General features: G+C 39.4%; 2 protein-coding genes and 1 long non-coding RNA gene across 7 annotated transcripts; 2 read left to right on the top strand and 1 right to left on the bottom strand.

Moving 5' to 3' along the window:
• Positions 1–22,627: 22,627 nt before the first annotated feature.
• CYLD (CYLD lysine 63 deubiquitinase) lies at positions 22,628–49,532 on the bottom strand. Of its 5 annotated transcripts, XM_053987320.1 has the most exons (18): positions 49,441–49,532; positions 48,790–48,925; positions 44,655–45,322; positions 43,126–43,428; positions 42,161–42,266; positions 41,024–41,119; positions 39,774–39,890; positions 37,866–38,245; positions 36,294–36,459; positions 35,338–35,479; positions 34,712–34,834; positions 33,300–33,391; positions 32,172–32,238; positions 30,631–30,763; positions 30,123–30,231; positions 29,044–29,162; positions 28,222–28,438; positions 22,628–26,721 (listed from the first exon to the last, which is right to left on the bottom strand). In XM_053987320.1, exons 3-18 carry the CDS (start codon positions 45,159–45,161, stop codon positions 26,537–26,539), a joined length of 2,862 nt encoding a protein of 953 aa, XP_053843295.1. In that variant the 5' UTR covers positions 45,162–45,322; positions 48,790–48,925; positions 49,441–49,532; the 3' UTR covers positions 22,628–26,536. The 5 variants fall into 5 exon arrangements, with proteins under 5 accessions (XP_053843295.1, XP_053843294.1, XP_053843298.1 ...); XM_053987319.1 differs by lacking the exon at positions 48,790–48,925; XM_053987323.1 differs by lacking the exon at positions 48,790–48,925 and having other exon boundaries at positions 43,261–43,428.
• On the top strand, positions 26,576–28,238 carry LOC128812733 (uncharacterized). Its single transcript, XR_008438809.1, has 3 exons — positions 26,576–26,662; positions 28,010–28,074; positions 28,151–28,238. It is a non-coding gene; the product is annotated as an uncharacterized LOC128812733 (long non-coding RNA).
• A 5,884-nt stretch (positions 49,533–55,416) lies between the features above and the next one.
• SNX20 (sorting nexin 20) lies at positions 55,417–63,015 on the top strand. The gene is made up of 4 exons (XM_053987454.1): positions 55,417–55,521; positions 57,513–57,690; positions 59,371–59,522; positions 62,048–63,015. Exons 2-4 carry the CDS (start codon positions 57,525–57,527, stop codon positions 62,714–62,716), a joined length of 987 nt encoding a protein of 328 aa, XP_053843429.1. The 5' UTR covers positions 55,417–55,521; positions 57,513–57,524; the 3' UTR covers positions 62,717–63,015.
• The last annotated feature ends 9,074 nt before the right edge of the window (positions 63,016–72,089 follow it).

Genomic DNA, 72,089 nt, shown 5'->3' with positions numbered 1-72,089 from the left:
AGGCACATTTGCTCTTCCATCCCACCACAGTCACACACCAGATCTCCTGAACAGAAGGGTCACACCAGCCTTTAATTAATGCTTATGTGGGAAAACAAAAAACATTTGAAGGTGGTGCACTGTAAGCAAAGCTTCCTCTTTTTATAGCCATCAGCTTCTAGTGAGCTAAAGAAACAAGCATCGTTATTAGAAGATTCAATATCCATACCACAATAAGAAACTCACAGAGCTGCGAAGTTTCTTGCTAACTGTTCATTCTTAGAGAGATGTACATTTTCCCAACACACCTGGAAATGTAAAAGAATACTCACAAGAACACCTATAATGCACTACCCAAGACATGTTGACAGCATGCTTGTTTTATATTTCTCTCCAAAGAAAAGCAATATTCTATTGCTACTGCTAATTCTGTTGCTGCTGTTATTTAAACCCAAGTGGATAGTATTTTTTGGGGCTGTATTCTCAATATCATCCAAGTTTGCTTATCTACTAAATTAAAAGTAAATTACTTATACTAAATTATACTAATTATACTTATACTAAATTTATACTAAATTAAAAGTATATTTTCCTTTTGCAAAACTTATATCTCAATGAAAGATCTCTTGCTCTTTTTTTGTTTTGTTTTTTTTTTGTTTGTTTTTTTTGGTTTTTTTGTTTTTTTGTTTTTTGTTTATAATGTTAAAGCATACTGCCTAACATAGAAAATGGATGAAGTTGGATTTCCTGATTTTGGTCATCTAGAGGAAACCAGTCTGTCTTTGAGTGAGCCTCCAAAGGCAAGATGCTTATATCCCAACTTAATTTTGGCTCCGAGTGTCAGCCGACAAGTAGGCACCTGGCCATGGGATTCTCCAGCACTTCAGCACAGGTAACTTTCATGCCTCTACAGCATCTGACATGGAGTTCACCTGCTAGTGACTGACCCAGTGTTTAACAGCGATTCACCACTGGAAATAGTCTTTGAAATTCATAAATTCAAGGCAAGCCTGGTTTATGGGGACTGATAATGCTGTATTAGTTGCTGGAAGTTAATGAGGTCCTGTGTTTGAGTACAACCAGATTAAAATGAAAAACGAACCACATTACATTCTGTTTCAACAATTATTATCAGTTGGTTGTAATATAAATATGCAAATTTCTCAGCTTGAACTTTAACATCCTCTGTAGAGACCATTCATCTCTTTAAAGTATTAATTTAAGTTGTAAAAGGATCCATACATCATTGCATGTCATTTTGAAAACAAATATTAATCAATTTTACACTCTGAATTGCCACTGTGCAAGTGTAATGTCCATTATTTTGGAGCAAGTCAGTGGCAAGAAATTTACATATTCATTCTTGGCTTAAGAAATCATATGATAATACAAGTACAACACAAGAAATTCAAAAGACTTAAGACCTTATCATCATCTATTCAATGGCAAAAAGCCTGCCTTTGCATTCTCAATGCATTGGTATGCAGATTAGGAATATGTTTCTCATTCCTATCAGTATAACCTTGAAAGCTGGTGACAGCTGAAGTGTAGTCATAAGTTTTCTCTTCCAACAGAAAAAAAAACAGAAAGAAAAAGAGGAAATGAGTGTAAAGGATACAGCAATTTCAAGTTTTATGATAAGCTTTTTGATAGTGTATCTGACTACTTAGACTGTACTATGTGGGTATGTAGCTTGGAAGTGTGTTATGTCTAGATTTAGCTAGAATTGTAATTGCAAGTACATCTCTGCTGCTAAACTAAAGTTGATATTTCTGATAAAAGAGTTAAACCTGTCTTTTTATTAGTTAACACTATAGGAAATAGTTGCAGATGTTTGCATGTTAAATATTGTCAAGGACACCAATTTTGATCCCAGCTGTCTCCCAGAGAAAGGAGGCAGTTTCCAGTTGGAAAGCAAGCAGTGCCAGGCAAACACTGTGCTGAAAGCCTTGTCCTACTGAAACAAACTGAAGCCAAGTCTGCTGTCCAGGTAGTTTGCTGGTTTCTTCTGTGGGAATCATAGCTACTGAATTCTTGTTTTGCAGTCAGAATTGAAACAAGCAAGGACAGAGGATAGGTTAGGTGGAGCTTTGCTCATGGTTTAAGTGTAAGTCCTCACTCAGCTTTGGCTGTTTTTTCTTAGGTTTGAGTGTGTCAGCGATGAAGCTGAATACCAGCTGATGCCAATGAGAATGCTGATTCCACTTGAGAAAAACAAATTGCTCTTCTGGATAGAGCTGGAGACTCCTAAAGTGCCATTCCTGAGCTCCAGGATGACACATCAAGAAAAGAACAGCAGTGCAGGTATCCCCCTCATAACTACCTCATCTTTGTTAATTATGCAATACCAGGTTCTGAGATAATTGGCCTGGCAGAGGTTATACGTAAGCTCCCTCTAGTGGATTCCTAAGCAGGGATTTCTAAAAGCACATCTTTTCTCGGACCATTTTCTGTCACTCCATGTGCACGTGAGACTGCCATAAGCACCATGCTGTTCCATGGAGCGAGCTGTTGTTGTCTGGCCCTGCTTGCTGCCTCAGGAAAGTCTGTGAAAAAGTGCTGCCTGTACACCTGCAGTTATAACACGAGACAACTGCAGCACTTTTTGGCTGGGCTTGCTGTTCTTTGCTCCTTGACAGGGTCAGTTTGATTGCTGCTTCAGAATACTGATGTTTCTTAATCATCTGCCTTTGTTTTCTGGTTAAGTGAATGGGTGAATACTTCGCCACACATCCTCCATCAATCCAACACATGAGAGGAGAGTTGGAGCAGAACACACACTCTTTCACAAATTTGTCATTATAGTATAATCAGATCATTGGTACCTACCCTGCACTTGCACAGGCTAATTCTACATTCCTGAAAAAAAGTACACTTGGTTACAGGGTCTGTCTCTCTGTCCCCTGGGTGTTTACTCAGACCAAAACTGCAAAGGCAATATGCAAGACACTCATGTTCCTTGTTTACACAGTTCATGCAGGTCAGAGGAAAATCATAAAGAGCACACGTGCAAGTGGCCAGATTAAAATGCAACAGTATAACAGAAATGTCAACTGGATTTAGGATTATAACAGACATGTAAGCAATTAGGGTATTTGCTAGTTCAAAATACTCACATGAATGAACCCACATTATCTTCTGAAAAGCATAATAATATGTAATTGCAGTAACAATTCCTCTTCCATTATGTCCTAGACATCAACATTCTATAATATCCTGCACAACTGATTGCAGGCAAACCCTCGGTAAGAGAAATACTCCCAGATGTGGTAATGTCCCAACACTCTGGCTGCTACCTAATATTAAAGAATTACAGTAGAAATGTTTCAATAAGAAAGTAGAAGCATTTCAGTTTTTATGTGGCATAGATTGCCACAGACACTGCCAAGCAGCTTTATAGAGTTCTAAATCTTCATTCAATGCCCCTTTACATCATTTGAATGAAGATTTAAGCCTCAATAAAACTTTCTGAGTGCTTGTGGCCATCTTTGCTGTATAGTAATCAAAGTGGGGTACAAGCAGACGAATGCACTGTAGTGCTTCTAATGATCAACACTATATCTAGTGACATTTTCCTTTGTAAGATGAGTTGTCTTAAAGGCTCTTTTCATGGACGGTGCAGTAGTACACATGGAAGCAGACATTTATATGCAGTATTTAAGCAATCCTTTAAAAGATTGCTTTGAGGGTTGTGAAGATTTTTTGTTGCTTTTTTCCCCCCTCTGTAATGTTAATTTGCTCTATAGCTATTTTGAATTAATTTATTATATGGAAGATATTTGGGAGAAAAATAATAAAAAATAAATGAAAGATAATTAAAGGGTAACTTTCCACAACACTACAGCTGCATTTCCTTGTTTACTTATCAAACTCCTACTGTAATTAAGATATTGCAGTGCAATGAGTTGTAGCATTGAATTAGAAGCTCAAATGAAAATCAGCTTCTTGTTAAGATATCAGCTGGGAAATTCAACACATGCTGGTGCATAAGCTCACACACAAGACATGACTGAGTGGAATTTGAAAGAAACTTTACTGTGAGAAGACGCCATTGATGGAGTACATGTTTTGTTTCAAAAATATGGACAATCATTAAGGAAAACTTTGTAAAAGAAATAGCTAGTCAGTGGATTGTGAAGAGGATTTGGTGTTGGAATCCTCCTGCAGAGGAAGGTGTAGGACCATTCTGTGGATCTGAGCATTCACAAACGTCCACAAATGGAAAGGAAAGTACAACTTCCCTCTTGAAGTTTAGACTCCCACCACAAGGTGTTTATTTTTCATCATGTTTACTTTACATAAAAGATTTCTGTTAATGATTAAAGTCTCTGAAATTGCTCCCCTTAAGCAGTTACCTTCAAAGAGAGATCTGTCTGGACTTATATAGCTCTGTAGTAGAAATTTGGCATAGAATTGTCTCTGTTACACTTTCTTTTCTGGACACTTTGGCAACATCATTCTTCCTATTGAAAAATAGTGAAATGTAAATTTTTACTGGTAGGGATACTAAGAACATAATGTGGCAACTACTTTCTGTGAAGCATACAGCTGTTTCTGTGTAATCCTTAAAAGATACAAAATAAAAAATATGAGAAGTGGATCTTATTTAGAGAAACTGAAGCTGCCAGCATTTTGTAAAAGCAGTAGTGCCAGTGTGAAAATCAATCTCCAATTTTTTCCCCCTAATTTTTAATAAGAATTTTAAAGAAAACCATATATGGAAATTGCCCAGCCCATCTCCTCTGGGGAGCCAAGCTGTTTCTGGTTCTGAAAAAGGCAGCAGCTGACCTGCAAGGGGAATGCACTGGTTACCAAGGCACTCAAAAATGGGCTTCTCACATGCTCATGATGGAGCTCTTCCAGGTTTTGTAAAAAGATTTCAGGTTTTACTAAATCAAATGGAGAAAAGCTGATTCTTTGGCCTTGTTTTGGAGGAAATTGTCTCATTTCCAGTTCCTTTGTTAAGAGATGCAAAACTGGAGGAGCTCCATAGAAGAGAGACCCTCCTCAGAGCATCAGGGTGGATGCCCCCTTGGACAAGAAGGGGCAGCAATAGCCCATCCTTGCCCTTGCTGTTTTCTGGCTCTGAAGGTTAACACATTGACCTGAAGTCAAACCTACTGTTTCAAGTTAAATTGAACTATAGTTTTCAAGCACATAAAATATGCAGGATCTGAACTGTAAGGGCAGATGGAGGCCTCATTCTCCAAAACACCATAGCCTTATAAAAATTTGCAGAGTTTCTCCACTTTCACCAGCAGAAAACCTCTAGGCTCAGTCTAGAGGTTTGCAGCTGAAGGATCAGAGTAAAACTCAGAAAAAGAGGTATATTTCCCTTTTGGTTCAAAATCAGAACTGAGTTTAACATAATTTCCAAATGATTGGTCCCAAGCAGTAGGTTAGGAGGGGGATGTTTTGAGCAAAATTATCCCTTGCTTTCCCTTGTATTTCTCTGTAAATAACATATTATCTATATTAAGGTAAACTGAATCTATTAGACAATTACCTAAGGGGATTGTGAAACTGGGCTCTGCATTATAAAGCACCTGAAGTTATGACAGCTGTGACCCCAGAGGAATCAAGGCTGAATAAAGACTGTCTCCATTGCAGACAAATGATGATAAAGTGATCCTTTTAGCCAGCAGTCAATGGAACCTGACAAGGCCAAACCTCCAACTAATGAACAGCCCAACCTTTGCTACCAGGGAGATGTACTGAAAGTTTAATCTCAATAAGCATCAAAATGCATTTGGCCAAACATTTTTAACAAAAGAGTGGCACATATCATTAAATGGCCGTGAAGTTAGATGAGTGAGGAGGAAAATAGGAGCATGGGGGTGTATGTTCTTACTGTATCACAGGTGCACAAAATTGCCTTGATAGAACAATATCTTATTTTTCTTCTAAAATTGAATTTCAGATGGTACCTACGTCACACAGACCTAATAATACAGAAAGCAATTGTCTCAATGATTCCTATTAAATCTGTGCATTTCCAGATCCTTATAGAGTAATGTCAGTTACAGAACAATGTCAGGCTGACGGACGCAGCACAGCGTTAAAGAAAAAAAAATCATGCACACAATAGGCCAGCTGCACATTAATAAATATGTAATGTTTGATTAAAAATATGGATCGTATTTTTCCCCCCAATTGCTGACTACCCCTAAGGCAGAAGATGTGATCTGGCTCCCACTGATGGGTTTATTTCTTGCTTGCTTTGAAAATACAAACTAAAATGTTTTCCTGTCCCAGCTGTTTCCCATTGTTCATGTTTATCAGCTCAAAGGGTGAACGGAGGAATAAAAAATACGCTCGCATTTCAAATGTGCCAGTCAGTCAATCTATTGTTAAAAGAAGAAAGCCTAATTGTCTGTGCTGGCAAACTTCTTTTTGGTGAATGTCCAGTTTTTAAGAAAAGCTATTCAGCTGTGCCATTTGTTTAATACATGCATAAAAAAGCACATAAAATCACAAGTTTTCTGTGGGATGGGATGGGATGGGGGTGGGGGAAATCACATTTCTAAGTTATATCCTTGAAACACTCAAGTGGTGGCCTAAGTAGTAGTCCATGGAATACTTTTCTGGTTATTTATTGATCTGAATTAGTGATTGAAAGGAATTTTCATAGAATAAAAGCTAGTGCCCTAAGACTGAAATTGGCCTCCTTCTCCAAATCTTACATTTTACTTCTTTAAGAAGCAGCACTTCTTCCAGATTGCATCACCAATGCAGGGGTGAAAGTCTTCCCCAGTTACATTCACAAGAGTTTTATGTTTTAATTTGAGCTCCTACTCTTCTTCATTTCTTCAGACCTTCATATTAACACAAAATGGGAATCAGGATGGGGAGAGAGCAGGAACTCCTTTCCTGCACAGGAGGATCTTCTGTTTGTCTCCAACTCTTGTGATAATTACACAGCTCTAGCCTGTCTTTGACTTGCTCTCGAGCTTGTCCTGGCAGCGCTACTCTTCTAGCTTTCTAACCAAGCCCAGTTAATCAGAAATGACACTCATTTTATGCCATGCAAATGAGCAAATATTTAACTCACAGACTACTATATTGACCAGGACTGTATTACTCCATCTTTCTGTGGCTAGTGCAGTCTTTCTTTGAAAGCCTTTTGAAGAAAGGGTCATGTTTAGTTCCTCAGTTGTACAGCACCAAGTGCAAAACATTCTTACAATTGGAAAAAATTTTAAAAAATCATTAGTATAACAAATTACATTTTCTAGTTTTTTTGTCTCTTAGATGGAGAAGAAACAAGTAAGTGGCATTATCCAGCTCTCACCCCCTTGTGACACTGAGATGTCACTCACAGCAAATTGTACAGATCTTTGTTACATGAAGAGTTCAATAACTTCTCGTGACATCTACATTACCATTCCTGGGTGTCTGGGTTAACACCTCACAGGAATGAATAAGGCAATAAGGTGCTCTGCACATCCAAGTATCTGCTTTGGTCATCCTGGGCTCATATTTGCCTGGAAGTTTGGGAGCCACATACTTCCTAAAATTGGAAATTAGGCATCTGGGGGATGAGCTACCTCACTCACTAAGGTGAGGACTTGGGATTTTTCTAAATCTGCCTTTATTAAAAGTTACTGGCACATATGAATGTACCTCATACTGAAAGCACAGTGAGCCCCACCCTCACCTGCCCCCCATGACCAGCCATTTCAGAAATGTCACTGACTATTAATTCATTGGTTTGGTAGAATAAAAATTATACAGAATTGTTCCAGAGAGGGTAAAACCAAAGGAGAATTACTAAAATAAACAATTGACATGCAGGTGGAAGGGAAGCAGTCAAGGAGAAATGACATGTGGCTGAATTTTAGCAATTTGTTTGGAAGATTTTTGTCTTTGTCTTAGGGATTTGTTAAGTGAAACACCAGGCACACAGCTGTGGATGGGCAGTGCACTCTGTGACAGCAGACATCAGGGGAAGGCCCCTCAGGGGACAGTTTGGTGACCAGAGAATCAAGAGAGGGGGAGGGAGGGGTACAAGAGGGGCCTGCAAACTCTCCTGAGGAAGCACCAGCCCTCTGCAGTTCTCCAGGAGCTTCAGTGCTGGAGCTGCTGTAAACAGATTCAGCCTCTTTCTGTTTCTAAAAATTATGGACAACAGTGTTCTCCTCTGTAAACCATTCATACTGCCACAGCTGGACAACAAGCAATAGGGAATTCTGGAGATACACAGGGCAATTTCTTTAAACCCACTATTAATATCCTGTAGCCCCACTTAAATTGTAGCAAACTTCTCTTTTAAGGATGAAGAAATATTTTGATTTAAATTTAATAATCAATGATCTGCTTAGAAGGCTTCAGTTAGCAGATATGAACTGTTCATCACATGAAATCTACTGGATCTGGGCAGATTTTGGGTTGGTGGTGTTTTTTTGGTTTTTTGTTGGTTTTTTTTGTTTGTTTGCTTGTTTGTTTGTTTTGTGTTTTGTTGTTGTTGTTGTTGTTGTTGTTGTTTTGTTTTTTTTTTAATAGCAGCCTAGAGTCCTATGACTCTAAATTGACACTCAGGGTTTGATCCAATCTGCAATCTTTGCTTACTAGGATTTCTCTGCAGTTGATATGGTGACATAACATTAGGAAATTTCTTAAGATCTGGCAAAGCACAAAGCAGTGGCTCTCCTGAAGACACGCGCTCATCATTACACTGATTTATACAAACTGAAACTCTGGGTGTTGCTGGCTGGGGATGTTCCAGCAACAGAGATCCAGGACAGATGTCCATTGTCCTGTGGTTTGTGTAATCACTTGCCCCAGTCAGTGCAGACATAAAACAAGAGCAGATCCAAGTGGAACAGGGCTCTTTGTGTGTGCTTGGGCCCAGGTCAGAGAGGAGCCAATTGTGACTCACCTGTCAGCCAATGTGAATGTGCCTTCCCAAGTCCAGCAGAGACCTCCTGCTTTGTCACAGGAAATGGCAAGTCCATGAGATCAGCAAGTGTTGGAAATTGCCACTCCTCCAGCACCATTCTGCCACAGGTTCTGCAGGCACAGACATGAAATGGTTGAGCCTACATGGAATTCACTGACCTTCCAAAGCAGAGAGGAGTCTGGTTATGAGTTACTATTTATTAAGTAATTATTAGCTATTTTTAAGCCTTGACTATTCCAAAGCTGATCCACAGGTGCAAGTCCAGCTCCTACTAGGAACATTCCAAGGTAAATCCCTGCCTGAATAAATGGCACCTTATTTCAGCCAGACTGTTTTCCAGTAGGAGAAAAGAATTCTTTTTCAGCTGATCCTTCCCTGGTTTAAAAGAATATTTATTCACAATACTTCTTCCTTTAATTATTTTTTCTTTTTTTTCTTTCTTTTTTTTTCCAAAAAGGAGGTAATTTTCTCAGTATGAAGCTTTTCTATATTCTTTGTCCTTTGGGAGACAAAATAATTGGAAAGACTTGGCAGAATTAGTAATATTCTTCAACTTGTAATTGTCTAACATCTTAGTGTTCTAGATGGAAAATCAATACATTATGATGTGCCCTAAGCCAAACTCATATAATGTTAACATGGTGGTTTGAAACTGTTTGAAATGCCTGTTTGAAATCCTGCATATCTACATCTAGTGATTCAGAAACTTGTAGCAGAGGGTGGTTGGGTGCTCTATCTCCCTGGATAAATCTGTCTCTTCCTGGCTCTTTGCTGTTTTCACTCTGTCAGGCAGGGAAAAACTTCTGCTGTGACTCATTTTCCTTCAGTGGCCCAGAGCTTTTCAAAGAATTCTGAAGGAGACAAGAAAACACCAAGCATTGATTAACAGACCATATTTACAATACCTTTTTTAAATTATATTTAGCAGTTTCTCCTGTAATATAAACTTCTTTCAAAAATAGTGCTCAGTACAGGATGGGGCATTGTGCCAGACTGTTCAGGCACTATTTTATTACCATAACAATTCCCTGCATCTGACATACTCTTCATGACAGCATCCATGTTATCCACTGTACAACAATTTTGCACAACAGAATTTACACCCTAGACCAAAACTTTGAATTGGACTGTAATGTGCTATAAATAAAACACTGTCACATCTTTTTAAAATTTAAAATATGAAGTGCAGCATAGCAGGGGACTTTCAAATGTTATTAGCACTAATGCAGGTCTCTTTGAAATCAAGAAATCTGTTTTCCTATAGTTCTGTTTCATCCCTGGTTGAGTTCTTAGACTTTTATAGAATGCAGCAAATGAAGCCCATGTCATGCTTTGTATTATCACTTTCCTACTGCCATCAGGAAGTACAGTTTTCGTATAGGCTTGTGGACCATCTGTTAGATATGAAATGTGCTGAGGGCTAAAAAATCACTGTTTTTCTAGGCTTCTGTGCAGCTTTCCCTGTAGATAGCAGGCACTGTTTGGTTTTGTGCAATATGCTATAGTATCTTGCAGTAAGAAGAACAATTAATTTCCTCAGAAATCATGGCCATGCACCCAAAGTGAAGACTTTTGACATTCCATAATAGGTGTTATGTATAGTGGGTGTCAAGAGTTGCCTAGATATGCTGATAATGAGCCATACTTTTGAGGAGTCATAATCAATCATTCTTCATTTAGAAAGTCAGATCCATCAGCCTGTCATCAAAATGTCATAACCCATTGATCTCACATTGCAGTCAAAGAATCTTGACTCTTATTAATGGCATTCAGTTATGCCAGGAACATCAGCAATCATTTTATCTTTTATGATAATTTTATCATTTTAGTGGTATCATTTAAAACACTGAAGTTAGTGACTAAATCCATTCATCCTTTTCTTAATCCCCATTAATAGTTACTACCAACCCCAATAGTTACTACCCACATAGCTATTTTAAAACTTCAAATTATTTTAGATCCAATATGATCTGCGTATGGAAATAAATAAGCAAAAACATCTGTGAGTCAGAAAGACCTGAGCAGATTGGATTCCCTTCTGGGGGTCATTCTACCTCTGCTCTCATAGTTGGTGATGTCAACACAATCTTTTAAAGAAGTTACTTCCTGTTATCTCAGTGCTGCCCATCTGTTATTCCTGTATCTCCCGATGACATGTCACCAGTGGTAGTGACAATTTCTTATCCACTGCTGTCAGAAAAAGAATAGCTTAGGAGCTTGGAAACAAATTTCAAACTAAAAGTTGCTTTGAAGTTTGATCTGCTATTCAGTGAAGCACAGTGTAGAAGAAATAGTAAACATGTCAAGATAAAGGAAGGAAAAAAGGGAGTGAGAGCAGTGGAGCAGGATAGAGATGAGCTGCATTTGCATACATTTCCAATGTGCCTTTCAGGCACAGATACTTAAGAGATGCATAGCCCTGTTGCCATGTGGGATTTTAATCTGTGGTTTAGGAGCAGGGAACATACATTGTCTGGTTGAAGTAATTGTTGAAGACAGAGACTAATCTTTTTATTAGTGGGACATTTTCTATGATACAGGATTTTACAGCAAAACTCTTCCAATACATGGGAATAGGACTCTTCTCTTAATGCTAAAAGGATTTGTTCCCATTTTCACTTTAAATTTTACAAATCTAAAATTACTGTATGATTCAGAGGAAAAAAATGGTAACAGCAGAACACTGTGATTATTTTCAAACACATTACTTTTAATAAAATCAAACAACCCCGTGGAAAGTTCCATGTTTGATAAACAGTTATTTCCTAGTAGGAAAGTATCCAAATGGGAATTTTTACCTGGTCTAATAATTGCAAATTAACTGGGATCAGGTTTGCACAGTCCTAGGAGCCCACTCTTGGCAGCCAGCTCCCTGCAAGACTCTCCCTCACAGCAACAAGTTTGTGGAATCAAGCCCTTTGTTTGGATCAGTGCTCATCCCTTCAGGCAGAGCTAATTGGCTAATTCAATCACACTGGCTATTTAATTAATAAGGAAGCCCAAAATTCCACATGAGATGAAAGGATGAAGAGCCCAGGAATGACCCTTGATAATAATAAAAGATAATTACAACCAAGAATTGCATTATTCAGACTTTGTTATTGACATGATAAGCACTGCCATATGCCATGCAAGCTGTGATATGCACCCCACTGCTCAGAGGTGCAGCAAAGCTCTGAGGTGCCACTGATCGCTGCATTTCTATGAAAATGTGCCTTCAGGTGAAGAACTGAACACTGTGAAACCAGAAAAAATCAGAACTTCCCAGCAGTAATGAGGGGAAAGCAGCCTGGCCACTTGGTTACCTGTGTTCAGGTAGAACAGTAGCACTTTTAAAATTATTTTTTCTGTTTAGAAAAAACAGGGGTCTGAAATACCAGATGTATCTTGAGAGCATCAGGATGCTGCATGGGGAAAAAAACCCAATCTGTTGTATTATTTGTATTATTATGTCTATTAGGAAAACTAGGTTCCCTATAGAAAATTGGCAGGTGTTTTTGCAGGATCCACTGGGAAAGGGATGGGGGACTACACTGAGGAGCCGATTCCCAAAATATACCACAGAAGTTTCTGCCAAAATGAAAAATTTCCACAGAAATTAGGTCCTATTTTCTTTACACAATGCAAAGAAGTGTCTGCTGATCCCAGCAAAGCAAAATGCACAGGGTGCCCAAGAGACACTGGCAGAATGCAAAATAACAAGACTACATCACCTGCAGCACCACTTTCCTCCCAAATCATTATTTTGTGTGCTAGTTCCTAAAGACAACCAAGTTCTTGGGAACTAGAATTTTAAAAATGGAGATAAGACATGGACTTGTTTTCTGGCTCCACTTTTCAATACTTGTGGGCCTGGGGCACGCAGAATGTTGCAGTGGGTCCAGTTAGGTCTCCTATGATTTATCTCTTCAGACTGTGCATTCCTAATGTAGAGACCACATCCTCATCTGGGTATAGCCTAAAAGGTCCCCAATTTGATTAGGGTTTCTCAGTTAAAATTAAAAGTTTTATAAAATCTTCCCCTATCCTTAGAGTTCCAGAGTTTTATTGCTCATTAAAAGCCTGTATCTGAAAAGCAAAACGTATTTGATTTGTAATGAATGTAACCCTTCAGTAAGATCACAGCTGTAACGTTACAGAATCAGTCAAGTAAAGAACAGCCACTGGAAGAAAACCTGCCTTCTTTTTTTTTTTCTCTTTAACCTCAATAGAGCAGTTCTTTTGTTAATTACAGTTACTGCACACTGTGATATTGAAGTGCTCTGTTCTCAAACATATTCTTATTTATTTTAGTCCTTTTTTTCCCAGGTAATGAAATGTCAGAACCCTACTTTTTCTGGTTTTGTAGTATGTTGATCAAAGTGACCTTTGCTTTGCGGCAGACACAAATCAATATAGCGCTCTGCGGTATTTGACAGATAAAGGTGCAACATATAATAAATGGCAATCACTGACGAGGAGAGCAAGAAAATACCTGCCAACTTCAGTTCATACCGGCAATTTTCAGACAATGCCACATGTTATGTTCAAAGTCAAATTCATTCGTCCATCTAATAACAGAGGTGGGGGATATTAAAGGACTCAGTTTTGTTAAAGAAATGTTTCAACTCACAGTAATAATTCAGAGTCCAGTCCAGGTCTACAGTGGTTGGTTGCAAGTAAAGTTATTACATTTTGAAGACAGAAGAGCAATTTTCCTTGCCATAAAGGAAAAGACACACACACACACAGAGTTTTTGCCCAAGAAATGAAATAGTAATTATATACACCCATGCAAACACAGTCTCTTATTCTTTCTCACACAAACACAGACACACACACACAAACATTGTCTTAATATCCTAAAACAGCTCTCCAGTGCAGTGTTTCACAGATGAGTGTTTTATTCTCTTGTATTCTTTGTAACCTGCTGATAATTTTTACACAAATGGAACCAATTTCTATTTAAATGCTTAATTACAAGTAGTGTCAGCAAAGTATTTGCCAGAGACTTGAAGTCAGGAAAGCATCTGTATTTTCTTCTGCTCACAGGAAACTCTTATATTGTAACTGAAAGGCCCTTTTATTTATCTGTTGTTCATAATATATGTAACTTTACAACTTGCATTTAATGTTTATTTTCACAAGTGCTTTGCATGAAGCTGTTGATACACTTAAGGCAGAAAAAGGCCAATTCACAACATACTTGTGGCTGTTCAGAGCCATTTGATGTCGTTCAGTGAAGACACAGCTAATTTATGAAGCCCAAGTGTCGATCACGTCCACGCAAGTGCAGTGTCTGTGAGTGCATCACGCCTTACCTGTGCAAAACCTAAGATTGAGATGCTGTGTTAACTTTTGATTAATATTGTCAGCATGTGACCATTTATTAGTACTAATGGTCAAATTCAGTGTTGAAGCTTACGGCTGAGCCTGAGCTGTAAAGCCAGCTGATGTTCCAAAAGCACAGCAGCCTGCAGGAGGGGGATTGCAGACACAGGGTCAGTTTAGGGGGTGACCAGCACACGGCATCTTGTACCAACAAGCAACATGGAAAGGCCAGTTCCAGGGAATAAGTAAAGCAGCCCAAAACATCGTAGGAATCTTTTGTGATCTGATCCAGATTATGTTTAATTTAGTGAACCTTTCATCACTTATCCTGGTCTTTTTCAATAGAAATATTATATTAATTATTTATTTCCTTCTGTGATGAAAATAAGAATTTCTCTCCTTCTGGTTACTACTGTGCCATTTTTTTTCTATTTTCTCACCCTTTCTTTATGAAAATTGAGTTTATCTTTGCTCTTCTTTTTTTTTTTTTTTTTTTTTTTTGACAAGATATTGAACAGGAAGCAGATGTTTTTTGTCATTTGTCTGCAATAATGCCAGACCTTTTCCTAAACTGCTGAATGCATGATAAACCGATCCTGCTTCTGTGTATCATTTTTCCTATATCCTGTTGTGTTAAACTGTACCCATCATTACCTTCATCTTGTACCCCAGTTCATGTTAACCCATTCTGAATTTCTCACACTCTCAAACTTGTGCAAAACAGATATCTCTATTTATCATTATACATTCTGCCACACAATATATTTATTGAAATCAGTCACATAGTGCTGGTCTATAAGGAACTATTAATAGCTGACCTCTCCAGCCTGGAAAATGTAGTTATATAGTGCAGCAAAACTTTTTCCTGATAGAACATCCTTGTTATTTCAAATGATGATTCCATACTAAGTTATCACAGTCTGGCATGTTGTCAGGTAATTTACAGCTATGAAAAGACCACAATCATTCCCCCCAAAGTTGCATGCAGTTGTTTTGCTGCTCTAAAGTGCGGGTTTAGTAAGGAGAGAGTCTCTAAACATCATAACTTTGCTGAGGGGGTTGTTACCCCAACTGGCAAATGCTCAACTGTGAGCAACAGATTTATTACCTGACATAATTAATGGCCTAGATAGTGACATTTCCCATATTATAGACAATCATGAATTATGAGCCCAGCTGCTAGCCTTCTCATTCACTGAAATCGGTTGATAAATATGTTTATTCGAGGTCAGCTTGGCCTCATCCATTAGAAATATTGTTTTTCTAAACATTACATTGATTTAATTTAACTCTAATCAATTTTAAATGGTTCTGACAATTAACAAAAGCTTCAAATATGACCTTAAAGTAATAGGATTCATTAGCTATGTTTAGGATTAAACTTATCCTAATAGGGCTATTTTTCTTCTGAGGGCATGTAGTAGGCCGACTGGTGGTCAGTCAAAATGAAATCAATTATTATAAATTATACAGTTTGGGTTGATTATGTCATGCCTGCTAATTTGTATAAATAAGAACCTCAAACAATAGAAGCCATTTATTAATAACTATCTGTGTCCCAACCTGTATTACACTTTATACTCCAGCTGCAAGATCATCTGTTACCCATGAAGTATTATATTCTCTACTGCTAGGCATATATGCTAATTAAACCCATAATTAATTGTAACAGTTATAGTTAAAGTCAAAATGCTGACAGCCTTTTTGGCCTATTATTCATGGTAATCAACTGATTCAAAAGGCAACGTAATCAACGATTCCTGCACTAGCCAGGGGATCATAACACAATGGCAGCACCAGTGACAGCTGGCACCCACGGGTCTTCAGCTACAATAGGAAATATAAACCTCTAGAGCTGAAATGCCTCAGTATGAACAGTGTTCATTGTTTTTCTAAGGGAAAATAGGAGTGTAAGTCATATTCAAGAATTGCCTCCCCAGTGCAGTCATTAACAGAAGGGCACCAGAGCCCCAGAGAGCCCACCCAGCCTTCCTGGGGCACCAGCAGCACCTGGGGCGGGTGCCATCCCTCAGGGTCCTCTGGTTGTACCCCTCACCAAACCCTTCCCCTGAAGCAGGGACAGCTTAGATTAGGGATAAGAATTCTGGAGAGTGTTTTGGAATATCAAGAAGAGATTTTTCTGGCCCTGTTCTCATTGAACTCGTGCCTGGACAGTGGGCAGTGCCCAAAAGGTGTGTGCTGTCCCTGGGTGTGTTACCTGCAGAGAGAACGTTCTCTCAGCCTGAGCAGGGACCATCTCCTCTCCCACTTACATGTGTCTGTGTAGCAGCCTTTGAACCTGTGGGAAATGCCTTTTCCTTTGTTCCCAGGCACAGTGGTGGATTCCAGCAGCCCTGAGAGGATAGGGTGGAGAGAGAAGGACAAGGGGACAGTCTGAATACTGTCAGCAGAGATCTACAAACACTCCTAAGATTTGCTCTGGACCAAGTGTTCTGTGTGGGCACAACTTGGGGTACCCTCAGAGTGACCTGAGCTCTTCAGGAAGCCACCAAGGGTGGAAGAGGGAGTAAAGGCCAAATTAGTGGCCACTTTCAGCAGTGACTTTGCAGCCCAGATGAGGTGCAGTGCCAGATGGGCCACCTGAACCTGTTGCACCCACAAGGTACCTGTCTCTGTGTAGATCTTGCCTCACTTTCCTCCTCAATTTAAAGTCAATCTGGTTATCTATCCCTGCATGGGGCCTCAGATCACAATCTCTTCCCGAGCTGTTCCTTCCATGGTCAGGCCTGCTCATGGCCCACAGCACTGCCAGGCCAGTAAGTTTATACATACACATCTTGAGATGTGCTGCTGCTTAAACAAGGTTAGCCAGAGCCTCATTACTAAGATTTACACTGTCACTTACAGAGATGCCCATCCAATCCTATAACACATAAATTTATGGGCATCACAGCGAATTTTTTATTGTTAGAGCTCATATACAATGTGTGCCCTTAGTGACACATTTTTAAATAAAATATATTGTACTAGTGATTTCTAATGCTTAAAATAAAATAAAATAATAATCAACTTTTAGCTACAGTTTCCCCCTGGTTATTGAGCTGAACTTAATGACTGGCTGAAAAGTATTTGTCAACACAACAGCTGGAGAGCAACACTTTCTTGTGGCTTTATGTCACAGCATATGCCAGCCACTCAGAACATGTGATAATTCAACTGGAGCTGGTACTACAATAGCAGATGGGTTGAAGCATTGTTATTCTCACTCTAGCTCCCAGCCCTTGAGGGATCACTAAATAAAATCAAAGCAGATGGACCATTACAAGCTCATTTGTGTTCACTACAAGCACCTCAACCTCCAGTTGTGATATACTGCACCTTTGTATAAAATGACATGTATGGTAACATGGCCTAATGAAAATAGCATCAGACTTGGCAAGTGAGGAATGAGACTGGGAAATATGCACAGATCTATTTATCACTGAGTTCTTTCCTTGCAGAAAGGGTTCATTCCCGCCCCTCTCTCCCTGCCCCCCCCCCACCCCCATGTTTATCAGAGTATTTTTCTCCATGTTTATAATTTAATTTCCTCACACTTGTCACAAGAACAGAGAGGTGGCTGTTGGTTCTGGCTGTAGGAGCCAAGCAGGGCTCCTAGCCTGTGCAAAGACAGGATGACTGCTACTAACCAGGACTGTAAAACTCATTCCTATAAATCCTTGGTGAATGTGCTAATCCAGGTGGCCCACAGGGGTCAAGGATTTAGCACCTACTTGCACCAATCCCTGCAGGGACCAGGACACCGTGTCCATTTCTCAGCCTGCTCTTGCCATGAGGTGTTCCACGACTCTGCACTTTTGAGCTTATGGGGACTTGGTGCACAGAATCAACTGCTCCACTAAATTCCAGCACTTTTGTCTGTGAGGTCCCATTCAGCATCTCTGAGCAAACTCCCATGGCATGGAAGGCACCTGTTTCCCAAGGATGAAAGATACTGTCAGTTTCCAGAGGACGATCTTTGGGGTCAAAGTCAGAGTTTGAACTGAAAAATTCTTCTTGCCATCCTCAGCAGCCCAACATAAAATCGAAGGCACATCCAGTGCCTGCTTAAAGAAATATCTTCTGAGCATCTTGTACAGCAATGCACCAACAATGTCACCTGAAGGCTTTGTCCTACAGTTCCCACCCCCACCATCCTGCTCCAGGGAGCTCCAGCAAGATGAAATATGGCAGGAAAGGTCTTGCTTCCCTTTATGGCAACTGTGCTTCTCAACCACACAGACACAAACACACACACACAACATATGTGTGTGCAGTGAGTGACGATTTCCAAACTGAATTCCTCTCAAATGTGAGCTTTTTAAATCTGTATGTATCTTTTTTTTTTTTTTTCTGCCCAGTTTTAAACAGCTTCTGTGCCCTACTGCAGACACAGCTGCATTCAGTACTAAACAGAATATACTGCGAACTTAAGGCTTTGAGGGTTCTGTTTTTTTCCTGTATAAATAGGAAAAGCAGGAGTAGACAGTGTTCAGGGAGAGTGAAATACATTTTGTCTGCATGAAAGATCCATATAAAACTATGAAACTTCAGCAAAAGCTCTGTAGGTCACCTGACTGCCATAGGTCCCCTCATCCAGCTGCTGCTGGGGTTTAAAGGGACAGAGAGATGCAGCAGTGGAAACCAAAGAAATCACTTCATTGGGGTTGATAAATACAGTTGAACTTCAGTGACTGCAGTGTGCAGTTGAAAGACTTGTCCAGCTTTTTCTGTAAAACAGCCTCTTCCTGTTTTACAGGATTGTATAAAATGATGAATTGATCAGATAGTATTTCTCACCTGACCCAGAAAGTTCAGGGCACTGGGCAGTGTCAAGGACAGTGGTTCCAGGGAGCGTTCTGCGTGCAGCTCATGCCACATCCTGCTTTGTTTGCTCTTCCTGAGCACTTTCTGCTCAGTGCAGTGACTCATCCTGAACTGAATTGGTGAAACTGTGTCAGAGGTATGTGCAGGTCAGGTCAGGCATCAGCACTGCCTCTTATCTGCTGGCCAGCTTTCCTATCAGCCAAACTAATTTGCTAAGATAATTCTGCTTCCTGCCACCTATTACAATAAATCAACCACTGCAGCTTCACTGAATTCTCTGCCAACTGCTGCCCTTGAAATTCTCAACCTGTATGGGGGGCTGAGAGGGAAACCTGTACTCTTCTAAATATAAGCAAGCTTTAGATGCACAACTTGATATCCTGGGCAATGCTGTATCTCCTCAGCCCCTGGTGTGCCAGAGCCAGCTCAGACTGGGGTAAGCCCCAATGCATCAATCATTCCTTTGAAAACAAGTTTTTGGAATGATGTGATCTCGGGTGGTAAAGCACATGTGGGTAAACACAAACAAGTGACACAGAGAGATAGAGAATGTGAGCACATGCTCAGGAAAGAGCCAGAGTAAAATGACAAGGGATTCACTGTGGTGGCTGTTGAAGAAAGAAATAAAGGTGTTCCAATGAAACGGTAATTCTCTGACAATTAATTTTGAAAAGGATATTCAGGATGGGTGTGAATTGAAGAAACATGAAGCATCCCCAAGCATGCATACTACAGGAACAAGACTTCAGGGGGGAAACTGTATTCTGCTTTTCCTTATAGCAATACCAAATACTGAGAGTAGCAGTGATATTACAATTCACAGCCATATTTAAAATGAGAAGATGCACTAATTTATACTCTACTTATATAGTTTTGTTTAGATTAGATATTTAATAATGCCAATTTGTTGTTTTTTTTTTTTTTTTAAGGGACCTCTATCCTTCATGAAATTTCAGCATTTTCTTTTGAACTATCCAGAAGACCACCACTGGTTTTGTAGCAGCTCTGCTAGGATAAAACTCAGCCTGTACCAGTTAGGTTGCTGAAGGGAGCCAATTCCTTCCTCAGCAGCATGGTTGGGTTCATTCAGTCAATCACTTGGCAGGAGGATGTTTAAGCATAATTGCATATCCCCTCCCTGTCTTTATATATTCAGAGAAAAGTCACAGAACAACTGATAATGTAACAATAAAAATGGGGCTGAAGAACAGTATTACAGTGTGAACTCTTCTATCCCTTGGTTTCATTTACGTGTTTAACAGCTGCTTGTTTCTCCATTATAGAAAGATCATTACCTGACTTGTAAGAAGAGAGGGGGAGTCTGTTCACCTTTGGGCAACTAGCTCTGCATTCATTAATAGTTGTTGCCTATCTCATTATACATTTAATTGCTGCATTATAATTTATTTATTCATTGATTTATTGTAATAGATGAGTAGAAACAACATTACCTTTGCAAATTACTTTGATAGGTGGAAAGTTTGCATGGTTAAAAATACCCCAACATGCAATGTGGAATGTGAGATGTTACCCAGTGAATAAACATCTTCACACATAAGCACTAGCAGAGTCAAACTGAGCTCATTACAAAGCGAAGGTAAATGCAGCCAACTTACATACTGTTTAAAAATATATATAATTGAAACTTCTATACAATTATCCTTACCTTCCCAGATGTCTCTGCTTCATGGAACAGGGAATCAGCTGAAAAATGAAGGACAAAGAGGATGGAAAGCAAAGACTCACCAAAAATTAGAAAGCTAAAGGTGTAGGAAGTTTGCAGAGCACGTGGTGAAGCCAGGCCTGCCTTGCTGTCAGTGTGGGTGGCAGCTCCTGCTGGGGCAGCTCAGCCCACAGCCCCAGCACAGCACCAGCAACTGAAACGGGGCCATGGGAGTCAGGCACAGCCAGAGACAGAAAATATACACACGGAATTATTTCCATTTTCAGTTATTAATACATATAGGGAACAGTTAGACCCAGAAAAACGCCACCTTTTTTTTGTCAATTAATTAAAATTAATGATTTAATAAAAGTGATTAGAAAATAACAATATCCACTATTGAATTTCTGCATACACAGATCGACCAGCTGCAAAACTCGTCAGTTAGGGCCACAAAACGCAGGTTGATTTTTGGTGGGGGTGGTGGGTTTTTACTGCCCTTAAAACCTGGAGGCTGCAGCAGCTCCCAGGGGCGGTGGGACCCGTGCGGGGCCCGGCTCCTGAGCTGGCCGGGAGAAGGAGGAGATGCCTGGGGAGAGCCTGGAGGGAAGCAGGGGCGGGCTGGAAGAGGCTGGGCTGCAGCCACACCACCAGGCTCGGCTCCCGCGGCTGGACCGCTCCCCATGGAGCGCCCGGCTCTCCTCCGTGGCACTTCATTTCGCATGGAAGTTTTGGTGTTAAAAATTATTACTACATTCATGCTGTTGATGTAGTTTTTCATCAGCTTTCACCAGAATGCTGCAATTACCCTGCCTTGCGATTCCCTTGGCATTTTGCATCTGCCAGCAGTATCTGCTTTCCTCCCTCAGACACGGGCACCATCCGGATCCAGTTTTCCTTGCTGGGCCCACAAGCGGTGCAGTGAGGATGCCCAGCGGCCTGGCCTGGGGCTGTGGGGCACACTGCCCGCCAGCCGCGGGCAGCTCCGGCTCCAGGACAAAGCCGTGGGGACACAGGGGGACACAGCCGGACACAGGGGGACACAGGGGGACACAGGGGGACACAGCCGGACACAGGGGGACACAGGGGGACACAGCCGGACACAGCCGGACACAGGGGGACACAGGGGGACACAGGGGGACACGGCGGCGGGAACACGGCGGCGCCGCCGCTGCCGCTCCGGGCGCAGGCGGGGCGGGCACTGCCCCCGTGTGGCCGCAGAGCGGGAGCGGCCCGAGCGCCGGCCCCGCCCAGGCAAGGAGTCACACAGAGCATCATCTGCTCGTGCAAAGCTCAGCTCAAACGACAAACCCACCCTTCACAGCAGCTCTTTCCTAAAAATAGCTTTTGCACCTGTGTTTTTACAAGTGTTTAAGGATTTTCAGTACGGTAAAAATTTTTAAATTACTTATATTGACATAATTGATTTTGCATGCTCAGGTAGGATTTTATTCACCATACTTATCAGTTTTTATTTATTTATTATTACTAAAACACTCAGGAAAAATAAATAGAAAGGTAAACCTACTCCTACTGGATAGGAGTTAAGTGTTTTTTTCTAGACAGAAAATGCATAGAAAGTGGCAGCTGTGGATTGAACAGTGAAGCTACAGCATTATTCCAGGAGGCGCTGCTCACTAGGGTCAGTAAGGTCGTGTACTAAGAACTTAAAAATAAAATCCCCCCAGGAAAACTCCAGGCAGCTATAGCTGCTTTTCAGTGGTTTTCTCTTACAGCACTAGGTGTTAATCGGTAAGACACAAGTAGTGTTCTTAGACTTGATTTTATACAATACCAATTCCTAAGTTTCCTAGAAATGTTGAAGGACTAAAATGTATATACATAAAACTGCCTTTAAGTACACAAAACACCCTGGCTAGTTCACCTTGTCTTCATGCTTTTTCATGACACTCCCACATTTCCAAGCCCCAAAGAAATGAATAGAGCCATAAGAATAATATTTTTAATTAATATTAATACAGAAAGAGCACATAGTACATTCCTTTCCAGCAGCAGCTTATTCAGCCCTACCATTGGAAAAAAAATAAATTTAAGGCTAGTTGAGGGCAACCTGATCCAATGGTTTGTTTCCCTTATGCCTTCTTGGAGACAGCCTTGTAAGCTTAAGAGACTATTTGTGCACAAAACATGGGATGTTTATTTAGCAAAACATCAAGAACAGATAAAAACATGCTTTGTTACAGCAGTAAAAATACACAGAGCTTTTTAGCTGCTTTTTACACCAGCTCAGTTGGGAAACCACACCAGTCTGGTATGCAGCACGGTGGTGCCTTGGTATTGTATGGAACTGGCAATTGTCAGGGATCATGGTGACCACGCTCAGCTACTCAGTGGAGTATAAAGTGCACAAGAAAAATAAGTGCATTGAAATGAACCATTTATGATCAAAAGCAATTCTTGTTACACACAGTACTTGCTTAAAATGGGAATCTCACAGGCTGTTCAGTACAACACAGTACTACAATTTTCAAGAGCACAGAATCAGTATCACATATTAGAAAGACCTTTACTGAACATAGATATTTTTGTATTTTTTCCTCCAATTATCTCCCCCGCCCAACGACAAGCCTTCTGATGTAACTTACAGTGGGTTTGGTTGGGGCTTTCTTGAAGGATTTTGTTTGCTTGAGTAAATCTGTAAGGCATCACCTTTAGCTAATACCTCCTCTTTACCCTCTATGTTCAAAATAAGCAAGGATTTAGTGGCACAGTGATTTGTTCCATTTTGAACCCCTAGTTCTAAAAATGTTTAGCAGAGCAGGCAAGTTGAATGGGATGAAGGTTTTTCCCCAGTTACAAAAGTTTGTCCTACGAAACTTTACATTTTTACAGGCTGTCAGGAACTATGTTGTCGCTGTATTTTCCTACTCACAGGTTAAGGCCATTGTTAGCAGTACTTATGAGCCAAACCATGAAGAATGATCTAAGTGCTATTAATATGGGGGGACATTTGCCATATTAAAAGAAAAAAAAAAGAGAAAAGAATTGATTGGGAGGTTTTCCAAATGCATTAAACAACATAAATGTTGGGTGCTTAGTCACTGGACTCTTTGGGCATTACAGTTAACAGCAGTAGGTGCTTAGAATGCAAGCTTCAAAATAGCTTATTCAAATCCCCTACAAATATATGCCGAAGGCTAAAAAACACCCAGAAAACCCCACCTTTTTTACCCTTGCATATAAGTTATTTTACTAGTTTCCTTTCACAGTGAAATCACTTTGCTGTTTGTATACTCATTTCTGAGACAGGAAATAAAATTGGGGTTATTTCTGTAACATTCATTTATATTGCCAGATGACCTCCAATGCAGTGCAGTACAGAACACAGCAATACATTTTCCATTAAAAGAAGACTCCTTGATTGCAAAAACTATTTTTTTTTTGCATGCTGTAGAAGATATCTCTGCTCTCTTAAGTGGGCAACAAACTAACCATGTAATCATACAGTGCTTGCAAAACTATTTACCATTTTGCAATAATCTATAGTACAAAAGGCAGGCTGTAAAGCACTGGCTGCCTTTCCAAACACAGTATTTGTCACCAGGAAGTGTGCCCAGTAAAGAATACTCCCTATGTGTCCCACAGGAAGAGTCCACACTTCTTTTCCTTTTCCACTGAAAGGCCAGAAGTTCGGAGGCAAGAAGCCAAGCTCATTTACACCCACATGTATTAATTCACTTCTGCTAATCGAATATATATCCTGAAAAGCTGAATACTTTCCAGCTGTATAAAAGAGTGGATATTTTGCTACAAGATTATTCACCTAGGAAACTTTAATATGGTTGCCAATTCCAATTGTCTCCTCTGGCCATAGCAGGTCCAAGGCTTTTCTCCAAGCTCAGGCAGGAAGAGGTAACTATACGTAATGAGGCTGGGAGAGGGTGGAAAGATGACACCAGTGGAAGACATATGAAATTAATGCACCAGGAAAGTCAAAAATAAATCTAGGGCTAGGGAAGAGAAAGAATCCAGACATTCAGACTGGTCTCCTGGGTGCAGGTTTGTGCTTGGGCCTGTGTTTGCTCCTTGTTCAAAGGTCCACTGCTTGGACCTCCTTCCAGGTTGGGACACAACGAGCCTGGTTATAGAATCCATCACCTAAAATCTCACCAATTTTTTTCAGGAGAGAAAGAGGACAAGAGCTCTGTACTGAAACAAAAGAGTTTTGCCAAGGAGCACAGACTGGTTAAACAAGGCAAGGGAAAGTGAAAGCCAGGAGACTCTTCCAGGCCAAAGCAAGGGTGACACTTCTAATAACCTTGTTGCTCTTGAGAGTGAAAGGTTAGAGCACACTTCATGCAAAGGCTAATGGAACAGATCAACCCCCTCAGCACCCCTTGCTTCTCACAGACTAGTCCTTCAAGTAGTTTTCAAACCTCTCTCTACTACCCTCTATGGTAGAGTGTGCCCCAAAGAAAGATTCTAGGTTTTCCAAGAAAAAGAAAGTAACCACACTTTCTACAGTAAGGGATCAATCTCCATTGCCTTTAAAACAGTGGCTTTTTCAATGTGGCTTTTCCTCTGTTACATTTTGTTATCTCTTCCCTTCTATAGACTTGATCCCAAAAAGGAAGTTTCCATATAAAACAGTTTCAGAGTTGAAAATGTACAGTTCATATAGATGCAATTTATACGACCAGATGTTACTGTATATATATAGTTGCATGTTTGCTAATAGTGTAGACAGAAGTATCTAAAAGGCAACTAAAACAACAGCATGTCATTGCAAACAGGAACCAACAGACTTCAAAGTATAGTACTTTACATAAACACAGGTTTTGCAGCTTTTCAAGTTAGTTTTCATCAGGTACTTGGTATACAGTAAAACTCTGATCTACCTTTATTTATAGTTTCATCTTTCCAGGCAGAGATTTTTAATATTCTCTTTTTAATATTACTAATCCTGAAATGAAGAGTCAGATGTGTAACATTCCCAGGCAGTAGCTTAATGTACTGTAGAAAATTCAGTTTTATTTACCAAGGACTAGAATTCACTTCAGTAACATTCCCTGAGGCAATCCATGATTTTATTGTTTTGTCCTGGAATCATTTGTGTACAGTTGCTGTTCTGTCCCAGACTGCTTTGTTTCTTTAAAAATAGACACTTAGAAAAAGACATCTGTTAACTTTCATTGCTAATTTTGTATTTTAGCAATTATGTTTCCCCTTAATACCCTCTTCTTTTCCTCTCTTTCCCCTCCAAAAGTTGCAAGTTAACAACACAGCAAGTCTGTGTGCTTGATTTTTGCAAGACAGGGATTCAGATCTTTAAATGAATCTTAATTTTTGGAACTGAAAAGAATGTAGTAAACAAGAGAATGTAATATGCAATCACATAAATCTAAAATTTATCTTACTCAAACTGAAGTTATTCTCTCTTTGAGAGAGACTCTATGGTGCTAAAAAGATCAAGAATGAGGAGACAGGGTGGGGGGTAGAGAAGCACATGAGAATCATCATCCCCATCCACAGAAATGCACTGAGCTAGAATACTGTATCCTTACATTCCCAATGGACCAAGAAGATGTCTCCTGATATAATTCCACCTTTAACATTTAAAAAGCCTGTGTACCATCAATGCACTTAAAGCTTTTAAGTTTTAGTAACTTAACTTTGTTTATAAAACAAACACACACAAGCACACTTCCTAGAGTGCAAAATGCTTAAATACTTCAGTGACAGAACTCCATATGTAGTTTTTGGAACAGTAAATCCTCTTGATGTCATAGTCAACTTCTTCCATTGCCAGCAACGGTTGCATTGAACTACCCAAAATTGCAGCAAACCCAAGAGTGGGTGACTCTGTACTGTCTCCTCAGTTCTGCAGAGATCCTGGTTCATTTGTATAAACTCATTGTTGGACTTTGATACATGCACATGTAAGCATCACAAAGCAGTCTTCGTGCACAGCCTTGGATTTTCCTGGAATCCAGTGAGTGCAATTCTTCTAGAGACATCTTCAGGTATTCACCAACTTCTGGACACGGGGTAACTTGTGGAATGTTAAAGCCATTCTGACCTCCTTTTAAGCCATTAAGAAAGAAGGAGAAACAGATTAGGAGAATACCTACATATATTTGCTCTTCATAATGTACTTTTATTATGACAGCATCACCAGTTCTTGAAAACACCTTCTAAAAAACTTATATGCCACACTAGACTGCTGCAGGGTAAACACCTATGAGAAGTGTATCGTTCAAGAAATCACTATTACAATCAGAATATCCTGTAGTGTTTACCAGCAAACTACACCCACACAAACACCACACAAAACCAGGGAGACCCTTGCGTTTTCATTAACACTAAAAATTCTGTGGGACTTTAGGAAAGTGACCTGAATACATAAACCACCTCACATGCACTGAATTTGTTAATAACATTAAAACTGGTAAGAGCTGATGAATTTACAAACCGTGTCTGTACCTGACTTGCAAGACTAAGGCATTATTTGCTCCTGGCCATTTTCATTAAAATGAGCAAATGCAAACAACACAAGTATGAACATCCTGCTGTTCCCAGCAGAGAATTTTAGCTTATGGAGAAAAACTGAAGAAAAATATTTGCAATACTAAACCTCCCCCTAAGATCAGCAGGAGATATTTCCAGCATTCCATGTGATCTAAAGTCCTGAAATAAAGTGGTTCTTTACAAACAGCAGTCATACATATTCCAAGCACTCTGAAATGAAGCTTGATTATCTTCTGGCTGTTTTAAGAAAGTGACTTTACTTCTGTAGCAGTTTCATTTTCAACAGGAGGCAAGACTCTTCTCTCCCTGCCAACTAACACTGTAACAGAGGGGTTCAAGAATACTTCATGTAAAAACTGTTACTATGTGTCTGACACTTCATCTATTACTGTTTTTCTTAGGCACCAGAATTAGAGAGTCCACTTTGAAACCGGATCTGTTTAAAAAGCAGTACCTAAGAAAACATTTGTTTTACTGACATTTGTAGTATTAGAGGGTAACAATTTTCCATTGATAACTCTAAAGGGATTCAAAGGAACAGCAGAGATGTTGTAATGTGACTACTTCCTTTATTCTAAAGACAGCTACTCTAAGACATTTAAGAAAAAGTAATAAAACTATTTGTTGATATATATTTAAATAATAATATAATAAAATATTTGTTGATAATTTGTTAAATTATGCTGATAATAATGTACATCAACTTAAATATAAATGGAAAGTACATTCCTGCAGTTGATTATATAAAATTGTCTCTGCCTAATTTGCAAAACACAGAAAAATGTATAGGGAGTCCTACTAGGAAACTTCTGCAGTTACTTCTGTACCTTCTCATTACTAAGGTATCCAACTGAGGTGAAATTCAGAATTCACAAATCAGCAGCTGCCATGAAATCAATGTGCTAAGGTAAGGCTGAGCCAAGATCAGTATTCCAGCACAGAGTACATCAAGTTAAACTACACTAATATCCCCAAAACTTTAGGAAATCGTTGCTGAAATCTAAACTACACATACAAAAATGTAAGAGAAAGTGAAGAGTGAACGAGAGGTTACCATCCCGATCCGCCATGCTGTCGAAGAAGAGCCAGGCGGAGTCGTCCCTGCCGTACTTGACAAAGGCCACGTAGTGGCTGGTCTCGATGCACAGCACTGCAAACAGCTCCATCGTCTGCGAGGGGATGCAGCCGTGCCGCCAGTCCCAGTCTGGCAGATCCTTCGGAAGCGACAATGGATTGAATTTATGACTCTGTCTCTTGGGATGAAGATGAACCTACGATTGAAGTGATATTTCAGAAAAGAAAAAAAACCCTGTAAGATTATTTGTTTCAGTGGCAGACAAAGCTAAAAAGGACATTACTGCTGAACAGAAGATTAATGGTGTTAGAGAAGGAACTGCAATAACAGCAGCTGACTAAACGTTTCTTCTATTTTTTCCCCACTAGTGTACTTCGATATTGCCCAGAAAATTCAAATCTAAGGTTAGAAGGGAGGTCAGGTTTAATGCAACAGTTTTCTACTATGCTCAGATTTGAAAATAAGCCATGACTGACACCTTCATGTAATTGCCATACAGCAAAACATAGCATTTTTGTCATGAATTTATCAACTCTAACAAGGCAGCATAAACATAAAATTAGATTTAAAACACATGGTTACTACTTCTCCACTCTGTCCAGTCCTGGATTTGGCAGTTGCCATGCTGATAAACACATTGCAGGAGTTCCAGATCTGTCACCAAAGGAGACACTTTACTTGGGTGGCAGCTATACTGATGCTAGTGAAGAAGTTTCACTACGCTCTTCTGCCTTTCTTTCAATTACCACAGCATTAACCATTTGAGTAAAACCCATGTGAATACCAAAACCAAGCACTTACCTGTGTATTGCACGTTTTGCAGAATTGCTTGATTTTGCCAGCAGAAATATCAGTGTCTTCATAACACTCCCTGCACTCGTACATAGCGAGCCCTCTGCAGATACGGCACTGCCTGGGAGCTGCAGTGGCAACAAAGGTATTAGTCTCCAGGCTGGGGAGGCTTTGATTTTTAACAAAAGGAATATGAAGGAGAACTATTACTTTAAATGGAGAATGACACTACATTAAAAGAAAGTTAAAATGAGATTGCTAATCAAAGAGAAATGTGCCACTCTATTTAAATTCTCTTTGGTGCAATGTGGATTAAGAGAAAAACATATACATTGGTAAGTGGCAAAACAAGATGATAAAAATCAAGTGTATGAATAAGCAAAAACAGGCTTTTAAATCATGTTAGCTCTCTCTCATCATAGTGGTCTTACTTCTACAGCTGTCAACACCAGCAAAAAAAAAAAAGCAAAATAAAAAAAAAGCAGCATAAGCTGATGGCCAGGAAAGGCCACAGCAACTTCAGAGATTATTATTCTAAGGATTTTTGGCAGTTTTATTAATTCTTATCTCAAATTTAAAACCAGGTGTCCTTCCTTAGGATAATGCAATGAAAAATTCAGTGGATGACTAATGTCAGAAACTTAGGTTACAAAAAAGTGATATAATTATGGCTAAAAAAAAGGACAACCACAATATACCACAGGTGCACATCCTCATCTCAGGCTCCCTTCTAGTCTAATGAACAGCCATATTAATGAACTACTTTGCTGCTAATAACTCAATTTTAAAAGCAGTCCTGAAATAAGTTCAGTTGTACAGGTACTCAACACTTAAATAAACAAAAAAAAGCTCTATTCTATATATTCTTCTGAATTTGAGCTTCTAATTGACATGAGGGGGGAAAAGCCTTCTACCCAGTAAATTTCATTTTTCCTCAGCCTGAGCATCTCACACTATCTTGGTAAATATCTAACAGAAAAAAACCCCAACAAACCCACCCGAACTATCACGAATACTTTCACTATCAGGAATATTTAGTCACTCTCAGCAACTCTCTTTCATTATACAGTGCAATGTTATATACTTACTGTCTTCAAGTAAGTCAGTTATATTTAATTCCAAGGATGGAAAAATTTTATTGAACATTTTGAAGTCTTTTCCAAACCGGGGCATCTGGATAATCAGGCAAGAGGGTGCCTAGGTATAATGCCAGAATATAATGTAATGAACTTGAGATAAATAATTATCTAACTTTGTAGACATTCTTCTAATGCTATAAATATATTCATGTTTGTCAAACTCACAGCCCACAGACAGAGGTATCTCAAAGTACTAGTCCTTAAAACAACTCAATGGCAAGAGCTAAGAAGCTTTCTTTTAGTAATTCTTTACCTAAATCACTTTGATCTCTTCAACCAAAGAATACATCTCATTAAGTGAACATTACAGTATTTTTGCTCTGTAGGCATCCTGGATCACTGACATAATATTCCTATTTCCAACACGCCTGCATGTTTTTGCACCAAATCCTACTTTTCTCCCATTGCTGAATGGACAAGTATGATCACTTCTAACAAGGCAAGTGCTGTCACCAACCTCTGCAAATTTCAAGTTGCTGTTGATGAATGACCATTCCAGTAACTGCTGAATTGTTGGTACTCCAACTTTTTCATTTTTGTCCATAAAAATTTGATAGAAGTAACAGTCTTGTACTTTCTGACCTGCTGATCTAAAAACAGTTTTAAAGAAAAAACAAAAAAACAAAAAACAGATTCTGAAGCTCTACTGTAATGACGACTGTATTTTCTAGGAAAATAACACCTACATGAAAATAGTCAACAAGACATCCTCTCTGCATTGAAATATATTGTGCTTTAAAAAAAACCCAAACAAACAACAAAGCCTGACAAAGGCCAGCCCTCTGCCCCCAACAACAAAGTGCCAGGCAGTCAAGTATTAAGTCTGAATTGATTATGGAAAAATTTAAAGAAACAAAATCAGTGTGAGTTTCAGAGCATGTTTTAAAAACATATGCCTATGCATGGCTGAACTACCAACTAAGCATCTGCATCAAAAACTCCAAGAGAATAAAGCAGCTTTCATTGGAGAGACAATTAGGAGTTTCAGTAATAAAATATCAAATGAAACCACAGTAATTATCTTCAGTATGATGGGTTTAATGAAACATTTCCTCTAAATCAGGGTGATATTTACACTGCTTCCTGCAGTGGAAGTCTCACACAGATGGCTAATGTAGCTAGACTTGCTCTATAGTTAGCAGAGAACTCTCCAAAAGGATAATCCAAATTCAAGGCTGTCCAGCTGTAATTTTTAAGACTCCTTCCACACCTAAGCCAGCTCACCACAAATTGCCAATGCAAGCCATAGGAAGCAGTCTGGAGAAACTTCCTTATACTCACCAAAAGAAAAAAAAAAAAGGGGAAAAACCCCTTTATATTAAATACACACATTCCTACCACAAACCAATTATCCTCTTCAAAAAACAAGAGCCACAAAACCACAAACATATCTTGTATAGCTAGGGAGAGGGACGCAGGATTAAGCTACCAATTTAAGTATGTTTTGAGGTCAGATGTCCAAAACATAGTCAAGTATCAAGTACCAGTGTTTTCAGATAGTGTTTCTGTTAAATAAACATAACTGATATATTTGGGAGGAGATCTTCAGATGAGCAATTCAATTTCCTCTGGAAGTACAAAAGAAAGGACATAAAAAGATGGTGCTCAGGTTGAAGAAATAGTTTTTGCTACTATAGAGAAAAAACATACAGGACTGACTAGCCTCTAACAGCAAAAGAAAAACATTAGTTTGGAGCTGTTTCATCTCACCATCAAAAGTTCCTGGGAACTTTCATCAAATTTGCTATAAACTGTAACCTACTCCCATCCCAGCAGCATTTAACCCAATGTTACTTTTTAGAGTATTCAGAGCATCATAAAAGCATGATGCTCAGTGTTACCACTACTAAGAAGAAAGGAGACTTCTGAATTGCCCTTGAGGAGTTCAGGTATGTGCACAAGCTTTGCTGCTGAAAGCTGAATGGTGGAAGGTAAGTTTTGTTCTGTGTACAGCAAAGATACAACGAAGCCCTTGAAGGCCAAAGAAATAAGATTCACCTTATTTTCAACAGTGGCTCAACTCTTAGAATATGGTGAAATAAAATATTCAAAAATTCTTCTGGATCTGGAGGCAGGAGAGAAAAAAGGTTTTGTTAGCATGCAAAACCAGATACATTATTCAAGACTCATTGAAAGTGAAGGTTTTCAAAATTTTCACAGGAAAAAAGTAACAGTGAATGTTTACAGCTTTATTACCCCAGTAAGATTATCACAAGCTATGAATATTTTCATGAAAAACCTCTATTTATTCTTTTAGTGTTAAATGGCCCTAATAAAAGGTACAGGCTCAACAGGGTAACAGAGCTTTCCAGTAAAGTTAAAAAAGATGCTCTGTATTTCAGAGGAATCATTTAGCACCACACAACTTTTCCAGGAGAAATAAAAGCTTTCAAAAGGAAACAGTGAATCTGCAGAGAGCCAGTGAGGAGCAGTGACAGTAACACAAAACCCAAGTCCCAAGTTCATCTAAATTAGAGACTGAGTTCTACAACCAAGAATGCAGCCAACAGCACTTTCCAGAGGGCTGTTCTTCCCCACCACAGTTTGCTGGTATATTTCTCTCCCTGCCACTAACTGCAGTAAATACTGGTTCCAGCATTCAGTATTTACAAAGAAAGTAGTATTCTCTTGAATAAAAGCAAAACAGTTACATAATACAATGCTAATTAATCAATATATACAGCAGAAAATCAAAAAGTTGGGAACTGATTTTTCTAACATGATTTGAACATTTTATTCCTTAAAGTACTACATAACCATTGTAACAATGAAATGTTGTAGTGAAGAAGTTTATGCCTCAGGGATCAAAGTGACAATTTGAAAGAGGACAAACACCCCAGCCTTATCAGTCTCCTCCACTAACTGCTTGAAGGGAGTTCCAGGGGCACAGGAAGGCACTAAAAGAAATCCAGGCGATGGAAGACTCCAGAAGTTGTTCAGCTGGGGTTCCGAGAAAGCAGAAAAGACCTTTCTAGCAGCCAGTGGTCACTGAGATCTCTGCTCAAGACACTACTGCCACAGAAAAATATTTGGTGTTTTGTCCTGGTATAATTATGTAGCAAGGTTCCTCAGTTCCTTCTTATTAATTCTTCTAAGTCTCAAAGAAAAGCAAACTTCCCCCATTACCTTTTTCCTCTGAAGTGAATCCTGATGCAGCCTCAACTTTTTCAAGTATTTTCCTCAGTTTCATTATTTTTGTAGCACATACATATCCATATCTACAATAAATGGGTTTAATAAGCTATTAGTTTTTGAACACATTATTAGTTAGCTTATAAGTTTTAATAAGCTATTAGTTTTTGACCAAATCAGAGAAAAAAACAATCATTTAAAAACTGAAATACAGGTTCTCAAGTCCTTCCTTAACTGCATACAGTATTTCTTCAAAACTACATACCGATTTCTCATATTTAATCTGACTCCCAGTTTTCTTAATGTAGTATAAATTTAATGTAGTGCTCAATGTTCTTTTACAATCTTTAAGAGCAGTTTTAATTATCAACTTACCAGGACAACTATTTTCAGATTTGTCAGTTAATTACTTTTGATTTATTTTCACTCTAATTTGCACAGCTTAACACATAATTTCAGAATGTCACATAATAACAGCACTGTGGGAGTTGTTAACAAAAAAAAAAACCATCATTTGAGAAAAAAGACACAGAGCTGTACTGCTGACCTAAGAAGCTGAGGCTTTGAGCATTCAGTCTTTTCCCCTAAAGTTTTTAAGCATGACCAAAGGACAGTAAGACATTCAGCCACCTCAGTCACCTGAGATTTCTGCTACTCAGTGTGCATCCTGCTATCCTACCTGTTCCACAGACCCTGGAACACACCAGGCCAAGCACACACTCCCTGACAAGAACAAGGCTTCAGGGGACAACATTTTTTTTTAATCAAAATAAGAACTTTGTCAGAAATTGTTCAGTGACAGCCCACAGAATTTTGGAACAACAACTGTATTATTCACATGTTTGAAAAAAAATTAAACTTAAGAACAACAACTTTTCATGGAGATTTTTGTTGCAGCTCCTTTGCTCACTGTGCCTGGGAAATTACAAAGGTCATATTAAGTTTTTTTAATAAAAGCATTTTGGCCACTTGCAGACCACATGTAAAAAGTAATGAAACTTCTAAAGCCCTGCTAAATCTATCAAATTGTGAAACTCCATATAAGATAACCCAAATAATTTTCTTGTCAAGTACAATAGCATTAAAAACATACAAAGATGAATGCTGTGAACAAACATAACCTGTATTTAGCAATACTTTAGTATTGACACTTGTACAATTTTTACAATAGCTTCGTGCTGATCCATTTGCAAGTAAGAAAGTAGTGAAAATATTTCTCACCAATTAATAACTCTTTCCAGTTATCACTGATTAAATTTGCTATGAAGAAAAAGTAAAAATACTTTAAAAAAATGCACAGAGTAGCAGCAGGTAACCAAACTTCTAAGATTTGCAGTAGGAATGCAAACACTGCAGGATCTCTCTAATTCATGTTAGACTAGAGACCAGTTTTTGTCTTTACTTACATTCTCAGAGGATTCACAATCTCTGTCCGCAGCAGCTCCTGAGTCTCACTATAATACTCTACATCATTCATTTCTTTAGGTCTGAGTAGCACAGTGTCCAAAACAGAGCTAAAAGAAAACAGGCTACAAAGAAAAAAGGAAAAGGAAGGTTGTTTTGACCATTCAGATGCCTGAGCAATATAAGACAAACCAAGCAAAGCCACCGAAGAATTAAAGAACTAAACAAACTCAAAAAGAGGCAATTATGGACAGGGGACACAGCTGCACTAAATAGCAAAGTCCACTCCAACCCAGTATCATTTCTGCAGCAAAGTACAGAACCAGTTGCCCCAGCAGGATTCTGCAAAGAAGCTGTAAGAGGCATTTCCCTCCCTCCACCCCCTGGCCTGTGTTCTCCTTATCCTTCAACCATTTACAGGCCAGGGACTCCCTCCATCTAAACAAGCACATCCATAAGGGCCAGGCCAGTTTGGACACGAGCAGCACTGCACTGCTTGCACTGGGAGAGCAAGGGACTGCAGCACAGGACACTGGGAGCTGCACAGGAATACACACAGTCACTCAAGCAAAGATCACATGGTCTCCATTTCTAGCAAGGGATGCCACTATACAAATTATGAACTTACCAGAATAAGGTGGAGTCTAAGTAACAGGAGTTGTAATGACCCTGGATACCTTTCTTCTTTCCAATCATTGTCTCTAAACCTTCTTTTTCCATTTTTGGAGGAGTGTTTTCTTCTACCACTTCACTTAAGTAACCTCCAAAGGCTGAAATTTTTTTTTTCAAAAGACACTTTAAAGCCTCAAATTTTATCCCCCTTGAGATTTTCCCAGTAATATTTTATAACTAAGTTGCTGCCTTAGTGTAAGCATTACTTCTCTGGACTAGAATAGCATTTTATTATAGCGGAGACTCATTGTCTTACAGAGAGGGAACAAGGCCTTACATTTCACACTGGAGTGCTTCAGAAAGCCTGCAGCACTGAATTAATTTTATCCAGTAGGAATGAAGATCTCTTTTCATTACAAATGCCCAGTTCACACTATCTTACAACTATCAGACACTTTTCTTTGCTGTTGTCCCTGACAATACAACGTGACCCAAGAAATCTAAAATACTTGAAGTTATAGAAAAAAGAAGTTTGTCACCACTAACTTCCATCATAAAAATACATGCATTTCTTTGTTAATATTTAGAGACTAAAATAATATGATGTTATAGATTATAGAAAAATAACTGCCTTTATTTCTGTTCATGCAATCATACAGTGCTAGAGTTAAAAATACCATTTTCAGCAAGATAGTTTTACAACTTCTGAAGTAAAAAGTGTACAGCATAAAAAATTCCCATACTTTTATGGCATTCCTTTAAATATATGAACATTTTCTTGTTTTAAAGCATAAAAGAATAATTCAATACTCACTGTATTCTGTACAGGCTGATCTGCTATTCATTAATCTCAATTAAGTAATACCTGTACAGATTTCCAAGTGCCCAGTAAAAGAACTTATTGCAGGAATGAATGAAAGCAAAGCCCTGGCCAGTTCCCAGCTGATAAACAAGAAATAAGCAGGTCAGTACCTAGAGAGTTGCAGCGCTCGATCTGGTTGGAAACGGGCTGGAGTGAGGCAAACCTGGAATCTGGCCTGCAGCTTTTGAGTTTAACAAAAAGAGCTTTCTTTGGAGCACACGTGAAATATCGAGTTCCTTTAAATGTCCCGTCCGTGCAGCCTGCACATTCATCTTCCTGCAAATTGAAGTGAGAATTCACTGTTTTTCTTATTTCTACAATTCTGCAGCAAGACATTTGATAAAGTACCTACCCATAAGTCACCCTTCTGCTACTCTGAAGCATGATACACACTTGTTTCTGCAATTTAGTATTCAAAGCCTCAACTGAGCTGTTTTTTGACTGGATGTATTGAGAAAATTAAGACTTGAATATTTCTTTCTTCCTTCATGCTTAAACTTTCACTACATCCAAAATAAAACAAAAATTCCACGAAAAGCAGCATGGGGGAGGTAGGAGGAGAGACTGTGTATTTAACTTGGTCCAGGTTCCTTCTGTAGTCAGAAAGAGCACTTTTTACCACTTAATTAAAATCATTGAGCATGGGGTAGTGTGAATAATTACAGCGTGATTTGGCTGCACAAGAAAAATGCCTGCTTTGAAACACATAAAATGTACATCAAGGAGAGACAACACAATCTAGGAGTGAACACCAACAAGCTGTTATCTTTGAGAACAGGATTTAAGGTACATTGTCTGCTTACTAACAACAGCTAGGCTTTAATGCAGAAATGCACAAGTGGCACCCAAGTTAATGCATGACAACCCAAGGAGCAGGCTCAGAATGCCTGTGGCAAGCTATGGCTTCAACTTCACTCAAAATATTTTATTGATATATTTATATATATATAAATTTTATATATATAAAATATATATGTTAATATATATATAAATATATTATTCACTAATAATATTTTCTTGAACATTGTCCCAAAATAAAGAACCCCATCTCCCTAACTGTGTACACATTAATTTAACCAACACCCCATCACAACCTTGGCAGCAGCTGCCACAGAGGGAATGTCAGTACACAACAGCAATTCATGTTTGAGGCAACTGTAGGTTTTTTTTACAAAGGGCCCACAGCAATACATAAAGCACATGGCTGCCAAATCAACAATATCACTACTGTCAATTATCAAAACCAGCCTTACGGCTCTGACAGTCATCACCGATTGCCTGTTCGCTGATATGCAAACAACAAACAAAGAATTGTATTCAACAAAGACTACTACAGCTAGAGAATTTTATATAAATTTCCACTTAAAGGAGCTTTAAATTTCATTTTTCAATTACAATCTCCATAATGTAAGCAAAGAACACTCCTTTAAAGCAGGGAATTGATCAGTCCTACAAAATCCTTTGCCCACTGTGATACAAACATCTCAGAGCCTACTAACAGGGTAAGGTGTAAGGCAGCCATAAAAGTCAGAGTTTACCAAAGAACTTAGCACTAAGGAAATCACTTGGCAACCTGTTTGGTCAAGTCCCCCAGACTGGCTGCTTTTGCAGCATATACAGGCACCAGCTCTGAGAAACAAAACTAGTAATTAACATTAATGTGAACTAGAATTTATATTTACCAGTTCCAGTCCTGCTAATACTTCATTTACTCCAGGGGGCTGGCCAATCCAGCGGATTACTCCATAGAAAGGAGGATTTTCTTTAACTTCAGCCAAGGAACCTGCTTCAAGACCATGTGAGTTTCCAATTGGGCTTGCTGTTGATGGACTCTCCTGTGTAGCTGTAGTATTCACATCACCCATGACAGACTGAACAGATAAAGAGAGAGGACTATGTCCAATAGTACCATTAGTACTTGTTGTTTTGGTCAGGCTGAAGGGGAGGGAGTGAAATCTGTTTTCTGTAGACACAGAGTTTGTTAAAGGTGGCTGCAGTGGTGGTGAAGAATGCCCAAATCCAGGAGATGAATCAGTAAGTGACTTTGAAGGGTCTTCAGCAGCTGTTAAAATCAAAACCAAGATGTTAGTAAGTGTTGGGGTTTTCTTCCCTTGTATTAAAAAAGGGAAGACTTGGCTCTCAAACCAGCAACATCAGATGCAACAGGTGGGAAGCACTAACAGCTGGGAACATTTAGGAAGAATTTTGACTTTTGTCACTTGGCAACACTGGAGACACAGAACTGACTGAGCAGACGCTGCTGCAGTCCCACCACTTTTACCACAAGGAACAGAAATTAACAGCGCAGAGAAAGGAGATGTTAGAAACTACAGGAAGGTTGGGATTTAAATCTTTTTTTTTCATCATCACATGAGGCTTTTTCTTTGAACATGAGTTAAGAGCCCCAAGGATTATGACTGTAGGGGGCAAAACTAGAAAGAGCTCAGTGGTCATCGTGACTGAGGAAATAATCTGGTTCACAGCTTATAAAGGCATAAATAATTGCTTGCAGATATCATTTGCAAATGGAAAAGTGCTTCTTTCACTGACTCTATCACAACATACTTTGGTTCTAAAACAGGTAATCTATCAGTGTCTATAAAGAATAAAGGACTTAAACATGTCATGAGCAATGCAGTGCCTGATAAAAGAGATCACAACTACATGGAACAGCACAAGCACTCTGTGTCTTCTCATCTCTCTGCATAGTCTATGCAGAGAATACCCTGAGTTGGAAGGGTGTCTCGTACACAATTGGTATTCACAGAACAAAAGCCTCTTCATCTTCACCATTCTTCCCATGCTGTTTCATTAAATGAAGTTAATGTCTTAAAAACGTTTAAAAAAAAGACATCTGTTACAGAACCAGGAACAATTTTAACCCATTTTCTTTTGTGGTTCCAAGAATTCAAGGGCTACTGCTACTGCAGTTTTCTGGAGTACCTTTACAGTTTAGTATTTACCCCTTCAGTCATTAAGCCAGTTAGCCACACTTTTTTTTTTTTTTAAGGAAAAAAAATATAGGTTTGGAAGCAAATCAAGATATATTGATCCTTCAAGTATGTGCACTCATACTTTAAAAACAAAAAGAGATATTTTACAGAAATAACTTTTTTAAAATACAGAAAAAAACCCCACGTATACTTAGATAATTTCCCTGCTCCCACTCCCAGACTGATTAGCTGGCATGGCAGAATATTACAGTTCCCTTGGATCTATAACACAGCTACAAAGACAGGCAAAATGCAGTTACTGTGTACACTCAGCTACAAGGAATACTTCATGTCTTCCATCCCAGCCTCAGCTTTTATTTTGCCTGTGAGACATGTGCATTCCCACAGAGCCGCACAAGAACTGCCAAGAACATAATCCCCTACATGCAGAATAAAACCACAGGTCACACCAAGACAGAGTACATTTTCACAGGGGTTTCAAGATGCTTTTATATGTGGTATGTATTCCACTATGCCAACACAGTCCAACTGTTTTACATTTAATCTCATCCTTGTTTTATGTGAAGAACATAATAAACTCTAGTTTTGTTTTGTGGGTTTTTAAAATAAATACATAAAAAACTATCCTCTCTTTACCTTCATCAATATACCATGGGGATTTTGTTTTTGTTTGAGGCTGAGAGTCAACTGATGAGCCATTTAATGTGTAGAAGACTTCAGATCTGCTTCTATTTCCAGGTTCAGAGGTAGATCCTGGAAAACAACATATTTTATTAAAGATATTAATCTCTATTTACAAAAGGCCACCTACACTCTTATTTCATAATATAAATTTGTTATTACTCTTTTAAGAAGACACAACTGCCTTTCCACAAAGGAGCAAACACAGGCTAAGACAGTTCTAAGCTTACAACAAGGTAGAAGTCTACATCAAACCAGCACACACTCTGAGCTGAAATCTCAAGTCACCAAGCTGAAAAGATGGCAGAAAATATCTCTCAAGAGCAAATTTTTCATGACTAAAAATTATGGATAGAAGAAGGTATTTGCAATACAGTTGGTTTTAAAGTACCAAAATTTCACAGTAGGCAAATAAATTACTGATCCAGTTCCAAATTTATAACTCATGACAACATATAATCACAGTTACTACAGTCAAGATCATCTCTGCCAGCATCCAATGCCAGGTAAAATGACAGCTTACACAATATACTGTCATTAGTATTTTACTACCCAATGTAGCCACTAGTAGAATCAAAAGACACTGAATTTTGATTTCTGCCTTAAAAAAAAAAAAAATTAAAAATTATAAATTGCTTCTCTTTCAATTTGTTTTTGTTTTTTTTTTTTTCCCCAGGAGGGTTTTCAGACCTGAAGAAAAACAAAGTCAAGGTAGTTTATATTTTGTGAATTCAATTCTGGTTTTGAATCACAGCAAAATTATTACCGTCACTATTAAATAGATCTGCTCCTGAGCTAAAAATTTTGAAGTTACTAGTTCTACAAAACAATAAACACACACCACACTTCCAGAGAAACAGAATGCAGCCCTGACCTGGTAATACTAGACAACTAGGTAATATGGTCTAGAATTTTTGCTAAACCTCAAACTCTTTTTCATGAAAATGAAAGCAGTTTGGGCAATCTTAACTTAAACTGTCTACCATCTCTAAAATGATTAAATTCATACTAATACTCCAGAGAAATTTAACTTTTAAGTACAGTTGGACTTGATGATCTCAAAGGCCTCTGCAAACCTTGATGATTCTGTGAACTTGACACATAACTGAAATAATACCTCAACTGAGAGAAATGACAATACTTTTTTGCAAGCAACAAAATTTTGTAATCTTATAAAAGTAAAGAAAATCCCTTCCCATACTTACCTATAGCCTTTGGCTTACTATGATTGAACAAGCCTTTGTCACCACTTCTTGAGGTATAAGCAAGCTTGGGAGGTCTCCTGTCCTGTGACACAGTCTCTAAGACATGGCACATGAAGAGAGTATTAGCTTCCCTTTGCTATGTTTTCACTATGTTACACAAAGCTCACCTCAAAACCTAACTGAACAAAGCTCTGCCAACACAAGCTTTAACACTGAGCAGAACAAAGCCTTGTTTGGCACATGAACAACATTTTATGTGTATACAATCTGCTTTTATCACATCAGCAATTGCTTACTGCAAAGTCTACCATTACTTCTTGAACACATCAAATAGGTTGTCTTCACATCCTTTATGTATGTGTTTCCATTACGGGAAACAGAAACAAGAAATTTTAAGCTTTTTTCTACACATACATCTACAATAAATACTCTTTTCAAAAAATGGAGAAGTCCCTGTGAATTCTCCAGAGAAGAGCAGAAAATTCATGCAAAAACATGTATACCAACTAAACCAGCAAGTAGGAGGCAGACATAAGGAAAGTCAGTCAAATTGAAGTGTGAGAGCAACAATTACAGACTACAGACCCATTAGAACCTGCCTAGAGATAGTGCCCAAACTCATACAAACTTTTCTTTCTTCAGAAAAGGAACCAAGGAACTGTAGTTGTTACAAGTTAACACTATTCAGTGAATTACTGCAGTGAATTTTCCACAGTCTTGACTGGCATTTCCAAGTACTTATTCCCAGAATGCATATATAATCCTGTCAACACCTTTCAAGCACAGAAAGAACAGCTTTCTGATCAAGATATTTGAACCCCTGAAATAAATTGAATAACAGTCCATAGAAAAGATTCCCACTACAGACACCCACATATTCATGAAGATTAGACGCTGCATAGTATTGTAAATACTATACAATTTGACAGGAATTTTGTTCAGAATTAAAGCTTTTCTACTAGTGAGACTGTAACCAAAAGGAGGGCAATACTGATGAGAAATATAACAGAGAAGGTAATTCAAGTGAATTTAGGAAATTAATACTAAAGTATTGTTTTAATCATATAAGTGTGCCTAGGTGGAGGATGTCCTAGATGTTATCAAAGTCTGCCTTCTGGTTAAGAAAGCAGGGCATACCTGGAATAACATCATTGATATGCAAAAGAAGTGTACTTTCAACACTTGCAAAACTGCACAGCTGTATTCCATTATATCTTCCATCCCAGTTTCCAATCGGATTATCCTAAAAATAGAAAAACACATTACATGTATCCCAAAAGAAGATTTACATCATACTGAGTACACACATGCGTCTTTAGGAATATAAAAAATAGGAAAATGAAACATTCGACAACATTTACTTTTTCCTGTAACTAATTTTGTATTTAGAATAGCCAAACATTACAGTCTTTAAAGGCAAAAGCTTAAAACATTATCTCTTGAGAAACAGCTCCTACTTTAACAAGCATTTTTCTTCTAAAAAACATTATTGATAAACAAGCTAGAACAATTCCAGTGCATTTTTAGGAAACAGGTAATGCAACCAAGAAAATGGAAGCATCTAACCTACAAAACCAGAACAATCTTGAACTACCAAAAATTTTAAAGCTGTTCATTTTAAAAAATTCATGTTGCTAGAAATAATTTTTCATTACAAGCTTCACATTTTCTTGTCCTTGAAACCCACACTTTTAAGGTAGAACAAAGTCAAACAAAACAGTTACATGGAAAAAAAAGCTTTTAAAAATGGCTAACAAAAGAAAAAGACATTCAGCCTACTTTTTTAACAGGCAGAACAAAGCCAGTCTCACAAGACAAACACTTGACTCCATGACTAACACCTAACATGGCAAGTAGCTCAGTGGAGGCTCCTTAGAGTAAGCAGAGTATTTCACCTGAACTGTTTAGCATCAAATACGACACCATTTACCTGATGCCAAGAAACAATTACCACCAAGGGCATCTTTGAACACAGTGTTTATTTCCCATTTTAGGTCAGCCTCCGCTGAAGTAGCTTGTGGATAATGTTTCTTCTTCTACGTGCATGTCATTCACTAGCTAACACACATGCAGAAGTTATTAAAGTCAGATTATTTTCTTACCATGTCCACTCCAACAACGTATCCTAAACTTTCGTTTCCTGGTAAGACATCACAGAATATAACTGTGCCATACTCTATACTCTCTCCTATCTTCAGAGAAACCCTGGAGTTGATCTCCAGAGGAGGAAGTTCTACCTGCATTGTGTCAACTGGAGCTGCATAGTCACTTTCCAGTTCATTGTCATCATCTTCCACCAGCTCCAGTTTGTCCAAAGCAACAAAAACCCCACAATCCTCATCACATCTGAAAAGCTGTTTGCCTTGGTACTGTCCATCAGTAAAGCCCTGACCACGACCTTCTTCCTAAGTGTTGGAGGGGGAAGAAGAGAAAGGAAAAAAGAGGGAAAAAAAAATCATGTACTTTGTGAAGAACAGACTTCTAAAAAAGCAGTAACATAATCCAGTGTTTTGGATAAATTGCACTAAGAATTTGCCTGATGCACTATCGTTATTGAGAGAATTCTGTTGTCAGAATCTGTGGCAAATATACAAACTGTCTATCTTCAGGGAATAAAGAGCAAAATGTCACTAGAGAGTAGCTGCAGGCAGAAGCCTTTATACTCAGAGAAGCATGTTTTCTTCAGGTGCAAATTTTGCTTCAATCATCAGATTTCTGCCATATCAAGACAAGACTACTTCATACTAATTTTGAATGTTAAGCATTCAATTTTGAATGCTAACCATTCAAAATTCCACTTACATGCCATTTAAAGTTAGATGATTTTCAGAAACACTTGGGCCTGATATTCCCTGAGGTTCTCAGTGGGAATTACAAAGAGTTCAGGAAAAGCTTAAAGAGTACTTTGAAAAATATACTTCTACAACAAGAGAAGAACTCTCCTGAACCTAATTCTTCAATAGCTTACGGCTGGCATTAATTTTGCAGAAACATCTCACAAGAAGCACAGAACAGATAGATTCTCTATTTTAACTAGTTGTCATTGGACTTTAGGCATCTACAAAAACAGCAGCCCTAAAGTCCAACCCTGCATTTACAGACTGTATCCTGACACAGGCAAAGTACTCAGCAGAAATCTGAGAGTCAGATATTCACCATGAGAAGGCTGTAAATATTTTTGCCCAGAGAAGTTGTGGATGCCTCATCCATGACAGTGCTTAAGGCCAGGATGGATGGAGCTCTGGGCAACCTGGTCTACTGGAAGGTGTCCCTGACCTAACAAGGGGTTTGGGACTAGATGATATTTAAGGTCTTTTCCCAGCAAACCATTCCACAATTCTATGAATTAAATTCTTCTGGGCTAGAGGACTCAGAGTATGTTCAAGTCTTTCTGCCAGCCCATGCACATCAAGCTTCACTTAAGATGGAGATTACAAATCTGATGTGATAGGACACATTCACATAAAAGTATTTATGAGAAGACTGAAGGTTTCGGGACTTTAGGGTTTAGGATTTTAGGGGTAATAAGCTTCTAGGAAAAAAAAAAATTAGGACTTCCTCTTTATACTGAAGACATATTTAACTCACCTCATAAAGTGTATCTGATACCACGCCCTGGCAAGTAACTTACCAGCAACTCTACTCCAAAGTATATCCCTGTTAGGGACCTTTCTTGCATTAAGGGTCCCCTGAAGCGAACAACTCCGGGATATTTCTCATCCCCTGATCTCAGCTGCACTCTAACAGGTGAGCCAATATCTATCTGGACTCCTTTAGCTAACCTGCTTTTGCTCTTAAACAAACTGTATCTTTCCTCACAGTTAGTAATAGCCAGAAGCAACTCAGCTAGTTTTTCATTTATTTCTATAACATCCTTCTCATCCACAAACAAGATTGCATGAGGTTGTTCCAGAATCTTTAATCCAATCTGCAGTTTCTTGCCTTTACATGGAATATTTCTGGAGTGTGCCACAGAAGAACGGTCTTGAAAAAACTGCCCAATGCTACCTTTGGGCACTTTCAAGAGCTTTTGAGTCTGCTTGTCTATGACACTGCATTCTTGGAGAAGCAAGTAAAAGATCCGCTCTTCCCAATAGGATGAACTTGCTTTTTCTTGACTCCATAAGCCTGAATTCATTGTGATTAAAACTTTGAAAGCTGAACAGAAGTGTTCAAGAAAAATAAGCTCTTGATTTATGTGATTTATGTGTAGTGATCTTTCCAAATTCTACTGGAGGGTCCAATCTTTGTGAAACAATGCAATATTCATTTTGCAAAGAAACATTCAGAGCAGGAAGCCTAGAATAAAAAGAAAAGAGAAAAAAAAAAAACAAAATTGAATTGGGTAAGCACAGCTAGCTTTAAGTAAAACATAAAACAATTTAAATCTGTGACCAGACTCATTCCTCATACAGATCAGAGTTCAGCAAAATGCAAGGCAGTGACCGCAGTCCCAGAACAGCCACTGTACTGCTGATCATGGACAGACCCATTTCCCCATTTCTGCTCCTTATCATAGTACATTTGATTTCCTTCTTTAGTTCCTTGAAAGAAAAGGGTTGTGGAAAACATGTAATGAAATGCAGAAAACAAAGAAAACACACATAAATGAAAGCAAAAAGAAAACATGAGTGCAAATGAACATAAATAAACAACCTGCTCTAGTTTACAAACAATATTTTAATGAAACTTTCCACTATAAAGCTCTTTTCCCATGCTTAGTGACTGCTTATTTCTGACAAAGTGTACTGCATCTGTCATTCTGCATAACATTTTGATTTAGTGAAGCAGAAAATTGTGTTGACAAAATAGAGCAGCACAAAATGGGAACTTTAATAACTTATAACAGCCATTTCTTCAATAGAAATGGACAGTTCCAGTAATATACAATATATGAAAACCAAATTGTGTGGGCATTGCAACATGAAGTTCTCAGAAAAAAATGGAGGCTCTTATTTTTATCATTCTAGAAAGATAATTCACTTCAACAAAGCAAGAACTACATCATAGTTATTAAAATACCACGGAGCAAGCATCTTAGTTAAATATCATCTTTAGAACTACAGTTCACAACCAATAAAGTGAAAAAGAACAATTTGAAAATACTTCTTTGACCATATATGTCTATAGTTTTGACCATAGTGGATACATGAAGAAAGATCTGCAGTACCTTAGCAAAATTTGTTCTTCTGAAGATGACAGCAAAGGGCAGTGAACAAGTTCAGAATATATTGTAATGTAAATGTTCCTATTCCCAATCTGTGATGCCACAGTTTAATTCAGTTAAAGGACAATCTCAATGACTATTTATACCCAAAGGCAAATAACCTTTGTCCTTGTGCCTAGGTATCTTATTTCTCCACAACTTTTCTCTGATGGCATTCACATAGCACAAAATCTATTGCTATTTCTCCTACCCTGTTTGAACCCAGTTTCAGAAGCTATTGGAAAACAATGAAATCCAGCAGTCCTGTAATTGTTTCTTTTTAAACAGAGTATTTAACAAAACTCTTTCCTCAAAGAAAAGCAGTGACTACAGACAACCTGAAACTTGGGCAAAGCCTCATCTTTCAGTCCCTAGGAACACACAGATTGCTGTGCTGCCTTGGTGAGGCTCTCGTACCATGCACAGATGTGACACGTGGGTGTCAGTGTCACCACCACACCTCCACACTGCTGCAGCAGCTCACAGGAGTTCTGTGCCTTAAGGAGTTTCCATCTGCCAGGTAACTAACATCTGAGGGGCAGGATCCAGACCCCGCTGAAGGAAAGTCTCATAGACCATCCATGTGTTTCCAAGTTAAAAAATATTTTTCCTCACTTTCTTCTGATACACGTAAATGGACTTTAATGGTTTTTAATGACTTACAAAGAAGTGGTGTGAGCATGGGATTGAAATAGCTTATGTGGAAACTGATGAAGAACACAGCAAGATTCCTCCCCTCCTGCCCCACATGAAAACATGATTAAATGACCATTATATTTTTTTAAGTATACTCAGATAGTAAAAGAAGAGTTTCATACAAGTTCTGAGTAGTTTTCTCCCTTTACTTTTTTCACACAATGGGAAAAAAAACACCTGTCTTGTTTTGCATAGCTCCATTTTATGTTGTCAAAAACATTTATGTTCTTTCAAGAGCTGACACACTTCACTTTCTTTTTTTTTGAGCCATTCCACAAAGTTTCTCAATCCCCAGTAGACTGCAAACAAGTATCTCCAACATTACGGGATCCTGATTTTTCCTACTTCATTTACAGAAATAATTCATTTTAATTTTACTAAGTATGCATGGAAATGATATATTAAAAGAGAAAGTCTGTTCAACAGCTTAAAAAGATTGATTTTTTTAAAAATAAGATTTATCATATCTATTTTTTAATAAGTATATCTTGTTTTCAAGTCCTTTGCTTCAACAATACAATCTTCACATGTTTAGTAGTAAAGAATTCAGTCTGAAAACTTGTAAACAGCTGCCTTTAGATGATGTAATAACTTTATGTGGTGTGTGGTCAGTCTTTCAAAGCCCTAATCACCCACAGAAATGTTAGTAAACTCCCAGCTATAGTACCAAAAGGCTTTCCTTTATTAAAGAGTTCATTATCACTACATAAAAATGCCTTCCTTTAAAAACGTATCTACAACCACTGTCCCTTACAGCTTTAAAAGCCAAATATCCTTCTTTTAAAATAATACAAGTGATAAATTAGTAATTTAAGAGTACACAAACAAAAAGCTTTTAACAAAACAAGCTTTTAACAAAAGCTTGTTAAAAGGACATTAAAAGTCCTTGTTAAAAGGACATTAAGTTTTGGCAATGTATCAAAAATACATTTACATACACCACTGATTTTAGGATTATTCTTACAGCCATTTTCCATGGAATTCTGTGAGTAAAGAAAAATCTTTGTTGAACAAGCAGCGTAGTCATAGCAGACTATGACCAGAACAAACTATTAGACCACTGTAAGATTAACTTGGGAACCAAGCAACTTAATCCTCACCACAAAGTCACACCACACAACACCTCAGCAGCTACAAGACTTGTGCACACCCAAGAGCACTTGACCACCAACAGGAACAATTTAAGTGTCAGAGCCTGTTCAGCTGCATCCTTCTATTCCATCCACTGCCTGAACTTTTTCATGCTCAAAAGACTTGGGGGAGAAACAGGCAAAACACAAGTATGACTGCAACACTACATATTTTGGAAGAAAAAAAAAACATTTTAAAAATTGTCAGGGGTAGGCCATAAGCTACCTAACTTCAAAGCTTCCCTAATTTCCTTTATTCCTCAGTTGTGAGTCACTGTTGTCAGTACAGAGACATCTCATCAGAATAACAGTTTGCTCTGAAATTCAAGAACTCTGTTTCTACCCTGCAGGAGCCTTAGATGAACTATATTAAGATGTTTAAACCAGCTATCAGGTTTCAGAATGAGCACACGTCTGCGGCTCTGATCTAGAGTATAAAATAAAAAGGCTCCAATAAACCGTACAGTTTCTTTAAAAAACTGACACTTTAATACCAGAAATAATTAAACCAGCTGAGATGCAAAGTTCTGTTCTTCAACAGCTCAAAACCAATTTTCATGGGAAGGTTAAAACTAGAAGCGAGGAAATTTAGTTGCAGCTCAGTGTACAGAATTACATGCCGGCTATACAAGCCATGAGTGGAAAAAATAGAAACTGTTTCTCAAAACAGTGCTGGAAACAACGTAGTACAAAGATGTTCATACTGGTAGTAGGATTCCTAAAAGAAAATGCACCTGCAGTTGTGTTCAGCGTTATAAATCTGATACAAATAATCCCCATGAGAGGAAGGAATCATTCTCCAAGGCCAGAATGCTGCGCCGTTACGAGATTTACCAATACAACCGCTCTGCAGACACCTCGCGGCCAGTCCTGCTCAAAAAATTAAATATATGTGCTCAGATTCCGAAACGACACCGAATATCGTATTTCACTGGTTCTCTCACAGAGTGTTTCACAGCAAGGCACGTCCGTGCGACCCACTAGGCTCCGTGCAAGGCTCAGCTCTGGAGAATAATGATCCTCCCCCCCCGCCCAAACCTGAGCATCATCTCTGCTCCCAGGGCGGCTCCGCGCAGGACGGGGAAGGAAAGTCCCGAAGCACTTCTGGAGCGGCCAACGCGCTGCGCGGGGAGCGAGGCTGGAGCGGCGGAAAGGCCCAGCAGGGCCCGCCAACAGCGGAGCCACCGCCTCCCCGGCCCAGCCCAGCCCCGCCGCTGGGCCCGGCTCCCCCAAAAATTTAGGGGAAGGCACGGACGGCGGCCCGAGGCGACCGCCCGCGGCACCGGCCGGAGCGCGGCCCGAGCAGGCGGCCGCGCCAGCCGCGCCCCTGCCTGACGGCGCCGAGCGACGTACCGCGGCCGCGCCCGGCCCCGCTCGCTCCTCACTTCCTCCTGCCCGGCCCGGGCTGGGCCTGCCGCCCGCCCGCGGGTCCGTCCCGGCGCCCTCAGGCGCTCGACGCGCCGGCCCGGCCCTCTCCGCGCTGCCCCATCGCCGCCGCGGCCGCGCAGCGAGCGCCCGCACACCCGCTCCTGCTGCCCCGGCGGGCCCGCCCCCTCGGCCCTCCGCCGCGCCCGCAGCCAATCGCAGCGCGCCGGCGCCACCGCTGCGCAGCGCTATTGGCGACAAGCGGCGCCAGTCACCAGCGGATTCGGGGGTTTCCAGCGCATAGCGCTTGTATGAGCCGCAGGGAGGGGGCGGAGGGCGGAACACTCCCCTGGAGGGCGCTGATTGGTCGCGCAGGGCGAAGGGGCGGGACTTCTGGCACTCCGGAGGCGCTGATTGGATGGCGCGCGCGTGCCCCCAGCGGCGGGGCGGGCACTGCGGGCCCGTGTCGGTGCGCGTGCCACGCCCCGGTGCCGGCCCCGCGCGGGGGCGGCGCTGCCTGAGGGCTCCGCGGCCGGAGGGCTCCGGTGCTCGAGGCCGCTCTGCCCGACCGAGCCCGCCCTGGGAAGGGACACGCCCGCGTCCAGCGCCGGGTCCTGAGCCGGAGTCCCCGGTCGTTGTCCCCGGTGCGCGCAGCACGTGGGGCGGGACAGACGCTCCTCGGGAGGCTGCAGAGACATGGCGGGGCAGTCAGGAACCTCCCCGGGCCGGGAGCACAGCTACCGGCGCGATGAACCCCACAGGGGTAATACCGACAGCCCCTCCGTGTGCGCCGGGAGCAGCCGGGAGCGGTTCCAGCCGTGGCGGTGCCCGAGGGGCCGCGCCCCCTGCACAGCCCTGGCCTTCCCGTGGGCTCGGCGTGGTTTCGAGCGTCCCGGTGCAGCAGCGGCCGCTCAGGGCCCAGAGCCGGCTCGCGGGTGTCAGGCTTCGGTCTGGCTTCAACACCCGCTTCTGAAATATTTTTATTCCCAAGAAATTGAAGTAATGCTACTGAATATTTCATGTAATAAAAGCCAAATGGAGTTCCTCTTTAACCGACCTATTTTTGATTGTGCTTGTCATAGAATGCTGCGCTATTCTATCCACTTAGCAACTTCCACTGTTCCACTTGATCTATCCACTGCTGTTTTTAGATAGTGAGCTCTGCTTAAATTATGAATGAGAGAAGGAGTCCTGGAATAGAAGGGAGTTTCTCAACAGGACAGTTAGGTTTAAAGACTCCATTCACACATTCAGCATATAAAAAAAAACAACATTTATTTTAAGAAGATATGTTTTTAATTCATGTAGGATTCTAAACTAGTGCTTTAAATTTCATTTTAAAATATTTCTAAAGCTTTTCACTTTGAGAAGTGGACTTCCTACAAAGAAGCATCTTTTAAGGATACAGCATTTGATCATGTACCTCAGGAGGTTACAGTAATATTTGCCTATAAATAAACACTTTCCTGGTTTCTTAGCATCTGTAGCATTCCCTTAATATATGTTTTTATATAATTTAATATATAATTAAATTATATATAATAATATATATTTTAGTAACATGTTTTATATATGTTTTACATATATATATGTTTTTATATAATTTAGTAACATGTGCAGTTCAATGTTAGCTGAAGGCTGTTCCAGTTAATCCTCTTTTCCATAGCTCTCCAGATTCCAGAGACAGCAGATCCAATGCAGCCCCAGATCAGGGCTGGAGTGCCCATTTCTAAGCTCTGAAGCACTGTGAGTCACTACCAAGGCTTTTGTTAGGAAGATGGGAGGGTAGAACAGGGGGTTTTATTTGTGGGGGTATGTGCAAGATGGAAAGGACACAGACACCAGCAGGAGTTTTTTGGGAACTCCCAAGGAAACAATGAGATTCCATCTACTATGGAATGAATGCTCACACTAATCATTCCACCTAGTTCCTTAAAAGAAAAATTGCATTTCAAAGCCTCATTTAATTTTTAAATAAATTACATTGAAAATATATTATACTAGACAATATACAAAGATTTATGCCTTCCTCATTTTGCAGAGGAGCACAAAGTAACCTCAAGCCATGCTCTGCTGATCCTCAAGGTGGCTATCTACACACAGCTGCTGCAGCCTGTGCTTGTGGAGTTGCCTTTTGTGCTACTGCAAACTGCATTAACATGTCTGATATAAGTCCTGTTATTCCAAATTTCATTATGTTTACAGTTTGGGTATAAATAAATCACATGTGGAGCATGACTGCAAGTATTAGCCAAAGTACACCATAATTATATGTGAGAAGAAAAGGGGACAGACACACAATGAGCATAGAATATCAGACTTCTGGATAGGAATGACTATTTGTAGTGTTCCTAATAACACATGACCAAATATTTAAAAATATTCTGTATTCCATGTAATTATGCACTTAAGCCTCTATGAATTCAGCAGGAAAAATGACCAACATGGCCCATTCACAAAGCCTGTCATTCTGCAGCCAGAGCAGTGCTTGTGACATTTAACCCAAGTTAATATCCTATTGACCCACTGGGCTTGCACATAGCTCTGTGTCACTGACAGACCACAGATGAAAGGCAGGCCAAGACTGCTGTTTACTCTAAAGCTCCTTCATACTCCTTTAGAAGTATGAAGGAGTTGTAAAGTGATAACAGGACTTTGGCAGTGTACAACGGGCCTGCTACATCTCTTTCATGTTGAAAACCCTGTCAGTAACACCAGCACAAGACATTTGCCATTAAACAACGACTGATTTCTTTAAACCACACTCTTGTTAAGAGAGATATGTTTTGTAATAATGAAGTATGGTAAACAAATTCCACTTCCAAATGACACAACACTGTGCAATTACATATTATAGCATAGCATGGAACAGAATTTTGTGCTGTGCCAGAATAGGAATATGGTATTCATTTATCACAGCATTGCCCCAAAAGTGTAGAATATCCATCAAAACAGATGATTTTTTTTCTGCTAATTCAAACATGGAAATGGTTGGTATTTATCCAGCTGCATTTAAAAAAAAAAAAAAACAAAAAACAAAAAACAGAGAGGAAAGGGTCTTGTAGAAGCATCAAAGACAATACAACTGCACTTTCTAAATATTACTTATGTGATAAAAAGGGACTTGGATAAATATGTCAGGTATTTCTGCCTCCCCTTGTTTGTTTAGGGCTTTTTGTCATTCTCTACTGTTCTAATGAATGATTTAGTAAAATAAATAAAGTTTAGCTAAATAGTTTGGGGCTTGAGATGGAAAAAAGCACAGAGTGCAAAGTTGCCTGAAGCTGCACTTCTTAGGACAGAAGCTGAAGAGTATTTTGTAATAGGGATATTACAGCCACATTCTTTAACAAGAATAAGACCTTGTTCTGTCTGTGATAAACTGCCAATAAAATCTGCCAGAAAACTGCAGTTCATATACGACATTGGTTTAGCTCCCAAGTTTTCCAGCTGTTACCAGCTTTGTAGTCTATGGTTAAATATTGTATCTGTCAGGGTTTGTGTCATCTGTCTGATTGGGAAAATGGGAACTGCCCAGATTGGGGTATAGATCAAAGCAGAATGTTTGACACTGGGGCAGCAGTCCCTTTTGGTTCTTTAACTATCAAAAGCAATAGTGGCAGGCATCCTTTACATGGCATCACAATGCTGGCTCATCTCTTGGCTGCTCACCAAGTTTTGGCCATAAACTTTCCAGTTATTCTTCTTAAAATGAATCATTTCATCCTAAATGAGTATGGAACACATAACTCACATGACAGCCACCTTTTATGCACTGCACTGTTATGGTTTTAACCTTGCCTCACTCCTGCATTATTGCAGAGCACACATTTTCCATATCCCCTGGCAGGTGCATTATAACACTGGTGGTCTTTATGTCTGACAAAGCCAGTGCTTCCACAGAATACAAACTCGGAGTAAGCCACTGCATCAGGATCCCTTTTCCATCCCTGACAATGACAGAAAATGCTTTTCCATTAAAATTTACCACAGTTTTATGAGTATTAAGTTAAATTGATGGTCTAAGTGCACTTGCCTGTCTCTCAGAATGCTTTGCTGCCATTGTGAAAATTTTCTTTTCAACTGCTTAACCTTTACATAATGTTTGACTGTTGGAAGCATAGCTGAGAATGTAAAAAGAAATATTAGTTATGCATTCTGCTAGCAAACAACACTGTGTACTGCAGTGTGTTTTGCATGTGCTAATCAAGTAGACACTTAGGAAGGTAAAATGCTGCCAGACTAAGAGCACTGGGTCCCAGTGAAGGGCAACGTGCTGTTTGGACCAAACCTGAGCTCCTGGGAGCAGGATGAGGAGTAGCAGCCTGCCAAACCTGCCGTGGATGTCACAGCTCCTGGGCATGAGGAACACTCCCAGGAACCAGCTGTGACCATAATAGCTGCCTCCATTGCGACAGGCAGAAGTCTTGTGGAACACCCTTGATTTGTAAATAAAATAACACATTTCTTTTAATCATCCAGGTTAATTTTACTAGAACTTACTTATTCTGAAATAACTGAAAGTAGAGGTCACACCTAATATACTGAAAAATGTACTTTTTTCTTTTCTTTTTGCTTTACCAAGAGCAGGACAATAGCATTAAGCATCACAAAATAATACACTGCTTTTTGGCAATGCATAAATTAACTGTTTCCAAATTCAAAGTTTAGATACATCTGTAAACTGTCAGCATGAGTCAAATACACTGAAATCCCCCTCAGTTTTTGCTCACAATTGTAACCAAACCCATAAATCTAGCTTTAAAGGAATGAGAGTAGTGCCAGAAACCCATGCCTTGTCTGCACTTAAAAGAGTTGGCTGGTATAGCTACACCTTAGAGCTGAATTGGCAAGCAGAGATTTCTTTTCGGGTGTAACTTAAATCACTTTTCTCATGGAATATGCTAAAGTGGCTGAAGGACTCTGCCAATATAATGGCATCTACTCCAGGGCTTTTGCCAGTGTGGCTGTAGCTGCATGCAAGGGATTTTTCATCATTCTGACAGCTATTTTGGCAAAACTCCTACATTTAGACCAAGTCCAAGTTAAAGTTGGCATTGTTTTATGTTGCAAATAAAGCAGAAGAGAAGTATTACCAGTTCATGGCCCTGATTTTACATTATTTTAAATTGTTTGTTCTAAAGGAATGTGTGGGGTAGGATCCATGTGGTCCTTTGGATGCTTGCCTCCCACATTTGTACTGCATTAAAATTGCTTGGTTTTTCAGTGACTGAACTTTGGCAGAGGGGAAACCTACCTTACTAAAAAAAGATAGTGTCCATATTATTTACCCCAGAAATAGCTATCCTGATGGTTTAAAGCAAATTTCCAAACTGAAGTGAACTCCAAAATGAAGCATCTCGGCCAAAGGACATGTGGATTAATACATTATTCTTCTTCATTTTGTCCTCAGTTCAACAACGAATTTAAGCACATATAGGATTACTTTTAGGCACACTTGTAAGCCCACCTCAAGTTTAGCAACCATGTCAGATATGATAATGCTCCTATTTGAATTTTAATTGAGCAGATATTTGTAATTAATCATGTGTTCTGCACTATGTAGAATCAGGATTTCTGTCAGAAGTGCACGTTTACACAGAGCAAGGCTGTTTGTTGCAATGCCATCTGCATTTTTTTTCCTGAACTGGATGTTAAGCCTGTATTTTAAAGACATCCCAAGGGGCATTATTTTCCACATAAATACATTTTACGTACTTAGCTCTTTCTTTCCCCTAATCTCCTTTCTGTTCAGAGTGGTTTTTTGGATTCTCTGCCCACGCAGAGTAGTTTGCATGGACTGTGTTGATGGCATCGTTTACTGTGGCGGTCCCTCCGGTGCCCGGAGCCCCGGAGCGGGGCCGGGCCGGGGCGGCCCCGGCGTGGGGGAGGCACCGGAGGCTTCCTGCGCAATCGGGCCAATGGGACGGGGAAGTGTGACTTAATCGAGGCTTCTTCCTTCCTTTTTGTAAGACACAGAATGTGCCCGCTAGAAGAAGGCACAGACATCTTTTTCTGCGTTTTGGAAAGGCGAGGCGGGCTGAGCGTGGCCTCGCTCAGAGCTCACATGTGCCACAAGTAAAAAACTCCGCGATTTCCAGGTGGGTGCTCCGGGCGCTTCGGGCTCTAGTGCTGCTTAAAAGCCAGTGAAGGAGCTGGAGCAGCGCTTACCCCGACACGGAACAGGATGAGCGTCTGCCCAAGATAACATCGTGTAATTTCTTGCAGGAGGGTTGTGCTGTTTTGGATTTTTTTTTTTTTTTTTTTTTTAATACGGAAAAATAAGTAGTATCTTAGTTAAAAGAGTTTGCCATGAGTTTTAGCTCTGAAAATGCAACTGTTTGCATGAAGTGCAGTTAGTATTCAAGGTACATATATTAAAGGCAGAAGACGTGTGTCATAACACCCACTTCTGCATTCTTCTGTTTACAAGTGTGTTATGTATCCTGGTAAACAATGTTTTAAAACAGTACATATAAATACATAAACAAATATGTATGTATGTGTATATGTATATATACACATACATACTCATATATACTTATGAATATAAAACTATGCACGCACAAAGGTTTTTTTCAGTGTAAATACAATTTTTCTTATAAAGTTATCCCAACTCATATCCAAGAAAAAAGTTGTCATTTAAATCAGTTTGGCCATTTTCAGACTCGTCATTTAATTTACTATGTATGCTCTTGTGATATAAAGTTTTGTGATTTTCAAAAGACTGAGCAGTTAAAGAATGAGTAAGTGGCTATTCTTCGTGTTCAAAAAGTAGATAAGGAGGACTGAAGAACAGTAAGAACTTTCACTCCAAGAATAAGAGCTTCCATGATGCTTTCATTAAGGAGCATGACACCATCTGTATACTTGCTTGTGCATGCCAGCCAAAGGATAGGTTTCTGTTACAGGAAAGTGGTTTGCACTTCCATTATTTCCAGTGGAGAAAATAATTTCTTTTCTTTTTATAGCCTTGCAGCTTGCCAGAAATCAATAAGTCTGCTGAAGGAGTTTCCTCACCTCTGTATCCAGCATTGCATAACTGTGTGGTAGACAAGTAGAGGCAAAATGATATGTAGCAATAACCCTCCTAAAAGTTCCCATTACTTAATCACCACTGCTTGGGCATTATTTTAGCAGGGTTTCTTGTAGAACTGTATTGTTCTGTTATTTGGTTTTCACTTGGCTAAACTGTGAGCAACACTTTGCTCATGCTAAGGGAACATGGCACCTTTTCAAAGTTGTTAGGATGTTCTTAGAACTTTTTCAGCTGCTCCTATAACACAGTGGTGTAACAGGTAGGTTTTGTTTGTTTGTTTAAAAAACTAGAACTCCGACAAATCAAAGAACATCCTTAAATGTGGAGATATTTAAGCAGCAGAATGGCCAATGTGGTCTATTGGAGTAGGAGTAAATTGTGTTTTTGTCAGTACATGGTAAAATAGTGGTCCAAGCAGACCAGATCTAAAATAGCACAGTACATCTAGGGTAAAAGAACAAGTAAAAGGAGAATACTTCTGTATAACAATTAGAAAATTCAGATCTCCCACCACCAAGCCATTGTCAAAGTCAGTTATTTTGTTTTCACAGTGCAGAGACAAGTCTCTGGAGGGAACCTAAAACTGTGAAACATGATAAAAACTTTATACTATTTTAGATATCACCCTATTTTGTCCTACCGATTATGATTAAGAATAAGTTTTTGAGTCTTGATAACTGTAAATTTTAGCAGCATAGGAGAACCAGGCTGCTGGTTATACTAATTTTCTCAAAGAATTTTAGTTCATCTGAGCTCATACTTACAAGCTTGAGGGTAAAATACAAGGAGGAAGAAATCTGCCCACACTGACGTTCATGATAAAATTCTCATAGGTAAGAACTGAGTTCCCCATCTAATCTTATTCAACGTAACTTCTTATGGTTTTCTTATTTGATTTTAAGCTGACAGAAAAACATCCAAACACTTTCACTGGTAACAGTAATAGGGATGGTTCTGCTCTATGTAGCTATTAATTACCAATGTGAAAATTACCAAAATGGATCCCTTAAAGGCGCGGTACTAAGAAATGTCATGGAGTTTGTAATCTTTCAGTGATAGCAAGCAATGGACCAAGATTCACACTGCACAGCAGAAAGGGAACTGTTGGAAGCTGTAAGCAGAATTACTACATCGTCTACCACAAGTCCATCTGATGAAGAAGAAAATCAACCCAAAGCTGAAATTTCATGTCAAGTGAGAAAAGAAAACCCAGAAAAAGATGACATGCAAGGTTGATGCTATCCTTTAATTTTATTTTACATCTAGCTGTTTATGGTGGTAATCTGTTGTATTAAAAACGTTGCTTATTTATTGCAGCAGTGGTTCAAAGCTGTTCTGCCATACTCCACTGAAAATAAGCCTTGAGTACACTTGTAGTAATAATGTAGCAATAGTGAAACCAATGCTCATCCTGGTGTGTATATAAACACACAGAGGTTTCCTTTCAAATGCCTAGTGCCTAAAATGTATCACAGATTTACCTTACACACCAGCAATGAAAGCAGTGATCATCAGCTGGCCGATCTTGGGAGTGCACTTTCTGTGCATCACCAATCTGAACTCCTTGGCAGTATCAGCAAGGACACCAAACTGAGGCTAATCTCAAGCAGGAAGCTCTCACATGCCTTTAAAGAGGCAGCACTGAACATTCACCATGCCTAAGATGCTCTCATCTGTTATTAAATAAAATGTTATGTATAACCTTAAATATATATAATCTCATCAAGGTTTTAAATCTGGAAGGATGTCATAAAAAACACCTCTCGTAGGAAATAGATGCTTTGAGCCAAACCCCCAAGGCCTTGATAACTGAAACTGTATGGTCAAATGATTAAGAACATGTAAAAATGAGGGGCCACTGAAAGAGTACTGTGGTGTCTTTACAAGTCTATTTCTGCACCAAGCTGTTCTCCCACCCTTCAGTTGTGCTCCTTCACCTCCATTGGCAGAATGTTCGACACACTGCAGACTGACTTCAGCTGACTGCCTTGACAAAGACATCCTTGATTAGAAACTGGGAGCAGTGTGCCCACCGAGATACAATATTCCATTTCTTTTATCCTCTTATCTAGCCTGTATGGCACCTGATGAAATCTATTGTCAGAAGATTTCAAAGACAGAGAAATCACCTTTTTGAAATTCTACATCAAATTCTCCTATAATCAAACTCTACAGCCAGCTGTCCCATATTTTTTATATGTGTGTGTGTGTGTGTATGTGAAGAGAGAGAGAGGAAAGGAGGAAGGTATATAAATGTATATATTATATATATAAAATCATATTATAGATTATATATATATTTATAAAAACATATATATAGCTAAACTGTGCCATCAGTTCAGCTACAGAAAAAAAAAAAAAAGAGGGAATGTGGGAAATCCTCCTTCGGCTGAGCTGGTTATCCAACTTTGAGGTTAGGCTATTCATGTTTTCTTAGCTTTCTCCTATTACTGCACAAACCCCATAGTTGAGTAGGTCAGTTTTTGAATAAATGTCTGAATTTGCAGCTGCATTGTATTATCTCATCCATTTAGCAACAAAGAAGCCTGGAGAAACATCTGACTCAAATGACTCAGTCAGTGTGTCTTAGGGCTATTTCTAGAATGATGAAGAAAATCTCCTGCTCAGATTGTGCCCTAGGTTACAACCTTGACATACAATATTTCATGGCAGTATGTTCTCTACAATTTTGTATTCTGCAGGTGATATCTTTTCTTTCAAGATTTCAGACCCTAATAGCTTTCCTCAAAGCATCTGCTCCTATCTATTAGCAGTGAAATCACTTATCAGTCTTTAGGTCTTGCTGTTACAGCAACAGAAAATCTAGGCTGTCTTTTCACAACAAATACATAAGAATTTTCTTTCCAAATGCAAAGAATATAATCTGAAGTACTAAATATATTGGTTTTAGATTCCAGTGCAACCCTAAGTCCCAACTCTTCGATGACCACTAAGGAGCTTCAGGAATATTGGAGGAATGAAAAACGCCAGTGCAAACAAATCAAACTCCTTTTTGAAATCCCATCAACCAGAATTGTAGAGCACCACTTATCAAAATATGTGGTAAGCTAAGAAATGAATATGTAAGATCATTAATTTTTATTCACTCTACAGGGGTCTGCACAGCACACAGCAGGCCTCACAACATGAAAGCCTCAGCAAGGGCCAACTTCTGCAAGCCAGGATCACACGGAGTAGAACCTGTTCTCACTGATTGTATGGGCCTGCCTGGTGGAATCTGCATCTTAAAAAGCCCTCTGACAGTCAGTTCACTAAATCTGCTGCAGAGGAAAAGTGTTATCAAATAAATTAGTATCTTGAGTATCCTTAAAACACAGAGTTTTGTCAACATTAAGGAAATTCACACAAATGTAAAAATATCTGTATATTTACACTTCCACTGAACTAGCCAGCTGTAGCAGCTGCAGTGTATTTGTATAACTTCCACATCAGAGGTTTCTTTTAGCACAAGTGCAGAATTCTTTGATGTTGACAAAGTCTAAGACATCCTCCAGCTAGATCACTTGGGATTGTTCCCCTTCCCTACTTGGAGCTCCCTTAGGTGGCATATTTCTGTCATATTTTTAAGATGAAACATTAGTATGAGGAGTGGGAACAACCAAAGAGGTTGGATTTCTGTATCTTTTTCCCCAGTACTGACACTTAGTTTTTATTTCTGATTCTGCTCCTGGCCTTCAGAAGGACTGATCTGGAGCAAGTGCCTTTTAGTACTCCTGTGAAATTCAGATAGGGATGATTTCCCTGTTTGCTACAGTCTGTGAGATCTGTAGATGAAAAATGCCAAGAATCAGCATTGCTGATACTGGGTGATCCAGTTTGGTAGTATTTGAAGCAAGTAAATGTTTTTGAGACTGTCCTTAGATCTTGTTGCATGCTGGACACACCTACTCAGCTGCTGCTTTTCTTGCATACACCCCTGAGTATTCAGCTTCTGAATAGCTAGAAATTGGTTTTGTGTAACTGCATGAGAGCAAGAGTATCATCCAGCATATGGGCAATTAAACTTAGTCATAAGTCACAAGCCTAGGCAAAAAGATTTACATTACAACAAAACTGAGCCAATTTGAATGACAGTCTAATTAAGTGCTACTTCTTACCTTTTTCATGCACACTCCACAAATAAAAAAGCAAGTACTTTTAAATTATTCACTTAGCTGCCCTTGATAAAATGATAACTTAAAAAAATTGCTCTTATGGTTGTTTTAGAATGCATCAGGCATATATATACTTTTCAGCAGGGAGCAGGACAAAGTATAGGAAAATGTCACAGTGCCTACAAATGAAAAGAGATCAGAGAAGTCAGCTCAAATTTAGAAACCTTTCAAGAAGTGCCTGTAAAGATCATTTATGAAGATTAAAAGAGAATTTCTCTTTAAGGAAAAACAAGGAAGAGAATCAGACAGGCATAGTGCGAGTACTGGTTTGCAGCCTTCAACAGCAGCAGAGAAAATAACTGGCATGAGCAAAACCCCTGCAGCTCCTGTGTAAATCAATGGGCACAGGGTGAAGTTGGATGTGAACATGGCCATCATCCAAGAGTTCAACAGTCTGTGTCCTTAGGTGGTGTCTGGTGACACAGTTAAACTGGCTCCCATGGACCTACCATGGTTTGCACACGATGGGGATTGGCCCTTCCTCAAAATCACTGTGCTTAGATCAGAACCAGAAGAGATTATTTGGACAACACAGCACAGAATTTTGCAGCTATTTGCCCAGTACCACATTTATTGTGGTTTTTTTGGGGCTAGTAAAGAGCTGAGGAAGACATGCCCCACTTTTAATGTGGGGCAGCACAGCTGTTAGCTGCAAGTGAAGGGCTTTGGATAGCAGATTGCTGTAGAAATGTTACTTTTTTGGTATTATTTAAATGTGAATTAAGTTTGAATATAGGACAATGATTTAGAGGGGAGAAAAGTATTTGGAGTTGCTCCATCTTATTTTTGCACACACCACATATATTGCCAAATACTCCCTTTTCTTTCACAGCATTACTAGCACCCCAAATCCCTAGGAATGTCTTATACAAAGAGCATTTCTGAATATTATGAGCGATGTAAAATAGATTACATTCAATATTAAGTCTGGGAAATCCATTCAGTTCACTGAAGATGATTGATTGCAGCAGCCATGGCTGTTATAAACAAAGTACAGCGACAGAAATGCTTTGTGGGTGTTTTTATGTGCTTCAGTCTGCTGCTAGTTTGCTTTCCCAGCACCTTGCAGGGTGGGATCTGTTAGTGCTCTCTTTATGTACAACTTATTTATGTGCTCAGCCTAAGCCTGGTGACAGCAGTACAGAACAGCAGGAGGTGGGAATTTTTAGTTTGATGGCTGCAGATCTTTCAGGTCTACAGTGAGCATGCACCATAATCCCAGGCAGTACCTGATTTAGCAGCACTGCCATAGGAGTACATGAGATTACACACAGAAAATCGGTGCAGGAGTGTTTCAGCTGGAGGACTGAACAAGCACAAAGTCTTTTCATAGCAGTACCAGACAAAATCTGACTGCACTGGGGCTAGAGTGGTCCCTTCTCATGCTTATTTTTTCTCTTTGATTGTGTTTAGATGTATAAAATCATCATTTTGCAAACAGGGAGTTTTGACAGCAACAAATCTGTAATTGAAAGGCGTTACTCAGATTTTGAGAAACTGCACAGAAATCTGCTGGAAGAATTTAGCGAAGAACTGGAAGACGTAACCTTTCCCAAAAAAACTCTAACAGGAAACTTCACAGAAGAAATAATCAATGAAAGAAAATTAGCCTTCAAGGACTACCTGAGACTCCTATATTCTATGAAATACATCAGAAGATCAAAAAAATTTATTGACTTTTTAACAAGGCCGGAGCTTCAGGAAGCATACGGTTGCCTGCGGGGTGGCCAGTACACCAAAGCTTTGGAAATCCTTGTAGAAGTCATTGGGCTGCAGGAAAGGCTGATGAGAGGGAACCCTGTTGCAATTGTCCCCACTCTGTGTGCCATCGTGGTGTGCCACAAGGACCTGGAAAACCCAGCAAGTGCCTTTGAATATGGAGAAAAAGCTCTGGCACGCCTTTGTGTGCACACCAGCCACAGGTATTATATGCCACTGTTAGAAACAATGATCACTCTGGCATATGAACTTGGCAAGGATTTTCTGTCTTTGCAAGAAAAACTGGAAGAATGGAAGACAAAGAAAGATCCCATACGGGTTTTTACCCTGAAGGAGCTTGCAGTTCGGGAGTACGTACGGTGAAAACAAGAAAAATTTAATGAAAGTGCAAACTCTTGAAAGAGTGAGAACTGGAAATTACCTGTTTGGCTTACATAACATTGTATTAATAGGAAAAAAAATTCAGTATCTCCTATGCTCAAAGGGACATTAACATCTGTGTTGGAATATATTACATGTACTGTACAGATATGAGGAGTTCCTGAGGAGCACTTTAAGGTTTTTTTAAAGGAAATTTGCAAGAAAATTATCATTTATGATTTGGTTATTTTGAACATAGCTTATTTTGTGTGAAAAGCCAGAATAAGAAAATAAAATTAATAAAGCACTTGAAAATCTACAGAATCAGAGGCATTACTTGTTCATGTGGAAACTACTTCCTTTCAAGAAGAGAAATATCTTCTCAGTAGATGCAATCTAAAGGGTACATCCTCAGACACTGAATGTAGTTTTTTATTCCTTCAGCTGAGGCCTGTCAAATGGCACTTTGCCATTTCTGAGGATGAGGGGGTTGGTCCTGTTCCCACTGAATTCAGCTGCTGTGGGCAGGAGGAGGGGGAAGGTTTACAATCAGCTTTGGTTGGAGCAAAAAATACAAGTGATGGTCATTCCATCACAGATGAGGGAATACACTTCATCTCCCTTTTGGAACTAACACAGTTTTTTGACTTTCTGCATTGAAGGCACATTCTTGTTTGCTTGCCTGCCTTCATAATTTCCCTCCACTCTAAGGTCTCTCCCATACACTTATTTTAACAATCTGGTAAATTAATTCTCTTAAATATTGTAATTAGCTTGTCATTATCTAGCATGGGTCATTATTCTCTGCTGAACATAGTCCACTGAGCACTTTCAACCCTGTACTCCTCTTACAGAGACTACCTGCACCACAATGACATTGTCTATAAATTAGGAATAACTGTATTAATTTACTTCCCTCAGACATGAAAGATTCACTTAATTGGAAGTGCACTGAAGCTGAAAAATTTTGTTGTGTATTGTTACAAGAAGGATGTCTTGAAAAAAAAATACAGAATAATAGGACTGGCTAGGGTGGAAACTTAATATTTTAAGTAGTTATTAACAGCTAGGCATAAAACACAAAATACATGGATTATTTGTTATTTGACAATTATTATTTTTTGCTAGTTATACCAGAAGTAATAGAATTAAGAGTAATTAATTAAGAGACTTAGGGGCTAATCTTGCCACAATATAGCATATTGCAGGACAGTTAAAACGGATCAAAGGTAACACCTTCTTAGAGGCTGAATCAGTAACAAAGCAGTGAAGGAAAAAGCATGTCTGGGGCCTGCACCACACTCAGGCAGTTTCAAGTTCAGGCAGAAAGGAAGCATGACCTTCACACTGCTCTAAATCCACAACAGATTGTGATGAAAAAAACAAAAGAATAGGAAAAAATTATTTCCTCCCTTTTTCCCCCTCCCATCCTTGTGTGCAGCATCCCAGGCACAGTTTTTTTTTAATTCTCCTCAGTTTCTATGGGATGGTCCATGAATATCTACCTGCATCCACATTGCAGCTGACCACAGGATTAGAGTCCATAAGTACTTGATGTCTAGCAAGGACAATTACCAGGAAAGCAGCACATCTGTAAGATGTAAGATTTATTGATCTCAGAGATTGCATTGAAAATCCTTGGAAAGAAAAAGCTAGGATAGTTATGGCAGCAAATGGGGATCCATGGAGCCTGAAATTCACCTGGAGCTCTGCCACAGACTTGGTCTGAACTCAGCACAAGTAACTTAATCTCTGTGCCCCTATTTCTTCCCACAGTACTTCCCCATAAAGTTTCCTCATTCAGGTTCTCAGTACTCATAGAGCAGGACAGTTGTGAAACTTGACCAAATAAGTCCAGCATTTAACTTGGAAATACGCATTGGATTTATACAAACCTATTCCAATCCTCAAGGATATCTTGAGGCAGAAGAGAATTTAAGAGGTATTGAGTTGCCAAACCTGTGTGCTTATTGTGGATTACAGTTTCTGTATCAATGCAGTTTTATTTTAGAATCAGGTATTATTTCCTTATAAACTAGAGAAGTTACAAAATTATCTCTATATTACACTGTACTGTAGTGAGACCAAGCTGGCTGATCAGCCCCACAGACAATCAGCCAATTCCTATTTCTTAGCTGTAAAACCTCAGAATGGTTGGACCTGCCAAAAGAATTCTGCTTCCTTTTACACACATTTCAAGAGTCAACTTCTGCAAATTCTTTTTTAGTTGGTTTTTACAGCAAAGTGAGTTACATGTTATTACATGTAACAGAAGTTAGATGTTATTAAACGAAAAGGTAATGGCACTCCTGCTCCCATACTGTCTTCCACTGGTAAGAAGCCTGCAAGGAGCAGGTTCCCTCTGCCTGTGCATGGCTTTATCTTCCACAGTCAGAAATGTGCAGGCAGGTAGGACAGGTCTTCTGCAGGCAGTCAGACAAGATTAGCATCTTTCCATTACCTTTGCAGCAATAGAGCAATGTTGCTGTATTGTCCTGGCTTTTCCCAAAGATGTATAACAATGGAATGTGTGCTCTACATCAGCTACCACATCTTAGTTTTCCTCTGAGTAATGTTTTGAGAATGGCTCAAATAGCTGCCATTTTCATGCACATCTACCTGTCTTGCTTACCTGTTGCCCTCCCTTAACTCCTGCTGAGAAGCCACTGGAGAAGCAATGGCTGAAATGTTTGTGCAGTCTCTAAAGGGTTCATGTGCTGTCCCCAGAGCACACACCTCATCCCTCCAGGTGCCAGGCCAACAAAAGGGAAAAGGGCTGCATCAGTGAGACTGTTTTGTAGGAAACTTTGTCACTGCCACATATGCAAGAGCATAACATAAATTAACTAAAGAGGTGGTTCCTGCTTCCCCACAGCCATTTTATTTCCACTCTTCACTGCTGTACAGTATTTGAGTGATAAAAGCATGTTTTATAAATAAATCCATTTCATCCTTTTCCTGTCTCCCCAAATAATGTGCCCTTTTTACAAAATATTTCTTCAGTTTAATGAAATAGAAGCAAACATTTGCTGGCATTTGTCCTGTTTGCATCATTAACCTTTATCAGCTGCTCTCAATACCTGGAAGGTGGCTGGAGTTCATCTCCAGCTGAAGGTCTTGAGTCCCAAGCTCTGCTGTTGGCAGTGTCCCAAGCCCACTGAGTGACTTTGATCAACTAATCAAATCTCAGATTTCTTTTGAATACCAATATTACTTTGTCTTCTTCTCTAAAGCTATATTTTACTTATATTTTAGCAGTACATTCCAAAGTATCATTTTCCCCATTTTACAGCTAGGGGAATTGTGGTACAAGTAAGAGAAGTGATTTTTCCCAAAGCCTAATACAGTGGTCTGGAGACCACACTGACTGCCTGAAGAAATACAAGCACGACTGGCATCCCAGCTTTGCAAAAAGAGACCTGTCACAGTTGTGTGTACTTAAGTACATCTCGCATGAACAGCCACAACACAGCTTCACTTGTGACTGGTGTCACACACCTGAGAAAACTGCCTGAGGTGTGGATGCAAGAGAAAACATTTCTGACTAATTAATATATTTGAAGAACTAATAAGTGGTTGAATAGCACAAATATTTTAACCACTACTTTATAAAAATAAAAAAGCAAAAGTCTTGCCTAAGAGATTTTTAGAATATATAAAAAACCTACAGACTTCAGTATCATTTTCTGCAAGAAGGAACAGAAAAATATTTTCACATACATTTTTTCCAGTTTTGAGTATTTCTTAGAACTTTGGAATTTCTTTCCAGTGCTCTCGTAGTCTAAACAAGAAGAGTCCCACAACCACTACAGAGTACTGTATACATCAGCAATCTGTTATTATCCACTTTTCTCAACAGCAGCACACACTACATCAGAGCTTTGCAGTATGGTCTAACTTTTCCAATTGCTATTGACATCTCTGAAGTATACCTACAACAGATATCAATGCAAGTGTAAATTCGAATTTAACTTTTTCCCAGGGAAAAAGGTAACAAAAAAAAAATAGCTGTCCAACCAACATCTGCCTAGCATATCTAACAAAACACAGGCTGCATACAAGTGAGAAAAAAATTCAAATAAAGTCTGGGCAGATCATCTCCAAGAGTCCATGGAGAGTTGCATTACGATCTATTGAGCTTTGCCCCATTTCCATATCAATTATTATATCATTTGGGGCATTAAGTAGATAATACTGTTTACACAACTTTCTAAAATAACTAAAGAAGCCCATGAGGATGCCTAGTTACTTATGAAACATATGCAGACAAGATGCTCTCTGTGCAATGCAGCATCTTGTTTACAGGGAATCCTGTGATCTTTACCACATACTTGTTATTAACTCCTGTTATCTGCTGTATCACTGGAGGATAGTATTTGCTTTCCTGAATCTTAATAAGGCTAAATACATTTATTGAATTCAACAGATTTGTACAATCAGCATGGGAGTCGAGTTCAGGACACAAGATGAAATCTAGGTTTCATGGCTGACACAGCAGCTGAGCAAATCAAATCAAGAATGTTTATTTTCTTATTAGATCAAAGGCGGGAGCAAGATGTGTTAAAAAACTAAATACAGTTGTAATGGTGTAAAATACTGAATGTCAATTCCCATCTGGATGAGGTGAGAACCCCAAAGAACCAACCTATTTACATTCAGATCACATTACAACGTATGTTCATCATACTTTGTGAATATGTATATGCTCTATGGATATACAAGACACAAATTTTCATGTCAGACCAGTAAGAGCTGAGAGTAGCTACACTGAAATAAATTATGATGTAGTTGGGAACAGAATAACTTCTACTGTCTGTATAAACATGTGCACAAGCTCTATACTCAGTGGATGTGTGGATGAGCAGATGGTTGATGAGGGGAAAGAGCAAGCAAATTTGAACATTTTGATGTTTAATAAATGCTTTCCAAGTGTTTAAGAAATTCGGATCAAAGTTACATTTACAAGTACCTCATGGTTTGATATACATATGTATATATATCTAGAGAAAGAGTGCCAGTTTTAAACATACAACTTTCTTTTATTTTATTCCTAGAAATAGGAATACATATGTACATCTGTGATTATTCAGAAAACTGCTGCAGAGAAATATCTTCCATATACTAATCTCTCTAAACAGTGTAATTTAAATATTTTTCATTCCAGACAGTCCAAGACTCTGTGATAACAGATAGGAAATAGTAAAGAATTTTACTGAAAATGCGGGATTTAAATCCCACTGTTTTTTCCGGGGTGGCAGCGATTGCCGAGGCTTTGTGTGCCCTGGCAGGGGCTGCAGTGCCACTAGATGGAGCCGCAGCATTTTCAGGCGCTCAGGACCCTGCAAGCTCAAGGGAATGGAACAGAGAACTTTTTTTAATTACTTGAATTTTATTTAAAAAAAAATCTACTCTAAAGTCTAACATTTAAATTTTAATATGATTAAACTAAATATATATCTCTCAGCTCCATTGTGGGTTCAGACTGTAGTGCCTTGCTTTCCAGCTGTCCTTCAGGACAATTTACCACAGCCCTTTATCAGGCAGAGCTCTAGGAGCTGGCTGGAAAGCTGAAAGAGAAAATGTTCTTGCAGCCTTTTAGACCTGGTGAGTTCAAAGCCAGAATCACTGCAGCGTCTCAGTTCCTACAGTACCTTTTCCTTCTGATCAAAAGGAACCAAGTAAAACTCACAACTCTTAAAAGAACTATCAAATAATGGGGGGAGGGAAGTAAAAATAAATGGGCCCATAATGCCTTCTGAATAGTGCTGGGGAAAGTTCAATGACTCCATTTTAAAAAGCTACACTCCCAAGTATGAAAATGAGATCTGATTCTGTTTCGAGTCCAACTACTCTAAAATACATCTGTTAATATACTGCAAGCAGTATCCATAGGCATGTTTTGAGAGTTTGAGAGGCATGACTTTGAGAGTTGTCCTCTGGCTGATAACATAGAAGGGGAAGAAATGATGACTAAACCTGGACCATAGCTCCCAGTCATCTTCTTTATCTGTGCTTTAAGCTGCAAAACACAAAATTTGGTTTTGGAAAGAGTCTCTGAGAAACACAACAGATCCAGCATAGGCCTGCAGGTCCTTGAGTTGTGCTAATGATTTTTATCAAGTTGCTGGGATGGCCTGGATTTGGAGACTGACTTTTCCCCCCACTGGCTGCCAGCTGCAGACCAGAGTTTGAAAGCAGCCTCCTCCTGCATCAAGTTTTTTTTTTTTTTTTTCCAAAAGGTTTCTGCAGAATCTGCTAGCTTTTAGAAACAGCATGAGGGAACTGGGCAGTCTAGAGGCAGTAAAAAGGAGGAAGACTTTGCCAAAGTCTTTGAAAGAATAGTCTCAGGAGGTGAAATCTTTGAAGGGGTGTCTGCCTTATTCCTATTCAGTTTCTTCCAGAAATCATGGAAGGAAATGGAAAAAAAAAAAAAAAAGGAAAAAAAAAAAAAAGAAAGAAAGAAAAAAGATACAGTGCTTTTATAGTGCTTCATATGTTCAGAACATTTTATAAATACTGGGCAAGATTAATCCAGGCTTTAAATCTGCATAAACCTTGGCAGAGGGCTCTGGTGCCCACGAGATTATAAAGTCTGCCATGAAACTAAATTGTGATGATCAGAAAAGGAGACTCAAAAAGGTGTAGCCAGGAAAAAAGTTTGTTATTTGTGAAACAAGAAGACAGAGAAAAAAATCTAGGAAGAGAAACAAATGGCTGGTCACTTGCAGTAGGGTGTAAGTTTTCATTCATTTTATCCCCTTTGAGAGCAAAGAGTCATGCAGATTTTTATGGCAAAAACAGCACCCCAGAGAGAATGACAGGGAAAACTGGTTTTGGTTTATGCATTTATACTTTTCTCATTCTAAGAAGATAGCAGTGAGGATACTTGGTTATAAGCAAACGTAAACAACAGTACTAATTATAGTCTTCATAAGCTGCAGTAAGCCAAACTAACTTATTCCTTGATTATTATGCTCCATGTTCATCTGACTGGTCCACATAGCAACTGTAAGAGGCTTGATTTGTACTGCATCAGAATGTATTTTACACGTACTTAGATTTGAAATGTATTTAAAATTATGATTTGTCCTGCTGTGCAGCAGCTTAATGATAACTGACCTAATTTGCCATATAAATCTTCTGTATAGTAAAGGAATTCATTTTCCTTTTGGAAGGCAGAGCACTCTGAAACAACCTTTGTTTTCTGCTGCCACCCCAAGCCCCTTCAAAACCTAAGGTAAGAGGCAGAGCATGAGGGCAGAAGGATATTCTTTATCTCATCTCAGCATGTTTTCCCTGTGTTGGCCACTGATGCTCACAACAGAGAGGATGAGGGAGCAGTAAACATGGCAAAAGCATCAAGTGGAAAGTTGAGACAAAGCACAATTCCACAGCTAACCACTGTGGTCAGAGGAACCACGTGGTAGAGCTGGGCAGATTATGTGTCACTCCAGAGGTTCAGCCATTCCCCTGGATGTATTTGTAGCTGCTATTCAGCATCTGTTTCACAACATCACTGTGTGGCTCCAGAGACCTCTCTGCTCCCTCCTTCCATCTCATTCTCTCTGCCTCACACACTGCAATTATATTTGGAGCAAAATAGATTTACTAGCTATGGAAAGGTCTCTAAATCTAGAACACTGACCATCTCTTCCCCCACCACTGCCTAACCTGACAATTGATTCACTGCAGCATACAGACAGGACTGGCTGCAGCAGGACCAGCTCCAGGAGTGCCCTTAACTTCCCAGCTGACCTGTGCTCTTGCTCTGTCCTCAGGCCCAGGTGGGATTTATTCACTGAACACTATAGTCTGAGTGCATTCCCTCTCCACAATTTTTCTTCTTGTTTTGCTAAACTTCATAGTTTCACAACAGCACACACAGCCTTAGGAACCTAAAAAGCTCAGTCTCTGAGCTTTTTTTCACACAAACATGCTCCCTGCCCATCCTGCAGTATAGCTCAGCTGCAGGCTGGGCCATCAAGTGTTAGAAAGCACATCTCTACAGAAAATGCAACTTGCTTGATCTATTAGCTATGCTTACAAGAGCTTATGTCTCCTTGTACTGATGCATTTTAAAAATCTGACCTTACATATTTTTTCATTCTCCCTTGTAACAAATGCCAGACTTCAAATACTGCCTTTCCTAACAGTGCAGCTTTAAAATGACTCTTGTTCACTGCCACTTAAGGTTTTCCTGCCTGTTGAAGATGACCCTGAAGCATCTGCACTGGTCATGCAGTTGCCATGATTTGAGGTTGCCACTGATACTCTGTCTCACTGCTCAGAAAGCAGCAGGGACGAGCCATGGAGGTGGAATTCCACCAGTCTGACCTTCAGGACAGGCAGAGCTGTTACCAAACATGCAGGACCACTATCAGTGAGAGCAGTGACTGATTCGTTTCCCTTGGTGTTAGTCTAGACCACCAGCACCTATTTCAGGCACCATCTCTCTTCTGTTTTGATGTATCTTCACAACCTACAGTTCTCTTCCATGTAGACACAATAGTGATGATCAAATTATTGCCTTAAAGAGACATTCTACTTATTGAAAAGGATCAAAGGAATTCTTGCAACAATAAAAGAGGTCATATGCTAGTCTGATTTTCATTAAGATCTCCAGGTCTAGCAAAAAAAAAAAAAAAGTAACTCTTATTCTCCTTCCTCAGCATGTCACTCTGTCCCTCCTGACAGCTTCTGGCAACAATCTTCTTTTTTCAGTCCTGAGGAACCAATTGAAGTTTCCTTTATCTCCAAACCCCTTGCTCTGCAAAAATATTTGTATCATTTTAGATCCATGAGTCATGTCCCTCAAAGCTATTTGTTTATTTCTCCCACTGTCTTCCTTCTGGACAACTGAGGCATGTATCACAAAGAATTGTGTGGCTTTCCCATTCCTTATCAGAGGCAGCAAACGTTAGAACAATGTGTACATAAAGGGAGATCTGATAACCCACCCATGTATCGCTTCACCTGCCACCTCCAGGTCATTCACAGCACTCCTGCAATTCTTTCTGGCCAGCAGAGTCAGTGCAGTTCATTGCTCTGCTTGCTAGAAAGCAATACCTTGAATTACCTCATCCTCTTTTTCTGGCATAAGAGAGAATTTGCCTGTTTTAACTTAAATTTCTACATTCTCTTTACCAGTTGGAGTTTTTTTAGTTGTTGTTTTGTTTGTTTGTTTTTTTTTAACTAATCTTTCTGGAATTTGTATGTAGCTCAGAGCTAATTTTAGCTTGATCAGAAAGTGCTCTGGGATGCTTGTACAAGAGGTGCTATAGAAATGTTGCATGACATTGCAACCAAATCAAAATCAACAGAGTAACAAATTAGCTATGGTAGTAAAACATGCTGCAGGGACAAGGCTGGCACAGAG

The sequence above is a fragment of the Vidua macroura genome, chromosome 11, assembly GCF_024509145.1.
Source record: "Vidua macroura isolate BioBank_ID:100142 chromosome 11, ASM2450914v1, whole genome shotgun sequence".
Classification (NCBI taxonomy): Eukaryota; Metazoa; Chordata; class Aves; order Passeriformes; family Viduidae; genus Vidua; species Vidua macroura.
Note: the sequence above shows the minus strand (reverse complement) of the source record. Positions and strands in the feature narration are given on the sequence as shown.

Coding starts and splice junctions, on each gene's coding strand:
- CYLD (XM_053987320.1), bottom strand. CDS start 45,161: ATGAATTCAGGCTTATGGAGTCAAGAAAAAGCAAGTTCATCCTATTGG. Junction 36,460..37,865: donor TATTAGCAGGACTGGAACTG/GTAAATATAAAT, acceptor TTCAATTTGCAG/GAAGATGAATGTGCAGGCTG. Junction 30,764..32,171: donor GAGCCACTGTTGAAAATAAG/GTGAATCTTATT, acceptor AACTGTTTTTAG/ATCAGCAGGTCAGAAAGTAC.
- SNX20 (XM_053987454.1), top strand. CDS start 57,525: ATGGACCAAGATTCACACTGCACAGCAGAAAGGGAACTGTTGGAAGCT. Junction 57,691..59,370: donor AGAAAAAGATGACATGCAAG/GTTGATGCTATC, acceptor TATTGGTTTTAG/ATTCCAGTGCAACCCTAAGT. Junction 59,523..62,047: donor ACCACTTATCAAAATATGTG/GTAAGCTAAGAA, acceptor GATTGTGTTTAG/ATGTATAAAATCATCATTTT.